Source organism: Ammospiza caudacuta, chromosome 1 (genome assembly GCF_027887145.1).
Source record: "Ammospiza caudacuta isolate bAmmCau1 chromosome 1, bAmmCau1.pri, whole genome shotgun sequence".
Classification (NCBI taxonomy): Eukaryota; Metazoa; Chordata; class Aves; order Passeriformes; family Passerellidae; genus Ammospiza; species Ammospiza caudacuta.
In genome coordinates, this window is record NC_080593.1 from 60,089,266 (window position 1) to 60,154,269 (window position 65,004).

General features: G+C 37.2%; 2 protein-coding genes across 8 annotated transcripts; one reads left to right on the forward strand and one right to left on the reverse strand.

The window, feature by feature from the left end:
• Nucleotides 1-1,245: 1,245 nt before the first annotated feature.
• On the reverse strand, nt 1,246-27,806 carry BRD9 (bromodomain containing 9). 6 transcript variants are annotated; one of them, XM_058801668.1, is made up of 18 exons: nt 27,692-27,806; nt 26,595-26,815; nt 24,868-25,000; nt 23,145-23,205; nt 22,069-22,213; nt 20,151-20,261; nt 19,153-19,265; nt 17,074-17,163; nt 16,089-16,221; nt 13,803-13,878; nt 12,389-12,484; nt 11,497-11,629; nt 10,601-10,712; nt 8,968-9,006; nt 8,537-8,608; nt 7,165-7,267; nt 5,232-5,399; nt 1,246-4,513 (listed from the first exon to the last, which is right to left on the reverse strand). In XM_058801668.1, exons 1-18 carry the CDS (start codon nt 27,762-27,764, stop codon nt 4,413-4,415), a joined length of 1,980 nt encoding a protein of 659 aa, XP_058657651.1. In that variant the 5' UTR covers nt 27,765-27,806; the 3' UTR covers nt 1,246-4,412. The 6 variants fall into 6 exon arrangements, with proteins under 6 accessions (XP_058657651.1, XP_058657641.1, XP_058657633.1 ...); XM_058801658.1 differs by having other exon boundaries at nt 19,153-19,268; XM_058801650.1 differs by having other exon boundaries at nt 19,153-19,328.
• Nucleotides 27,807-27,855: 49 nt separating this feature from the next.
• TRIP13 (thyroid hormone receptor interactor 13) lies at nt 27,856-41,561 on the forward strand. Of its 2 annotated transcripts, none has more exons than XM_058801706.1 (14): nt 27,856-27,978; nt 28,242-28,344; nt 29,917-30,082; nt 30,377-30,506; nt 32,523-32,578; nt 34,831-34,921; nt 36,170-36,242; nt 37,169-37,232; nt 37,484-37,570; nt 38,357-38,463; nt 39,098-39,251; nt 39,433-39,545; nt 40,661-40,751; nt 41,326-41,561. In XM_058801706.1, the coding sequence occupies exons 2-14, from the start codon at nt 28,253-28,255 to the stop codon at nt 41,419-41,421; spliced, it is 1,320 nt and encodes a 439-aa protein (XP_058657689.1). In that variant the 5' UTR covers nt 27,856-27,978; nt 28,242-28,252; the 3' UTR covers nt 41,422-41,561. The 2 variants fall into 2 exon arrangements, with proteins under 2 accessions (XP_058657689.1, XP_058657698.1); XM_058801715.1 differs by having other exon boundaries at nt 40,682-40,751.
• Nucleotides 41,562-65,004: the final 23,443 nt, after the last annotated feature.

The following is a 65,004-nucleotide window of genomic DNA, read 5'->3' on the forward strand; positions in this document are numbered from 1 at the left end:
AAGACCTTAGGCATTAGATCTACAGCTGTGCTGACTGCTCAACCTCTGTTTCAACAAGAACTACAGTGCTGTCATAAGAGTGCTGCAATGACACCATACCATTTCCTAGCAACAATCTATGTTTTGTACATAAAAAAGCGAATGAAATACTGCCTATCAGTGTTTTCTCATTACGCTGTTAAACCTTTCTCCCTCTCCCACGTAAAATGAAAAGAGTCTTATTTGGACATTATGCAGAACTTCAGACTGTGCTCTGTAATGTAATGAACTGCCAAAGAAGCAAACCTAACATAAAACAAGGTATTTCATGTTATCCAAATTGACCCTTCTGAAAATAAAGTTAGTGTAAGTTCATAATTCCATGAGAGATTCACCAAGTTTTAATCTCCCATAAGCAAATGGAGAGCTGGGCATTCTGCTTCTCACGGGGCTGTTTCTGAGGAGTCTTTCCTTGCAGAAGCAGCATCTGGTCTTACTTTATGATATTCATAGTAATTTCTGATCATTCTGGGAAAAATCATTCAACTGCAAAGTGTTGCCCCCTGGCTTCCAAATATTTCTGGCTCTTCTCACTCTCCCATCCCCTGCCCCTTTACTTGCAGCCACCACTTCTTGTGTTTAAACACTCAATGTACATTTACAGTTACATACACACAAACCCTCCTGCAACACAAACCCAACTCATCTACATAAATGGAGTTCTGCAACAGTCAAGTGAAAGTTTAAATGCACTAGGAATAAATGCCATCCCATGGAGACACCCTAGATTTCCTTGTGAGGTGGATGGGTTTCTTCTCCCCTCCCAACATCAGCACACAGATCAGCATTTATAACACATATTCCAAGGACAGTAGAAGGGCAGAAAAAACCCAACCAGAAAAAGCAGCGCATTTCCATCTATATGGAAGCAATGGTGTGCAGACTCCAAATACAGTGGCCAGGTAGATAAACAACAGTAAAGCAACAAACACAAAAATGAGTGTCATGGTAAGAACCAGCCCTTCAGTCTGTAACACAGGGGTGGAAAAATCAGGTTATTTCTGCTGGTTAGCTGTTCAGGTCTCATCTGCATAAATATCTCATAATAGCAATGCATCTGCCAGAAAGCAAAATAACTTCATTGTTTTAAAAATGTCTTTGTGCTTTTTCTTTTTTCTTTTTAAATAAAGAGCAAGGGAGGAACAACAGAAAGTTTTTTTATTTTTATTTTTTACCTAATATTTACAGGTAAATTCTGTCCCTGTACTTGTGTATCTCAGAGAGTGGAATAAAGTTGCTCCATGCCAAATTCTTGTTTAGAAAGATGTTTGCTATGTGTGCAATACAGTCTCAAGATTCCCTTTGCTGCCACTGTGATGACTGTGCTAAAACATGAGTTTGATGATAGACATACAAAAGAGAAAAGAAAATATCACAGTTATTTAGACCATTTTACATTTTCTTTGATATATTTCTATGTTGTGGAAGAACAGATCTAAGATTTCTCTTAACATTGCTTACATCCTTAGCGCAATACACTTTTTCATACAGCAGTTATTAGAGGGAAAAACTGAAAAAATGCATTTAATTTTCTCAATTTTTTTATAGAAACCCTGAGTTGATTTTACCAAACACCCTAGGAATTTCCCCTCTATTTCAATGGTAGCATATTCCAACCAATGGGAACTCACAAAGTTTATTGAGATATGGTGCCACCTAGCTAGATGATGTTACATGTCATGTATTACAGATTTGAACAGAGTGCCATGGACACAGTCGTCTCCCAAATGAACCAAACGGAAAATAGCTATCAAACACACTAGAAAGGAATGGTTTATCTTGGATTAAATAAATAATGATGTATGTTATATAAACTCATAGAACTAAATCAAATTTTTAAAATTCTTAGTATTTAAATAAAACCATAAGATTAGAGGCCTTTACTTGTTAGTTCAAATCTTTTCTGTGTATATGAACTTACCACCCGCAGAGACAAGAACAAATAAGATCTAGGGAATTTTTTACCCTTCAATTAAGTAAGGAAAGGACAGCAAACTTCTTCTTAAGGCTTTTTTTGCAAATAAACCAGAATCATTTGGAAGATGCAACAGTGTACCACTGGTACCAGCATAGGCACATACACCAACAACGAAGAGGAGCAAGAGATTCTCTTTTTAGCACAAGAATCAGTAAAAATGCACTGTGACAAACAAGTAACTGAAAGACATTACTTCAACCACTTACTTTAACATTTTAGCATTTTTTACCAGAGACTGCAAACTCAAGAGTACAATCTTTCTACAAAATTTAGAAGAACAAGATTTCTCAAAGAAACATGAAAGCTTTTCTTGTGGCACTTAGTGAGCCTAATCATGTGTCTCAGTACATTCAGCAAACAGGTCACAAGTCAATGCCACTTTTGAGAAGGCACCACAGCAAAAGCATTTATATTTGCTTCTAGGAATAAGTTTTGTCCTAAAAGCATTTTTTCCCTGGGGAATGCAGGCAGTAAGCCTAGTGAAGGGATTGTCCAGCACCCATGGAAAAACAGTTGGAGATTGCTGTGCATAACTAACATTGCTTAAGGGCCAGATAGGCTGAACAAATAAGCAAACCTCCCTCAGGCACAAAGTGCTCTCTGGTACAGTAATGATGCAAACAAAATCCAGCCTTTCATACAACCAGCTCATGGAGCCCATAAAGACTGATCTACAGAATTTCACAGAGTTTGAATGCATTCTGCCTGAATCCAAGGTGAAGGTATCAAATTAGATACTGCACATTATTTCAGTTTTCAGTAGTAAACACTGCAGTTCAAACAAAAACCAGAACAAACCAGCACATTCTTCTAGAGGGGTATTTTTCAACATACTCCTGTTGGAATTTTATTCAAGAGCTAAGGCAGGCAATTCAACAGCAAGTGTTTCAATAAAGATTTCCTCACCAACTCTAACGATAATTTAGAGTCCATTACAGGAATCAATTTATATTTACTGTATGAGAAATCAGAGATTTACTAGAGATCAAATGCACGTTAGATTTAAAGATACTTTTCAATTGAAATAGTTTGGGGAAGCTGCAAACCCACACAAGGCTGTATGCCCATGCAAATCCTCGCCAACAACACTGCCACAGGGCGGCAGATCATCCATGTCACTTCCAAGAATCCACAGTCATGATGTGTCAGAATGCAAGAGCGGCAAAGGAGCCCAAGCACAGTGCCACACACATTCCAAACAACTCCCAGACAGAAAAACCTCACACTGTTCTTTCTTCAGCACTCCCACTTGGAATGAAACAATCTTCCAATTAGAATTTATCAAGACTTTACTACCAGTTATCTGACTTCCTTAATGGTTCCTAAAAACTGAGGAGGTTACTAAAACTGGGTTTTTTTGTTTATAGCTCCATGTGGCATGATGAAATTAACCTTTGGAGCAGCCCATGAATTCAACCCAAAACTCATTAGTATTCCAGACTAAGTATAAGGAAGCAAACTTCTCCCTGGCAAGGACAACAGATGTGCTGTACATCAAAACTGCTTTTCTATTTTTACTAATATTTACAAAATAATGTAAATTCATAACATTTGTCTGCTTGCAAATAGCAATAGTACAAAACCCCTCAATTTCAGCACTGATGTATTATAAAAGTTTTATTTTGGAATTACTGAAAAGCACACCTTATCCAGTATTTTTTTCACCCTATGAGATATACACATCATATTAAAATTACAAGTATTATCTTTTCTTTGTGCTTCAAGATACAAGGGATCACAAGAACATACATCTTTTTCAAATCCAGGGTAGAAGTTTTGTAAATGAGCATTCTACTGGAACTATCAAATAATGTTACTCTGAAAATAAATGCTCTCTGCAGTGATTAAAAAATGATTTTAAAATATGGGGAAATGTTTAAAACAATTTCTACAGATTATGAGCATTTGGAGATGGAAAACACAATAATGATCCTGATTAATGCAGTTCTTTTTTTTCTTCCTTGGAGATGTTCAGGTCTTAGCCTGAACAGTAGATAACAGAACAATTATCTACAGAACTCGGTGATAATTGTACTGCAAACATTTAATGACTGTTGTCGTGATTCTGGGAAAATTATCACTTTTCAGTGTCTATAAAATATAAATTTTTCTAACACATTATTTGCTGCTTTTCAGTCAAGATTCACACATCAGTAAATAACACTCTCCTTTAACAAACAAAATGAAAGCAGTTCTTGGTATATTGCTAACAACATGATGCACTAATTAGTTTGGGGTTGGGGTTTTTATATGTTTGCTTGTTTAATCCTGTATACATGATAATATACAGCAATCCTCATAGAAAAGAGGACAAAAATGCAGTTTCTGTCATGGACAAAAACTTTATAAAAACATAATACAATTAAAATACAAAATAAATACAGTACATGTCAGATTAGTTACTAGTAGCATTTGAGGTTTCTGGAGACTGAAGAAATTCATACGGATCGTGAACCATGTCTTGCTGTTCTCCAACACTCAGATGAGAGGGGCTTCCTGTTGAATGTGGGAAAAAAATCAAAACTTTAAAAGTACAGAAAAAATTAAGAGATATTTAAACATATAAACAGGATGGTTATTTCACGTTTTCCTTTAAGACTTTTAAAGTAAGATATCTAAATAATATTTAAACAGGAGATTATGAAAAAGAAATCACAAGATTCTTAGTAATTTAGATAATTTTTGGAATAGTAATCATTATGCTATTACTCTGAGTTGATTACTCTGAGTTAATTATACAAAATGCAACTAAGTATCATGCATACAACATCTTCTACTTTCTCAGAAATGGCACTAAATTGTTCAGCAGTATGTTAGCTATTATCCCATCTTATCACTGAATTTTACAGTTGACAGTGAAATGCTGTTGTAGAATCCCATTTGTTACTTGCTGAACACAACTATGCTGAAGTAAAACAATCATTATATACACCTTAGTGTAACTGACTGCATCAAATGAAAGCACTTACAGCAATTATTTAATCACATCTAATAAAAAAATAGGAAATTACAATTAGGGGTCTTAGTTCGGGAGGTTCAAAGTATGTCTTGTTAGTTATCTCTGCCAGGCATATTTAAAAATTAAAACATGATCAGTCAGCACACTGTTTTATCAGAGTAGTTTCCCACAGAGATTTATCTATTACTGTCTGAGTTTAAACCAAATCCAAATAGAGCACAAGTACTGGAACTTCTGTGACACAGCTAACTTTACCAAGATGATGTTGGTCTCTTTCAGAGGTATTGGAAAGGGAGCTCAAATTGGACGATGGCCGGGATCCCACTCTGTCAGCCTGAGCTTCATGAAGGTCCTGAAGCAGTTTTGTTGTTTCATCTAGATGTAGATGGTTATCATCATGATCAAGCTCCTTCTTCACTTTTCCTAAGAGCCACCAACCAAAACCCATAATTAGCACATGTAAATTGACCCATGAATTACCAAGTCACTATAAAAAAGTTTTAAACTTAACACAAGCATTGTCTATACCCAAATTACCTCAATCTTGCATTTTTCCTTGCACTTCTAAAAAGCAACAGCTGCAGACCTGTGCAGTATTGGAAGATGAAGGAAAGTGTCACAAGGAAATGGCTGAAACTGAACTGACTACCAGTACCTAAACAACTGTAAGATCTTAATTTGTCTCCCTTAGCTGTAAAATACCAGATATGGACAGACTGGCCTGGGTTGGAAGGGACCTTAAAGGCCATCTCATTCCAACCCCCCTGCCATGGGCAGAGATACCTTTCACCAGCCCAGGTTGCTCAAAGCCCCATCCAACCTGACCTTGAGCACTTCCAGGAACAGGGAACCCACAACTGACACAACTGTGTCAGTGCCTCACCACCCTCACAGTAAATAACACACTTAGTTTGTAGCAAAACAGATTCAGCAAGCAGATCATTTAAATATCTAACTCAAAATACAGTTAAAACAGAACATGAAAACTATGGAGGCAAAGATATCTGCACCACAGAAGATTCTAAGAACAGTATCTTCTCCAGTGACATTGATTTTTAGTAAGTCAAATGAAATTGTGAAATTGGAAAAAACTCGTGTATGTGCCAATATATGCTATTCTTTCATATGAAGACCTACAAAAATTCCCTCAACTTTAAACAGGAAGATAAACTCCTTCCTTTCTCTTTCTTAAATGCTAATTTTGCAGGAATTATGATAAGAAGTAATTTCATAAACTCACTCTGGAAGCCAACTAATCTAGCAGTATGATTAGGCCAAAGAAGAAAATATAAGCAGCTTTCAGTGGTGCATGAAATTTATAATAAGACTGATATGTCTAAACATTATCTATAAAATGGATATTTATTCATTTTTTACTGAACTGCAATAAAATTAGAGTGAGACAGCATAATCAGAACTTACAATTGCTTTTCAAACTGCACCTATGTGAGAAATCTGTAGAAATTTTTTTTCCCTTTAAGCCTTCAATTCATTTTGTTGTGTTTTATAATACATAGCTTGGCCTCTTTTACATTCAGAACTAAAAGTACCTTAAAACATAAGCAAGTTGTTTGCTTGGATGACATTTTTGAGGACATTTGACTAACTCAGCTGTCTGCAGAAATGGTAACAATACTTGTCGTGGTACTTACAGGATAACTATCAAAGGCATGTATTTGAAACAGTATCCAAATTCTTTCACACAACTGAAGATAAAGTCTATCCAGTGCCAGAAGTTTCTTCCCACTTTTGTTTTGGGATGTTCAGTGTAGCAATATGATTGGGTTTCACATACTTAACTAATTCTCAAATTTTAAACTTACCTAAACTTATCTATTTCTCAAATTTTAAAAGACATTATATGAAGCAACATAATTTCTGAGTGAAAGCTTCACACCGATTCTTAAAATTTATATTACAAGAAATACAAGCAAAGCTATCAAAATAGCGAGGTACAAATACTGTTTTCTTCAGTTGTACAGGAAAAGTTAGCTTGTATAACACATGGATGTCTCAAAGGAAAAACAGAACAAGGTTTCATTTATTAGCCCTGGACTTTTACCACAGTTAAATGTATATTTATAACTACTTCTCAAACCCTTTTTTAAATCTTAGCAAATCCAGCTGTCATTTTCTCTAAATGGTACAACTAAACCATAACTGATGTCTTGTATATTTAGATATTTACCTAACGAACTTAAAATAGAAATATCAAGAGATACATCTGAATACGGCTTCATGGAGAGAAAGTCCAAGTCAGAAGTGTTACTGTCTCCAGCAGATTCTCCAACCTATTAAAATTCAAGAAACAGAAAGACTAGCAAGAGTGACAAGCTGTGATGTTAACTTCACAAAGTTTAATGCACAAATCCATTCTCTCTGAAGTGTTATTTCAACATCTGAAACTGGAGCATCCATAGCCATCATGGCTAACCTGAAATTCAGAGATAGCTCAAAAAGATTCGTGGACATGAATGGCCAGGGATGTGCACAGTAGTCCAAGTCTTTTATCTCATGACCCAGGACTGCTGAAATTCAATTACACACTCAACTCATCCATGTCTCATGGTAGAACCCTAGCAGGTGGAAGTATTACCAGTATCCCTCATCTTCCCCATATGTGAACATTGGATTTATTGAAACTTTTTGTACAGTGGGCCTCCTTCTTGACAGTATCAGCTGGAACTGGTCGCTCTAGTATTTTTCCTATACATATGGATAATGAAATACAGCCTAAACTTTGCAATTCTCCTTCTTTCCACACCCATTTCAATATTGCTAATGTAATGGACAAAGGAAGAAATCAGAGTTACTAAGCTTCAAAACCTATTCTAAGGGAAATCTCTGAGGATGCCTGATCCAGCAGGAGAATTGAGACACTCAGGTAAACATATTATCAGATATTATCTTTTAGAAATATGAAAATGAAACCTAGCACATACATCAAATAACTTAACCAGTCACCTTCTAGAGAAATTCACACCTTTCCACAAAACATAAGGAATATTTATAAAACTATGACTTTTTTAAAGTTACTATAATGTGATCCATATAATTTTTATGTGAATTGCATGGAATGTAGTGCATATCTCCTGTTATCACAAATAATTTGCAAGATAAAACCAGTACCACTTAAAGAAAGATTTTATTAGTAGCTGCAAAAGCATAAGATATGGTTATTTACCCATACTTTTTAATAGACATTTTCCATGGATATGCTAAAACCGATTAATATTAATGGGTTTTTTTCCAATTTTACAGCAGGCTGAACCTCAAATATTGATCAGCAGATCAAGTATCTTTTTCAGATTCCTATGTGATCTTTCTGCCTCTGAGACTTAGTTATGCATGCTGAAATAAGCTGAAGAACACTAAAGCCACAAATGAAAACAGACTGAATATCAGATAATTCTTTTCAGTACTGCAACCTTATTCCACATAATGTAATTTTAATATTCAACCTCAGATTGTGCACTGAAATGAAATAATGTCTCAATACTACTTTTTTGTTTCTGTTTTTTCCCCTGTTGTTTCCCTCCCCTACCCCCAAGCCATTTTACCATAATCTGTTTGGAAGAATCCAGACAGGTATTGCGCAACTTGTGTTCTTCTTTTATAAGAACTGGCAGAACCTAAATAACAAAGAAATACTTTAAATTTCATAGCTTATTTTTACTAAGGATGTTCCCTGAGAATGTTTGTGTAATTTACTGTTTTCCACAATGAGGTCGTGGGCCATCATATACAATCATGCCAACCATTTGTAACTAACTGGGACAGCCTCTCCAGGAATAAGCTAAAGCCTCTCCTTTCTCATATACTCCACTTATCATTCTTTTCTGTATCACCATACAGAACAGAGGCACATTAAATAAAATAAAGAATTGGAATGTTGCAAGCTCAGAGAGCTGAGTAACTTTCTCTACTTTAAACGCCAAAACGCTTTTCCCTGTTAAAACCCCCAAACAAACAAAGTATTACCATAACTTACTTTAACTTCATCCAGTGGTTTTACTGGAATGTTTCGCCTCTGGAATGAAAGAATACCAATAACTGCTTATATTGAACACATGAGAAAGACATCTTTCTTGTACCATCTCAAGTATATTCAAACCACACACAACAGGAGGCTAGAGATAGCTAACTTTTTCACATATCTGTAACATAATTAGAATGCAACAGTTTCTGTTCTTAAATATTTTAATATTATTCATTTTAACTGATCTTTGAGTCCCCTTATACTATTTCTTCTGCTCATAAACTTTATATTCAAATGCAGTATCTTTGTCATTACTTCAGTAACTTCTGATTACAAATCATTCAAAGTTGTACTTCCAGAGATACTAATTCTTACTCAAATGCAGCAGTACAAAATGCTCAAGCATAGAACACCATGTATATGATCACTGAAACACGTGTAATTGTGTAAAATCAGTGTATATCCATATATGTCTCAACTAAACAGCATTTTCAAGTGTAAATAGCCATTGACCATTGGAAGGTCCTCAGAAATTCTCAGCTGGAACAACATTCATAAAAAACACGGTAAAAAAAAAATTTATTTTAATGCTAAGTTGACTATGTTGCATACAGACGTTTCTATATGTAGAAAAGTATTCAGCATATTGGGTTTTAACTTTTTGAACTAATCCTTTCCATTTCTTCCTGTTATATGTACCATCTTTTTCCATAGGGAAAAAACACCCAGAAAATGCTAAACAATCATCAGTGGTTTTCATTCCATTGTCTCCTTATTTCCAAACACCACCCACCCTACTCCACTTCTAAGTCAGCAAAAATGTAGCATAATTTCATTTCCACCACATCAAGAAGCCTAAGCACTTTCCATCTTCCCACCCTGCCCGCCTTTCTTTATTCTTCAGTCTTTCAGTGTCAGCATTTTAAATAGCAGACAATTATTTCAAACTACAACTGCCTTTCAAAGTGAAGATAACATGAAATTTATCGTCAGAAAATTTGCAGTTTTTTAGCTTATTTTGACTTGGGAATGCAAACAGTCTCACTAGAACCATACACATTTCCGAGAAAACTCTCTTCTCCAATCTTAGTATGCATCTCTCCAGGAAAGTGCTTTTGGAAATAAGTTAAAAGCTTTCCCTGTAGACACACTACATGAATGTAAAATTTAGCTCTGGAGGGTACAGTGGTAATTATTCTGTTTTTTAACTTTACTTCCATCTTCCAAATAACTAATCCTTCCATGAGAAATATATTTTGCTTTTCAATTAAGAAAAAACCCAAAACTTTAACAAAAGGATTGCAATGTAACTCAGAAGTCTGTATGTAAGTCATGACATCAAGTGACAAGGCTGCCCAAACTCCATCCACTTGGTTGGACCCTGCTATGCTGCATCTCCTGTCTCCTCCTTTCTATAGTCACATAGTGAACCACACTGGAGAACTGACCTAGCCAGAGGAAAGGATTCCTCCTTCAGTCTCTAATTAATTCAGTTCTCTAATTTGGTTTATAGTTGCTTGAACAGCTAGGCTTGCACTGTTTAAACTGGCAGTGGAAAACAAAGCATCTCACACAGTATTAAAAAGCCAATAGGTTCATTCTTATTATGATGAATTTGTGACACTTCAGTACACCCAGGACACACCTGCTTTAGCTGATAAATAGTTTTGGAATGGTCACCACTAGTGATCTGGTCCAGAAGATCGTCAACTATTTTCTTGCTGTAACTTCCAGCATCCTTCACAAATTCTTGTAAGCTAGCAGGAATGGAGATAAGCATTAGAGAAAACACTTACTTTCATAAAAACTACTTCAACTTAAAATGTTTTCCCAAATACACTGAGTTACACCTACATTTTCTTTTTCCTTTAACTCTTTTATGCTTCTTCAGGAAAGCAATTAAGATGGCCAGGACATATAGCTTTTTCTTTTACTTAAATAGCAAAGTAGGTTTACAACTTGTTTTTCACAAGTACCAGCAAATTTTGTCTTGAACTATCATAGATGGTAGGGTAGTGGGTTAAAAAACAAAAGATAAAAAGCTTGAGATTATTTCTTTCCCTCCAAGATCAACAATTTAATGTTAAATGGCATTTTTCTTTTCAAGTAGCATTAAATCTTTTGAAACTCATTGAAAAACATAATTGTTTTAAAGCCACTGAAATATATTACTTGCCTTTTAAAATTATTTACTGCTGGGTAACACTAAATCTGTGGCAACCTATAATATACTGTGGTTGAAGACCCTAATAACAAGATCCGTAACAACTTTGCAATAAAGTAGAATAGCTTAAAAGGCCAAATGGGAAAACCCCCCAAAACTTTCCCCACCTCCAAAAATCCAAAAGTAAACAAACAACCAAAAAAAAACCCCAAGCCAAGAAGGATGAAAGCCTAGCTTCAAATTTTATAGTGATTTATTTTAACAATACGTTCTAGAAAAAAATTCAGGATTTGGAGGCTCTTAGTTGAGATCTAGTTTAAATTTCTTTGCAAAAAATTGCTATGAGAAGGTTGCCTTCCTAATAAAGAAGACCTTACCTTAAGGCACACTGGATCCCAGTTTCATCACCATATGCTGAGTATAGAAGCTCTATCTCATCTGGTTTCAGATCATGAAATACAGAATTGTTTTGCAAAGAAGGTGCTGTATTGGCACTGGTAAGAAAGGTTACTATACAGGTAAAAGACATAACAAATTATTAGCACAAGTGTCAAAGATGACTTGGGGGAAAAAAACAAAGATTGTATTTTCTGAAACAGATACAGAAAGTGCCATGTACTTTTTCCTCCAACTGAAAGCAAGAGCAGTGTCTCAAGGACACTTCCAGACTCTAGAATCAGCACTATTTTAACCATATAAACAAACATACTTATACTACTGAAAAATCAAGAATTAAGTTATCCACCCCATTCTGAGAAGAAAAAGGTTCACGGTCACATTCCCTTCTGTATTTCTACATTTTGTGTGCATCTACATGTTGGTTGCCAGTCAGTTTCTGGACAGCAGATTAGAAACTATTAAAAACTGTCAATAGCATCAGGAAAAAAAAAATCCACAGCCTGCAAAATCTTTGTCAAATGTTGCAAAAATGCAAATGACTGGAAGCTGTTTTTCAACCGTAAGTGCAATTACTACAGAAAAATTATTTCCCCCAGAGGAAATGGACTACCATTATTGGAAATCTTCTAGTGTGGCTGTAACACTACAGTAAAATATTAATACATAAACTGCTAATTAAATTATGTTTAATAAGCAAAATATTCAATTTAATAAAAGCTACATTCTGCTGTTAATGGAATTATTATATATTATTTTATAACTAAGCAAACTTTCATAATATAAACAGGTATATACCAAAATTATTTTATATCAAGTAATTGCTTGAATATTTAATAAACACAAAGTTAAAACATGGTCTTTGGTAATTACCTTTATTTCTTCGTTCATCTTTGAAGCCCAGTGTAGTGAAGCCAGGTAATAATTTGCTTGACAGTGAACTCAGATCCACTGGGTGAGTTTCTTCCTCTAATAATTTGATTTAAAAGAAGGCTTAGAAAAGCATTTTGTGTTTACAATTTATGACAAGTAATTAGAATTTGCTATTTTAGAGCTGTAATTAACATAAAGACTTAATGTTTTTTAAACTGTACATTAAGGGTAGGTACTGTAATTCAGGTTCTCCATTTAAATTTTCAACCTATAAATATGCTTCCATGTCATATTCACAAGATCTATGGCTTAAGTTATTTCTTAATAACTTATTTCACTTTTAAAGTATACAGTAGCATCTGTGATTATTTTAGTAGCCAATTTACAAACCTTCCATATCCAGATATTACTGAAGTGATAAAAGCAGTCTCTTGCAGTCTCTTATGTTGACTAAGTGGTTGTTTGTTTATAGAAATTCATTACCATCACACTTTAAATTGTCAGTGGCATAATTTCAGAGGCATTAAATCACTTTTCTTTTTTTCAGAAATAGGTAATAGGCATGAGAGCAGCCAAAATGCTCAGAAAAATTCCAGAAAAATTTACTACCCGATGAAAAAGAATTTAGCAGGCTTGCATCTCTCAATGTGATTAGTCAAAAGCATTCATATATTCATCAGTGAAACAAGAGGAAAGCTGTAAAAAAATTCTAATCTTAAAAGGTGCAGAGAAGGAAGTGCTAAATCAACATGATGATTCAAAAAACTATGGCATTTTATTAATTACAAATTTTCAATACTTCTGCATCTTAAGCTGGAAATTAAAGCAAAGGGAAAGCATAAAACAATATAAATATCATAATAGTAACAGAACAACAACAAAAAAGAAAATATCAAGGAACTAAAGAAAAAAAAAAAGAGCAAAATCTCATAAACTTAAAACTGAAATTTAGCTAATGATTGAAATAAGGTAATAAAGAGGGAAAAGATTATTCTAAACTTGCATCTGTGCATTGCACATTTACATAGAATTGCGCCATCTTCATTCACTTTTTGTCATTAGGTATTTACACTACAGTGTTCTTACAGTAAAAGCTTGTCTTCCAAGCTCTTTGTAAAGTTGTACGAATGTGTAAGTGCTTATAAGGAGGTATTATTTTATCTTCTCACTATTGGCATCAGTAAAACAAAGCATCTGAAGTGTGAAAATAGGGAAGGCAAACAAAAACACCTTTGGGGTGTTTGGGGAAATGGCTTGGGAAATAATGAAAAGAATGAAATTTTTTGAAAAATAAAAAAAATTTAAAAACTCATCTATATTAGGATCTGCAGGATTTGTATCTACAGTTAAGACTTCAAAATCTCTTAGAACATTTAAGACTAGAAATGTTTGCTTCAAAGACTGTGGCTTTTACCTTCTGCTTCTGGATCAGATGAATTTACTACACTAAACAATAAAGTTCCATCTCCATTTTTTTTCAGATAACCAATCTGTGGACAGAACCAGAGATACAGGAGGAATCATTCAAAACTGTTCACACTCAAAGAAGGAGCTGCCCATTTACAGAGAGAACTATAAAAAGCATTTATAGCTGTATTGCATTGCACTTTGGTATTCCCTTTTTCATACAGAGAACCTTGGGCCACAACTATTTTACACCACTCAGCCAGTGCTTCAGAACAGATTTAGGAGAGACTAATACATCATATATACAATGTCCTATTCATCTTTCTAAGTCAGATCTAAAGTCTACACCCAAGACAAACCCAAATCCATTGTCATTAGCACGGAGCTAGCCTTTTTGACTGCGAAGTCCAGAACACACATTCTTTTAGAAGCAGATCTGTAACTCCTATCCACAAAGTCACTGCTTATTTTCAAACATAGACTGAACTGCTTGTTTTCATGTCTCACCCACAACTTTCTCTAATTAGAAGTACTTTTATTAACACACTACCAAATTCTTCAAGAGGAAGAAGTGCTGTGACAGACCTACTGAAGCAGACAAGCACAATGCTAAAGACAGATGTGAAAGACAACAGAGCACAGCAGGGTCTATAAAGTTAGAGCCAGATCTGATGCAACAAGCAAAGCTAATGTCAGAAACTAACTACACATGAATTGAGAAAAAAAAACCATTGTAACCTCTCAATATAAAGGGAAAATGAAATCTGTTCTCTCACTACAAAAATATTAGTAAATACTTCTGAGGAAATGAACAATAAATCTCTCCTGTTTTGTTTTCTATCCCCCTCCATCTGAAAAAGTTTAAAACTCTCTCCGTACAGGAGGCCAAAGCTAATACTGGCATACAATAAAAACAGAGGTGAGAGATGCTGGAAAGAGAATGAACAACATCTTCAAGTGATGGCAAAAGTTAACAAGAGCTGAATTCCAAGAACATGCCAGGGTTACTGAGATTCAGTGGGACATGCAGTGGGGCCGCCAAGCTGACTTAACAGCCTTAGCAACTAAGAGCTGCACACCTTGAGAAACTTCCTTGAACAGTGCAAAACTGACTGCATCACTCAATGGTATTGCTTTGAAGGGATTTTAAAAGCCACTCTACTTTGGAGGTTTCAAATAGACTTCAATTCTAACAAGTCTTCTCATCATTCAAAGAAACAGAAATACATTTGAAACTAAGCCTCCACCCACTACTCCTTGCAGTTTTATTCATAATCCAGTTGAGCCTAAACTGACTGCATAATCAGGGCCACTGCCCAAGAAATGGACATTTACGTTTGAAGACACAACATCACTTCTGCTTCAAAGTAAAGTTTCTTCTGCAATAGTTTTTTAAAGAGGTGGGAAATGCAGATGTGGACACATCCTGATTCCTTTCTCGACTGCAGTGACCACTAGAGTGACATATGAGAAATGGGAGAAAAGGTGGGAATAAGTCTCCATAAAATTCAAGGGAAAGAGAGAAAAGGTATCTCAGCACAGATCTGTAGCGAATGCCTGGAGCGTTCACTCCAATCCTAGCACAAGGAAATGACAGAATCCACCGCTATCATCACAGAGCTAAAAAACCCAGAGCTAAAAAAATCTATCCTTCAGAGAAAACGGCACCAACAGCACCACCAAGCTTGTCCTTGGAAGAGCACAAAACCCAAATACATGGAATAACATCAGCATCACATTCAGGACTGTAAAACTTGCTATCTAAACCTACTCAATGAAAGATCTTTGTATTTGGTACTCATGCTACAGCTGAGAGCTACTGTTTGTAAATACAAAACTACAAGACTTTACAAACTCTCCTCATTAAAAACAGTAATTTAACACTAAAAGTAGGTTAATTCCTGGGGGGGGAAGGGAGGGGAGAGAAGGGGAATCCTAATAGTTCTTCAACCTACACCGTAGGTTGCTTTTTCTGAGGCTGCAGCAATAAGAGAAGTGTGATGTTATTTTAATCACTGACAGTGCTAAGGGCTGCAATTCAAGATGGAACATTTCACTGCTTCCTGTAAGTGAACTTCCAAAGAGAGAACCTGAGATTGACTTAGGACCCCCTACAGTGGCTTTCAGTGGCAACTAAAGATAGACAACAGCAGTATCAGTACACCACACAGAACACACATCCCAGATGCTCCAGTCCAAGGCAGCCTAACAGTAAAGCCTGTTTCCTAATGTGAAACAAAACATTCAAGAGTCAGGCACAAACTGGAACTGCAAACTGCCATGTGCAGTAGACCTTGCTGTTGGGTAGATATCGATTGATCCTATCCCGAGCTTCATCTGCTGCATGTTCCACTAGTGCCAGGACATGTTCTTCAGCAGTGCTGTCTGTCAGGCTGCATGCATTCCCCTCAGGTTCAAAAATGCAGCTAAAAAAGAGAAGAAGAGGAGCTGCAGCAATTAAAAGCTAAAACAAAACAAAGGGCTGAATTCTGGCTTTGCTTAATAGAGCAATCAGTCCCACTCTTCTCCCAGCATCAGTCTACCTCAGCACTTAAGTGGAATTATAATCATTATAATCATACAATCATTACAATCATATTATGAAGTTTTGCAGCAGAAGCTGTGAACTACCAAACTACTGACTTCAAAAATGTAATTGTGTCTGTATCCTGATGAAAATGAAGTATAAAATGAAGCGCAAAACAGAGATTGGGAGTAAAACTGGCAATTATACATGGTGAATGCTGTATGCATCCTTAGTCTCCCACATGCACGTATACACTATTTTCAAAAATTACAAACAGGAAGATGCATAAAATAAATTATGTAATGAGAGATAGAAACTGCTGCTTATCAGAGAAAAAACCCAACAGGCTGCATTTATGATGATTACGTCATATAGCTGCCTTCAGAAGTAGGACCAAACTCCCAGTCTAAAAGGGAATCCTTTAATTCCTTTGTTTTCAATATCGGCAGTTAGAGCATTCCTAATCTGTATCAATCACAAAACTGCTTGTAACTGAAATTACAGAATTTATCTTTCAGTAGATCCCTTTTCATTAGAGCTCCAAACCAATAAAGTCGTAGCAAATAAGCATACCCAAGGATGGAACAGGACATAGCTATCACATAAAATCAGGAAAAGGCAGTATCATAAAAAGAAGTGTGAAGATATCATAGAATATGGCAGTCTTCATTATATTTTATATATAAAATAAATGTTGTAACTCAAAGTATTTCAGGGCATTATATGGACATTAGACACTAGGGCCAAACACCTTAGGTACTGGGTAGAGCATCTCCTCACACCAAATCCATTTCTCTCTCCTGGGTTATCTTCTTCCATTTGCTTAGCTAAGAATTTCTCTCTGTATAGAGATTCAGATCCGATACACAAGTAAGTTTTGCTATTAAAGACAATAAAAAGATCACAGGATCACACTATTATGAGACAAATGTCTTATACTATTTTGTTTCATTGAAACTTTAAGAAAGGGTGTACACAGCAGGAAACTCCTCAACAACTCACACTTTCTATCACACACTACAGAATACTTAAAGGACAAGAATTTTGAGAGAATGTTCAGAAGATTGTAACATCCTAAAAAAATTTTCAAAAACTATTTAAACATTAGGATGTTCAAGTGATCAAGTCACTTTTTCCTCTATATAGAGGTCTAAGCTGCTTTAACACTTTGTAAACATTGACTTCAACTCCTCTGTTTGTAACCATAAATATGAAAGCAAAAATATCTATTAGATTTGATTTTCCCCTCTCAAGGTCTTATTCTTCATCAAAAAACACAGTATAAATCCCACAGATGCAAAAATACAAGTATTTAAAAGTTCACGTTACTTAGAAAAAAACTAATTTCAACTACTGAAGTTACACAGATACTGAGAGGAACAGAAAAGTAGATTTATACTACATCTGATTGCTGATAAACTGGTACCAGGATGTATGTTAATGTAGGTGGCAGTCTCAATTTCTTGTTCTGTGACAAAGGACAAAGTTACTTTTGTGGTAGAGTTTATGCAAGAATTAGTGCTGGACACCACACAAACCAAAATTTTGTCTTCTAAAAAAAACAGGAACAACCAAAAACCAAAGCACCTACCCCTCAAGACTTTGAAAGGTGCTTTCAGTTGAATTCTATCCACAATCCATTAAACAAAGGAGAAATTATACCTTCTCAATTCTCTTTGATACAGGAAGAGATTAGTTTCTGTATGTTATAATCAGAATAGCTTCCACCACAGATAATTACTGTTGAAAATTATTTTTGAAGATACATGTTGCAGTCTTCTATTTCCAAAAAACCCCTAAATCAGAATACCACTTCTTCCATCAGCAATAAGGATTACAAAAATGCTGGAAGTGTAAAAAATGAAAAGTGGCTGATGAGAACTGTAAAGCTCACTTTTAAAAAAAAAATGAAACAAGGTATATTTCACTTTTGTTACTTTGAGGATTTAAAAAGAAACCTGCAGAACATATCTACAGGATCAGATTATTTACAACATGACTAGTGGTGCTGTGTTGCAATATTTTTTCCCATAAAATTCCAACTGATATAATGCTTTACAATTTAAATTCAGTCTATCTTTGGATGCCTGTGAAAGAACACCGAATAAGATAAGTTGCTTGTATATCATGGTTTCTGCTAAAATCTCATAAAATAAATTTATGAAATTCGGATTAAAAAAATTAGATTATTAGCATTAGATTTTAGTTATAAAAATATGAATTTGTAACATGGAGGTACCTATTAGCTGGAGGATTACTATTGCACTAGCAATGTATTTTACCACTAAGTTAAGTAAGATTTCACTGGGGATATGTTATCATCTGCTCCAGAAATAATCTCCTGTACTTTCATAACCTGCCAGACAAGGTTAAAGTTAAATAAAATCAATAAAATCACTGATCTGGGGCCACTTTGCCCTCCTGGGAAGAACCTCTTACATTTTGATGAGACTACTTTAGGAAAGGAAAAAAAGGAACAAAATGCAAAAGGTATTTGTAGCTATACCCAAAATAACATTTTAAACCATCATGAGAAGAAACCACTTATTATTTAATACAGATATAAAGAAGAATGAAAACATCTCTATAGATATTAATTTTAACTGTTTGAAAGAATATGCAGTCATCTTTTGAATTGTCTGCTTCAAGTTAGGAATCACTGGGTTATTAAACAGGTTCTATAAATAAACAAATAAAATACAATAAAATTGCCCACTTATCCTATGGACCTCAAGGAAAAATGCTGAGTTTTTTCCCCTCAGTTCTTTCCTGCTGTGTAATGCTACAAAAGCTGCAGCAAACCACTAAGCATGCCCATTAAAACCTTTACCTAATAACTTCTTTATTTTGCTTTTTGGATTTCTTGGTAGTCTCTGCTTGTACAGGAACAACTTCAGGAACAGGTTCTTCAACTGCTATGTCCTCATCGCCCAAAAGAGCTGCCTGCTGAGAAAAATCCATGTCCTGCATAAACGACATGCTGCGCTTCAAAGCTAACAGCCGTTCCTAGAATCAGAAAGGACAGAGCGGCAGGGACTTAACCTTTCCCTCATAGCCAAGATGCTATGATAATGGGATGGGATGGGATGGGATGGGATGGGATGGGATGGGATGGGATGGGATGGGATGGGATGGGATGGGATGGGATGGGATGGGATGGGATGGGATGGGATGGGAATGGCCATGGCCTTATTTTGTTCTTAATCTCGTTTCCAATGGCGATGCAACATGATTTGGTCATGGTAGCATGGCATCAGAATTTCTGCAGCCCAACTATCAAGAGAGAAACAAACAAACAAACAAACTGCATATGCAAAAACAACTATTTTACACAAAACTTACCATCACTGTAACACATGCACAAGCACACATTTGTGCACACACAGAGCAGCTCACAAAAAATCCTTCATTTGACAAGCCAACAACTGTATCTGAGTAAAAAGTATTATCTGAAAACTCCCCAACACCTTCAAAAAAGTAACGCCTTTTTGTTTACACAAAGATAAAACTTAAATGAGATCTTGCTTCCAAAAGTTTCGGCCCAAAGTAGGATTTTTCGATAGAGTTGCATATATGTGGATTCTAACTGCTTCCACTGAAATAAGCTCTTACAGACTTCAGTGGTGCAGGTAAGGTTGAGAAATAAGTAAAAATTACTGGGTTATAACAAAAATGCCATCAAGTCCTTAAATATAGCAGCACTAACTGGCACTGCTATAATTCATCACAGATGGATGAAACATTTACCATTGTTACTTTGTCCCTTTTAAGTATGGTAACATAAAAACCCCCAAAGTTTCTGCTTTTTGTTTTTAATTGGTCTCTTACTTTGCTCATCATCTTAAAGCCTGTGTGCAGTATCTTCTTGGCTAGCTTGTAGTAAACAGTATCTGGTCTGTTGTAAGTCATTGCATTATCACACATCAGTTTAAAATCAGCCTGTAAAATACAAGACAAAAGAACTGTAAACATTTCAGGTCCTTGGTTAAATGACTGGAAGATATCACTCCATCTTGGCAGCTCTTTGAAGAACACAGCAATATTCTAGGAGCAGGCTCATAAACACAAACCAAAAGCATGAACTGCAAAGGTTTGAGCCTCTTCTACCCCTCCAAGATGCTCAGTTTCCTTTGCAACAGGCTTTTGGTTTTAAAAACCACTCTCTTTCCTGATACGAAACAACATCTTCTCTTTAACCAAGTGGACCAAATGGACTAAATGGACCAAACACTAGACCGAGCTACCAAGGTGACTTTTTACAGCACTACAAGCCCTCTGCCTTCAATTACCAAAACCTTGAAAAAGACAGAAATTGAGAGGGTGACATGGATGAGCAAACTATGGCCCAAGAAGCAGACAAAGAAGTGCATGTAAGCTACACTGCCAGTGATGGCCTTTCAAGTGCTGCAGAAACACCCAGTCTTTTGCTTGCCCAACTTTGAAGCAGACCCTTTTTTTACTGAAGCAAAACGAATGAGTGTTCTGCAGAAATTGCCCCTCTTTTAAATGCAGGACAGAGTGCTTTCAGACTCTACTCTTAGATTATTTATTGTCTTGTGACTAGCCTCAGCTAGTAATATCAGACAGGTAACCTTTTGAGCAGACTTTGTTTCAGAGGTTAAAAACCTACAAACTTCATTTCTGTTTTAAGGTTATGGCTCTGTAGTTCTGTGTAATTAGGTACCCTCATGTATCCAGAAAGGGAGTCCAATTCCTTTTTTGCTCTAACATGGGCAGATTTTTAAGAAAACTTTTATCACTCCCCTGACTACCAGCAGAAGCTAAGTCCTTGAAGAAAAAAAAAGTCAGTCTAAAAAATACTGCCATTTTCTTTTTTTTTAGGTTTCTATCCCACCAGTTTCAATACTACAACCTTGCCTGTTACTTAACAGTTACAGAGCTTCCTATACATCTCTATAGCATATTAAACAAAACAGGGTAATAATCTTTGTCAAAGCATCTGTAAGAAATGTAAACCATTCTTTGCTCACCTTGCCGGACCTTTCAAAAAAAGAGATTTACCCTGAGAAACAAGCCAATGCTCTCTTGCTGAGGCTACCATCATATCAACATCAGTCTAGGAAAACGCAATTCCAAAAGCTGCTAATAATTCATGACCTTCACAAATCAGTTAAAGAAAACTCCTCTCCTTCAGGAGGTACCAATACTATTAAAAAATTTCTTACTGCACTGTCTGTGAAACCATGATGTATCTAATAAATTATTTCAGAAAAAACAATACGATTAATAACTAAGTTAAGCTGCAAATAAACTTGCCAAGTAAGTGTCTGCCAGAAGACAATTTCAAATGAAGTTATATAAAAACCAGAATCATTAAAGATAAAAAATATGTAATTGCTCTTTAGTCATATACAAGATGCTCCAGTATATCGACAGGTTTCTTGCAGACAGGTCCAAATTACATTTAAATCAATCTAACAAGGTCTAGATTAAAAAAAGGAAAAAAAAAAAGCTCAGTGGTTTAAGTCTTGGTGATAATCTTACTCCTGTCAAAGTTTAGCAAAAAACTAAATTCCACAGAACTTTAGAAGATCTTCTTGGTTTCCATAGTAATTTATAGAAGATTGTAGTAGAATATGACAGATTATTTGTAACACACTGAATATACAAAAGTGCTCAGTTCTGAAAAAAATGAGCATTGATTAATGTAACAAAGGCTTCTGGAGTTAAAAAGAATGTTCAGTTTCTTACTAGCTGTGAAATATCTAAATCTTTATTCATTCACCTTGAATTCAGTGACTGATTTGTATTCATTTGCTGCAATTTTTTCCTTCATTGTACCAAAATCCATAGGGTGTTTTATTATCATGGAATACCCAGGAGCAATGGCATCCGTGACTGGAAAAGCAAAAAACCCATGAGGATCTTTCCTAAAAATAAAAACAATAAATTTAAATTTACAGCAGGCAACAAAACAATCCTTGTTTTTGCATCACATTAATAACACAACAGTACTACTAAAAAACCAAAAACAACTAAAACCATTCTCATAAAATAGATCCATGCTTGAAAAATTTCCTGATAAAGGAGAGCATTGTAATTTCACATATGTAGACTTATTTTAAAAAGTAATTCTTGAAAATTTTCATTAAAAATGTCTTTCAATTCAATTCAATGATCAAATGGTCAATTCAAGCTAGTTCACGTATTTCTTAATTAATTCTTGTATTTTTTCCATGTCTCTACATTCCCACTTGGTCTTTTGGCTTCTTATGGAAAAAGCTCAATTCTTCTTGTTCATAAGGTCCTCTAAAAATAAATAAGTTTGATTTTTTTAACTGGTTCCAAATTCAGCTTATTGCTACAAAATAAAAAAGGAATTTTTTTTTAATCATGAGGTGCAGGTTTAAGAGAAAACAATAAAATAAAAAGCCTCTCCCAATTTAGAAGATTATCATGTAACCAGGTCTAAATTTGCTTTGTATCTGACAGTGGACACTGAATAAAATAAAATTTAACTAATACAGTCCAATCTTTTAAAGTAATGTAGAATTATAACTGGCTTTTAATCTCTAAACTAAGTCATTAATATTTAATAAATTTATAATGGCAATGTATAATTTGCCCAAAACACTTATTTCCCTGCACAATGTTAGAATTGCAAACTTGGTAATAATTGTCCTCAACTTATCTTTAAAAACAACCAGGTCTGACATGGTTGCAAAGGTTAACAAATCTCTTACAGTCAGTCACCAGGCACTACTTTCAAACAGAAAACCAGGATATGAAGCTGCCAGGTAACACATACAAATATGCACCAGACACAGCCTACACAGTTGAAGATACAAAAACATTTACTACCTTTGAAGCTGGCGAAGGAAGTGTTCCAGTAATTGCTGGATTGGTGTGCTCTCATTTTCAGCTGCATTTTGAGATGAAAACCCAGATAAGTGCAATGAAACCACATATGCAGATATTTTTTTATTTAAAAATATAAGTACCAGAGAGAAAATCTCACTACAAGTACAGCTTGTACTGATCTGAAGCTGAATGTATGAACATGGATTTCAAAGCAGAAGCACATCAGATATCTAAGCACACAGTACCTTTTTCTTCTTCCTTCATTTTCTGAGTTTTTTTTCTTATCATAGTAAAACCTAGCGCCCATTAAGTCAGACGTAGTGCTAAATTTAGCAGCTCTAAGAATATGTATTAATAAGATTAAAATAATTACGTTGTATATTTCTGCAGAAAAAGTGAAACTTGGTTGCTCAAATATTGCAGTTGGGAAATCCATATTCTTACAACATGTTCACTGGGCAATTTTCATGGTTTCACCATAAACTCCATGCAATTCTATAAGCCTTTCAATCACAGAGTGACAAACAGACACAGATTTACTGGCAAGAGAGAGAACAACTACAATTTCACTTCCTGTACAGATCACACAAGAAACACTACATGTTAATGACCTGTTACTTCAGAGACTGGCTTTAAGTGACGTTTGAAACGTTAATGAAGCATCAAGAATTGAAAATTCAACTCTCCCTGATAGAGGAAAGACATTTCTTAAACAGAATGGGTCAGGTAATTTATATGCTTTCCAGCACCATTTTACAACCAGATTAAAAGAGAATAAAATGGGAATAGTTTTTATCTTGTCAGTTTTTAAGGCTCCTGACTACCCAGAAACATAAAACTCTGATCTGAAAATTTCAGTTACCTTGACAGCTGACAACCACAATTCCTCAATTTAATGTGTGGTCACAATTATAAAATTCCTTGGGATTACTTAACTAGTCAAAGGGCAGTATTCCAAAGACATGACTCACAATATTCCTAATGACACAATTTTTTGCTACTGGGTTCCATTTTCAGGCTTATGTATAACTAAGATCACGATGTAATTAAAAATTCTCTAAAGTAAAGGTTTCCACTGAGCAATGCTGAGTTTTAATTATCAAGCAATGGCTACTGAAGAAAAAGCAAGGCAAAATCTCAAAAAATCAAACATGCAGAAGTTGCCACCCACAACTGACAAATATTCTGGCTGGTGATAAGAATTAGAGAAGATTTGTAAATTAAAAATAGGACTGGTATGTGGTGTCTACAGTCTTTAGAGATACACTATCACAGCTTCCTTTCCATGAGAACAGAGATGCTCCACCTAGGTTAGAAAGCCAAAAAAGATAAAAACAACACCTAAGAAGTCTCCATGAGAGTTTATTCCCTTGAAATAAATGAAACTTAGTTTCAGGCATTCTGATCACTATGGTGTAAATGCTAAGGAGAAGGAATCAGGGGAGCACTATGTGTAATAACACTTTCATAATGAGGTTTACCCTGCCAAGGAACACAGGCCAGAAACAGATGTCCTCAGCAACATCAGTGACCTGAAAACAAACTTACTAAAACATGGAAGCACCAAGAGGAATATTGACTTTTCAGAGAGCAGAAAGTTCTGGATGTTGGAACAAGTTCCTATATTTCAGTAAATCTTCACGAAAATTTTATCTTTGACAAAAGCTTTGTTTTGTGTGCTTTTAAAAAGAACCAAAATAATTTAATCTTTCACACTGTTCACCTGGCTGAGTTCTGCATGCTCTGACAGGACGATCTGGAGGAGGTTCAACCTCCACCTTTTTCCCAGGATCAAAGTCATCAGTTTCTCCTTCAGTGTCACACTGTTCCTTCTCCCTTTTCCTCTTTTTCTCTTCCTAGGACAACAGAGAGAAGACATATTTTAGAGGGATGTGCAATCCCACACATCAAAAGGCAAGAAACAGCAATGTTTTTAATTTGGAATACTCATTCAATATCCAAGTCATAATACAGTTTAAACAATACTGCATATATTTTCACTATCACTTTTTCAATTTTCTTCTCCAATTAAAACTGTTCATATTTTACTACTTTGTACTTGATAAAGTATTGTTCTATCATTCTTGCATGTTTATTGAAAATAAAAATTCTGAAGCTATTCATATGTAAAACTGCATGATAATAAGCTACACCAGAGAGCAAAGTTAATTGACTATTGAGTAAAGATCAATCTGTGGCTCCGCTCTCATCAATGTATTTTTGTTGTTTGTCACATTAAACAGAAATGAGTAAAATATATGACAACTCAGCCAACAAAAGAACCATAAAAATCAGTGGAGGCAATTAATGATCTCTTCCTGAGTTTCAAAGCAAAGGAACATCTAAGTCATTCCTGAAATTCCACAATCATTATCCACATTTGTACAGAAAAGCACACTTTCATTAACCTTCCTTAGACTATGGTTTGATTACTTAAAAATCCATTAGCTTATTCTGAATGTATTAATCATGAAGTTCTGTGAAAAAAATCCAAACAACCCCCATCCCACAAAGTAAAGGCAATTGATACTGCAAAATCTTGTATGAAGGACAGCTGGTTTTGCTACATTTCAAGTCCCAGCCTGAAACATCTGTACTAAGAAAATTGTGCACTGTCTGTGCTGTATTTAAGAGCTTCTGAACGATCCTATGAGATCTGTCACTTCCAAAAGATTTTTTTGTTAGGCTTGTATTACTTGGAACTGATAGATGTTAGCCACAAACACACACAAATTAGCACCAAAAAACTGTCATACAAGAACAGTAAAACTACATGACAGGAAAGAATTAAAAAAGCAGAAAGGTCAGAGAACCATTATTACACAAAAGAAATACTCTTAAAATTGAATTGTACAAGTAACTGTGCTGTCAATGCCTCACTATTGATTTTAAACAAACTCCCCAATGCTCAACACAGACAACTAAGTTGACCACCCTACTAACTACTAACAAAGTCACAAAGCCAGCACACAGATTATTCCAAGAGCTAATGATGCAATATACCACAGTACTCAAGATTTCAGAAGCTGTTTTGAGTAAACATATCAATGTCCAGTAACTTGGCACATCTCCAGAATGTAAACACAGCCTGGAATTGAAAAGCTGAAAATATCCATCCCTAAAACAGTAGCAAAACATGTTTGTGAACAGGCTAAAATACAAAAGATCCAACTGAAAACCAGAAACATTTATTCAAAGCAAGTAAGTAAGGAAAATAAAAAGTTTTAAGAAGGAAGCTTTTACTTTGTTCATAGAATCATCACAAAAGGTATCCTGTATATAGCAGAAGTACACCAACTCACACACAAGGGTTTTCTATGTTTCTGAAGTGCTATCTCCAGACAATAAGCTTCTTATAATAGTGATTCAAACAAAGTTCTGCACCAGATTTTAGACCTGATAAACAAGCATGAATGCTGGTGTGCCTGAATTCTAAAAATCACAGCTTACTTTTCTCTTTCTTCTTTCCTCATCATCTAGATGCTTTTCTTTTTCCTTCTCTGACTTTTTCTTCTTTTTTTTCTTCTTTTCTTTATGTCGTTCTCGCTCATGATCTGATCTATCATCGTAGTAACTAGAGTCATGCCCTGACCCAGAGAGTTCAGTGACTTCACTGCCTCCAACTTTAAGAACCAGCTTTAAGGGTTTTTCCAAAGGCTTGTCCACATAATCTAAATTAAAAAAAAAAATAAATCAATAAATGCACAGGGAGCAATTACAGAAGCAGTCTCAATTAGGTCAGAAAAGACCACTGAGATCAAGTCCAATCTATAACCAAACACTACATGTCAACTAGACCATGGCACTGACTGTCACATTCAGTCTTTTCCTAAGCACCTCTAGGGACAGAAACTCCAGCACCTCTCTGGCACCCCATTCTAATACATAATCACCCTTTTTGTAAAGAAATTCCTTTCCAATGTCCATCCTGAAGTTGCCCTAGTGCATCTTGAGGCCATGTCCTCTCGTCCTGTGGCTGGTGGCCTGGGAGAACAGACCGACCCCCACCTGGCTACACCCTCTTTTCAGGCAGCTGCAGAGTGACAAGGTCCCCCCGAGCCTCCTTTTCCCCAGCTCCAAAACTTCTTCTAGAACTACTGATTATAAGAATTCCCTGCAAAACAAAAATATACACAATACATTTGGAAAGAAAAACAAAAGCCAAGGCTAATAAGTCCAAGCTAACAAACAGTTGTTCTGCACATCATGAGTTGTAATGTTCCACAAACCTTCAAGACATTAGAAACGGGCTCTTCGGCCTCCCATAAAACCGTCGCAAAGTCCTTGCAGAGCAAGGTGAAACTAAGCATCACTCAAGCACCGTGGCGACCGGATCCCCTCAGGAGCGGCCGTGGGAAGCACGGAGACGCTCCGGCTCACACTGCACCGCCCGCCCCGCGTTCCTCGGGCCGCCCCCGCCACCGGCAGCTCCGGCACTTGGAGCGAGGGCTCTGCCCAGGCCCCCAAGCCCGCGGGCCCCGCCGACAGCCGCGCCGGGGGAAGGGACGGGCGCGTCCCGGGTACAAAGAGGCTCCCCCGGCCCTTACCGCTGTAGGCGGTGGCGGAGGTCGAGCGCCATTCTGCCTTCTCGGCTTTGTGCTTCTTGTGTTTCTTCCCCATGGCGGAGCCGCAGCCGGCCCCGCCGGAAGCACTAGGGCGGGCGGCCCCCCCGCTCGCCACGGAGGAAGATCCGGGTGAGTGGCCGGCCCTGCCTCGCCCAGCGCGCCCTTTACAAACAGCGGCTGCTGCAGTCGGTGCCTGGTGCCTCCGGCTCGCCCGCGCTCGCGATCCCTGTCGCCCTGGCGCGTCGCTGCCAAGGCCGTGCCTGCCTGAGGTGATTCCCTGTCCCCAGCGCTGAGGCGGGAGCAGCCGCCCGCCCGTCCGTACGCGCGACCGCCCTCGCGACGTGTCCCAAGTCTGTCGTCGCCATCTCCTGAGGGAGGGAAGGTGCCGGTCCTGATCCTCGTCCCGATCACGTACCTGGTCTTAGCGGGGGGCCGTGTGCACCTGGACGGGGCACCGGGAAAGGGCCGTCCGTGCCGTGGGCGCGTAGCAGTCGCTGGAAGTCGCTTCTCTTTGGTATCGCTTTTTCCCTAGGAGCGAGAAAGATGGAAGACGCTGCTGGAGATTTGAAGCAAGCTCTCCCAAACGTGTGTGACAGCGTTCAGATCCATGTGGAAGTTCACCAGAAGTCGAGCAGGTATCTGATCAAAGCGTTGCTTGCTGCCACTTGTGCCTGTTTCCTCTCGGCCTCGTTCTACGGATCTCCAAGAGCCCGCAGGACCCAGCTCTGCCTTCTCTGTGCTCTCCCGGGAGTTTCCTCACCTGTGTTTTTTCCTAAGATTGAACAAATACAGTTTGCTCAGTTTCACCTTGTGGGTTATGTCATCCAGTCTCATAATTAAGTTGTTGGCCACGTTATGGGTTTGCCCCAGTTTATCCTTGTCTCTTTTGTGTCTGTGCTCTCAACTGCTCACACTACTCCAGATGTGGTCTTACAAAGCCAGTGGATGAAAACGCTTACTCTCCCTTACATCTGCAGTCTTGGTAGCACAGCCTCAAATAAGATTGTCCTCATTTGTAGCAGGGGCACACTCGACTTATTGCCAGCTTATCCACCCAGGACCCACGGGCCCTTTTCTGCAAAACAGCATGTCATTCAGTTGGCCTTTGATCTGTTCTGTTATCTGGGCAGTGGGTGGAGAGCTAAGATTTCATGTTTACCTTTTGCTGAACGTCAAAAGTTTCCAGTCAGACCGTATTGCCAACCTGCAGAGGTCCCTCTGAACAGCAGCCCCCATGCTCCAGAATATTGAAAGTTCTCCTTGCTTTGGTGATATCCATAAACTTGATGCAGTCACTTTCAATCCCATTGTCAAGGATGCAAAAACAGTGCTGGTCCCAATGCTAACAGCACCACACTGCCTCTCCCCACCCAAGTTACTGACAGGCTGCCTAATCTTTGTACTAATCACAGCCCTCTGAGCTGGACAGTCCAACCTTCCTTGTCTATTTATCCAGTTCTTATCTTAAGGTTTTGGATGTCTGAAGGATATGGGAGAGCATGTCCGAGACATTAGAAAAATCAAAGAGTAAAATACACACTGTGCTATTTTTGCCAGGCTTAACAGAGAACTGAGAATTTGCATTTGAATGAGTGAAATTGCAAAATTAAGTTAAATATTCAAATGGTATTCCTGTTCCTATAGTTTTTGTCTCTTCTGGAATTCTCCCTATATTGTGTCCCCATCCTGATGTTTCAGCTGTCCTGAAAGTATAATGGAGCTTCCAAGCTAAGCTTACCAAATTCAGTCTGTAGCTTAACTCCGAGTCTTTCTGGGTTTCCTGCTGAAACACAGATTGCATAACTGCTTTCCATTCTTGAAGTCTTCTAGCTGTCTCATTCAGTATCCCCTGATATGACCTCAAACAGAGCAAATGGTATTATTTGGATTATGTCTTTTAATGCACAAATTAAAACCAACTGTCCAACTTGTTGCTTTTGCAGACAGACTGAATCTGACAGGTTCTTTTCTCCTGTAGAATGCTGGAGGACGATTGAGTGGGTTTGGGATTTTTTTGTGTTAGTTGTTTTTTTTTAGGATTGGGGATTTTGTTGCTTGCTTGGTTGTTTGGTTGGGTTTTTTGGTGTGTGCAAGATAGAAGCTATTTTCCATGAAAGCCTCATGTAGGAAATAATGCTTTCCAACACTAATTCAAATTGCCTTATAAATGTCAATGCCATAAAGTAATGATGTTTCTTTCTTATTAGTGTGGCCAAGAAAGAAGATATTAGGATGAATGTCTTAAAGCTGTTGAACAGACACAACATCGTATTTGGTGATTACAAGTGGACAGAATTTGACGACCCTTTCCTTAACAACAATGTGCAGTCTGTGGCAATTGTGGACACAGACCTGAAACTGAAGGACAGACAGGTATTTCTGGTCAAGAACGTGCACCTCTGTTTATGTGCCCCTGAACTAGTTGTAGTGGTACCCTAAGGGCAGAAGCAAGACAAGGTCTGTAGAATGATGTAGTATCTCTTCTTAGGCTGACTAGTATAACTAGGAAAAGGTGGCTATTTTTTTTTTTTTACTGTTTATTAAGGTCTGAAACAGAGGTAGTAGGCTTCAGAGATAAATGCCAGCTGAGGACTGTAACTTTCTTTTGTTTAACTAGCTTTGAATGAGAAATATGACAGGTAACAAATCTTTTTATGTTCATTCTAGCCTATTGACCTGAGCACAAGCAGTCTTTCTCTTCATGTTTTTCATCTGAATGAAGAAGGACCAACCTCGGAAAACCTGGAAGAAGAGAATGATGATATCACTGCAGCTCACCACTGGGTGCTACCAGCAGGTACCTGTGTGGCATTTCTGGGAGCTCTAGAGCAATAAAGAAAATATTGCAAAGGCTAAAATTGTTTATAGTTACCTATAAAGGTACTATTTGTATTTATTGTTTGTCTATATAAAAAATATGTGTGGACTTTTTTCTTTATGGAACAAATATATTTGGACTTTTTCCTTTGTGGTTTTGACTGACGTGCTGCAGATGACTCCAAAACACATCCTTTATTTCTGTAATACTTGCGGATGTGTGAAAATAACTAGTCTTGTTGTCTAAAACATGTAGTCATAATCAGAAGCATGCAAGTTTTTAACATTGGTGATTGCATTCCAAGTTTTTTTTAACTTGAAGATCCACAAGAAGCTTATCACTTTCAGTGTTCATTTTCCAGAGCTCACTACTGGCTTCCAGCCCCTATGACAGTACTGCTTTTATACATGAAACAGACAAACAAAGTAAAGAGATTTGGTCTTTATCTTCTGGAGAGGAAAAATCAGGCTTTCCTCTGTGATAGAGCCAGACCTGCCTGTTACTGTCCTGTGCTTGGGGAAGTTTGATTATCTGCCTGAAAGGAAAAGCAAAAGTGTGAGCTTTAGCTCAGAGAGACAGTAATTTTGAAACATTTCCTACTCTTTTCATGTTGTGAAATGCCTAATTATTCATTACATTAGTTTTCAGGAAGAATTAAAACTGATACATTGACATTATTGTCGTGGCGCACTAAAATCAGGGTGACCCGGCTCAGCAACAACAGACAGAGGTGCAACAGACCCCCCCTTACAAGCTCTGCAGAATCCCAGCTACCAGTAGAGGTTCAGCACAGGAACAAAAAGACAGCAGCACGGGTCCAGGGGTAGAGCTGGGGTGGCTTTATTTGGTGGTGATTTCCCTTGAGTTCAGGACTCCAAACAGACAAGACCTTGACTCGCGGTTAACAGGAATTTTTTTAACATTTGTCAGGAAGAGGGGTTTAGGGTAGCAAACCGACAGGGATATGGTTGGGGAGGGGTCTGAGGTGGGGTAATTCATACTTAGACCAATGAAAGAACACTAGGGAAGGGAATAACTTGGGTTCTAAACAAAGGGGTTCTAAAGGATACAAAAGTGACAAGGAATTTACTAGAAGAGAGGGTGGGTTCAGGGGAGGATTGACACCTAGGGGGAGGAGGAGTAAGGAAGGTTCTGGGGAAAAGAGTAGGGATAGGAAGGATTGACAGCTGGGAAGGGGAGGCGTTTGAAACTTGCCAGGGAGTGGCTGGGTAACAAACAGAAGGACTGACACTTGACCAAACTGAATAACAATGAGGGAGCAAGTCTAAATTTAGAAACATGAGATGCAAAATGGGAAACCTGTGCCACTCCAAAGGCAAGGTCAGGACAACACAAAGGGATTGTAAAATCACAAATTAGATAGTGACCATGCCAATAAAAACTAAAGAAAACACACTGCAGCAATAATTGCTACAATTTCGTGGTTTATAGTTGTTCAGTCTTTTATGCTTTTCTTTGCTGAAAGTTAGAAGGCAACGGCTACGAATGATTGATACTCAAATGACAACTTTAGGCTTTTATGCATTGTTCAGCTACATGGGTTTTTTTACATCTTGATGTTAAATAAAAAAGGCAAACTTGAATGATAAAATTTGCCCTAGAACCCTCCTCCTACCACTAGTTTTCATTGCTTCCTTGGTGAAATGTAAGTTCATCCTCTACTGAGAATGGAAGGAACGATATTTTTCATTTCATGTTAATAAATTAATATTAATTTCTTGTCACAGATATTGGAGGAAATAGAAGCTGGGTAACTGCTGAATTTGTGTGTAGAAAGTGGTCTTTGCATTTTGAGAAAAATAAGTTGAAAAACTTTTTTTTCCCCCACAGATGCTTTACTTGCTTTCATATACGTGTTCTTAATTCTTCATTTTAGTTGAGCATAATTTGAAAACTGTTTTGTGCTGCAATGATGAGTTACAGGTTTCCAGATTGATTTATACTAAACAGGTATATAATATATTGCTTTTGCAGCTGAATTCCATGGTCTTTGGGAAAGTCTTATCTATGACACTGAAGTAAAATCAAATGTAAGTTGGAAATGAATAACAATTAAAATCACTTGAGGAGAAGTAAGAGCTGAAATTAAACCTGTTTGAAGTTTGCTGCATCCTATGGAGATATGGGTGCAGGCTGGGCAGAAGGGAATGGGAGTGTTTTTGACGCTGGCTATTTACAGACTACAAACGAGATGGGGCTGCTAGGAAAGTGCTTCGAGCTGTTTATTTTTCAGCATCAGTCTCGTTACATGAGTATGATAATGGGAAGATGCCAGCAGCTCACAATCTCGGAAGCAGGCCAAAAAACTTAATGTTACAACTTTCTTTATAAGCTTCTTAACCAATCACACAAAGCAAAAGCATATTGACAGTAGTTCTATCCAATCACCATAAGCACACGTAACTTTGGTTAAAACAATGCTTGCTTATTTTGAATACAATACCTATTTGTAAGCCTTAAAACACAGCGCACAGAGCTCCATTTTTAAGCTTTAACCTTCCTAATATCTAGATAAACTTTCTGCAACTTAGAGAGCTATTCAGACAAGCATTAATACGCAGGCTATTGTTCAATTTGCCCTTGCTTTTTCTGCAGTTTAAATAATTTTTCTGCTGACCTATCTCATAACTGTTGCTTTAGCTCTACTCACAATTCTGCTGTATCTGAAGCCTGCCTTTTCCAGCTTTCACAAAACCCTCTAATTTTATAGATTCCCATAAACTTTGTTTCTGGCAGCAGCTAAACAGTTAATGGACTTGGCAGTAATGTCAGAAGCAGGGCTACTGTTCATGCAAATACTTATTCAGTGATTTTACTAAAGCTGAGTGCCCTGCTATTTGAGTGCTGTCAAGACATTGGAAAGAAACTAAACACTTCCCATGGGTTCGTTTTCTAGCTTGAAGATCCTGTGCATTCATCAGAGATTGTGATAACTGCCAGAGATTGTAGAACAGTAATACTGTAATCTGAAATTTAATAATTGTGGTGCAAATAGACCCCACAAATAGTTCAATTCAGCTTCTAACTGAAGTTCTTGGACACAAATAATTAATTCATTAGCTTATTTGTAATACCATAGATACAGTATTCTCACTTAAGTCTTTATAACCAAATAGAGAAAAGTAAAACATTCCAGTGATGGTACTTCTTAATTTATAAGGTAAAAATCAATTAATACATCCACATTTGTGTAATTTATGGAACAGTTTTCAAAGTCATTTGTGAAATGACAAGACTATTTCATTAGACTTGCTGGTGTTCTAAATAACAGCAAGCTGATCACTGTTGAGTGTAAGTGTATATGAGTAGAAAGAAATGGTAGCTTTTAATGACTCAAACTTGAACTACTACTGTAAAATTGTAAATCTTCCTTCTTTAAACCATGGGAATGCCTGAGCATGTTTGGGTTCTATGTTCTATGGGCTCTGAAATAGTTGCTGTGAATTTTCAAAATAGCACAGTGAGAATTTTGATAAATATGTGGATTAAGTTTGATTGTTTTTGCTGTTGTGTGATTGCTCCATCTCAAGCATGAGATATTGCAGGAGCACCACTGTATTGTCCCATCAACATGCAGGGATCTAAAGCTCATTACACGTAAGAGCAACAGAAGATAATGTGGTATCAGGTGTTATAGGTAAAAGTCATCATAGATTCACACCTGAAGTTCATATTCATTTTATTGAAAGAGTTCTCTACTTCCTAATTCTAGATAATTCTAAATTGAAACTGCAATATTTTTAGAAGCAATCATTCCAGGAAATACATGCAACTTCTGTTATTTGGAGGAATTACTCTACGAATTCCTTGTAGAAGCTGATACAAATGCTTCAGTAAAAAGGAAATAAATGTGACAGGAAATGCTTTGTTTGGTGGGCTGACTACAACAAACTGTACAAATGTATAGCTGTACAAATCTAAACAGGACCCAGAATTTGAGTCTTTGATTCTCTGTGCTTAGGCAGCTTGTGTTTTACAGACACACAGTACGTGGGACAATGAAAAATAAAATCAATTTTCCTTCCTTGAAGCGTTTAATTTATCCATTTAAAAGTTCTGGAACTCCATTTGTGCCAAGTACATGCTATTCTTATTCTTGAGGGCAGGACAGAAATAAATTCCCATCCTTTGCAGAAATAAATTTGACTAAAAGAGATTGAGCTCGTTTTTTTTGTTGTTGTTATGAGTACACAATAGACATCATTAGAGATTGATTCTATTTGTGGTTATATTTGCTGTTATGACTCTAATTTGTGTCTTTCTATCTGTCCTCTTCATTTAGTTACTCGATTATGTGACGACAACATTATTATTTTCTGACAAAAATGTTGACAGCAACCTGATATCATGGAACAGAGTTGTTTTGCTGCATGGTAAAAATGATCTGTTTTAAGCCAAGTAGATTGATTCACTGGCCAGCTGTTTATACTTTCCTTCTGGAAAGACTTGTACTGCAATCCTATGTAGTAAAATGAGGTGATATGAAAGCAGCACCTCAATAGTACAAATTTGGATGAAATGTAATGTTAGAGTCAAAACAATGTTCACGTATACTGTTTTGCATGAATTTAAATTCTAAAGCTTACAGTGCAGTGACAACTGTGGATTTCTTAATTTTAAGTGATACTGTTGCATTTTTACAGAATGAACAAAAATAATGCAGATACTGAAGATACTAGGAGGCATATATTAGTTAAACTTCTATTGCAATACTAAATTTTTTTTAGTTATAGGTTTCTAAAAACTTTGGGAAAACTGGGAAAGCAATCTGTGTTGTGTTGTTGACACTGTTCTGTTGCCAAAACTTGCTAGTTCAGTTACTTTTAGTTATTTTAGTGAAGCTGAAATCTTCAGTCAGTTCTAACTTACTGTAGAGGTTATACCACAAACGAGATTAGCATCAACAGAATCCATTTTCTTGCAAAATGCATCTTGCACTGATTTTGTCATCAAGACTGGTATTCAAAAATCAAAGGTCATAGTGGAAATATTTGTTTGTTGTATTTAAGTTACAACTGTCAATTTACTTCTACAATTTAGAAGCCTCTTTTTTAGATGTTTTTGTTTGAAAGAATTTATTTCAGACTCATACTCTGGTAACTGTGCTTGTACTTGCCTCTTTGGAGGAAATCTTTGTGACTTTTCCATGGGATATTAAGTCAGATCCAAAAGGCTTGTCCCAGAGTATAGTTCTCAAGATGATCTGGATTTCCCCAAGGAAGAAATTTCGGGGAGAGTGGACAGCTGATCAAACTGATGGTGATATGTTTCTGTTTTCTATGTTAGAAGAGTGCATTTCAGGAAGATACAAGTTTGAGCATAGCGCTGATTATAGAGAATGCTGATGAGGTTTAGCCCTGCAGGGGTGATACTCTTTGCTTCTCTGGCTGTTGAATGTTTTAACTTTATGGTGTCTGCATACATATAAAATCCAGCATTAGCTCTAGGATTGTAGTCAAGGAAGCAATTTTCTCAAAATAGTCTGGTGTACACAATCATTATCTGCTGTGATTTTACTCTACAATTAATGCTGTAATGAAATAAAATAGTTAAAATCTGTTAGATGTCATTAACAATCTAATGCAGACTCTGTGTAATGTATGGATCTGATTTCAAATCAGGCCCTCCTGGAACTGGGAAAACTTCTCTCTGTAAAGCATTGGCTCAGAAGCTGACAATTCGACTGTCGTACAGGTGATTTTTTTTGGAAATTTTTCACTTTAGCTTACTATACTTAGTTGTTCTTTTTCATCAGCCCAAGTATATCTCATATTTATTTTCAAGTAACTTAGTGCTATTATGTCTTGTTTTTTGTAGTGCACCAGGCTAGCAATAAAATTGATCTGCTAGACTGATTAGGATATTTTATGCCTTGTAAAATGTGTAAATAATTGTCCCAGGCGTGTAAAAGACATTCCAGTGGCAGTACAGTAATTTTTGCCCACTTTGTATATCAATGAGTATTAAAGGACAGAGGATCAAGGAGTATTTTGGTTTTTGTTATCTTCATGTTTGATAGAGCCTGGTTTTAATAGGTAGTGGTTTTTTAAACTAATTTCTTTTGTGCTTGGATTGTCTGAATGCTTGCAATCTGCAGGGGTCAGTTTGGATATCAGATTACAAGAAATAGCCTGAAAGTTCATAGCAACCTAACAAATCTATATTAAAAAAAACCCAAAGATATAAAATAAAAGGTGTAGCATAAATTATGTGTATTGGCATGATCCTACTCTAGTCTAAACTGAACATATGAAAATCATAAGCTCTATAATGTGTGGTTGAGATACTTTGTCACTTCTTGCTATACTGAAGAAAATCTTACACAAAGAGAAGAATGAGGCAATTATCATGGTAAGAGTTACTTACCCTGTTCTAATGAGGAAATTCTAATAGCAATTTAATATGAGAATTCCAGTTACATTTTCAGCAATGTGGGAAGTTCCAGCAACAAAAATAATATCAGTAAAATATGTATTATATTTTGAAAGGTAAGTAATTTAAAGCACTAATTCACAGAATTCCAGGGTCAGAATGTCAGGAATGACACTTACAGAAGTTATTGATATCTCTGATTTTTATTTAGAATGGAGTTGATACTTCTTTTTCTCTTCATACTTTAGGTATAGGTATGGACAGTTAATTGAGATAAACAGCCATAGCCTTTTCTCTAAATGGTTTTCTGAGGTATGTATTGATGTACCTAATAAAATAAGCTACATATTTTAGAAATTACACTGTAATATTCTGTTTAGCTTGTTTCCTAAATATGTGCACCAGAGATTGTTCAGAATAATTAATATGTTTGAAAATGCTTAAAGAGAAGTTTTATTAGAAAGTTGTTTTAAAACCCAGGCATTTACACCTTTAAGTATGATAAGCCTTAGAAAGTTGTGTGGTAAGGAAATAGTTAACATATGCATATGGTGTCTTTCTAGAGCGGCAAACTTGTAACCAAGATGTTCCAGAAGATCCAAGAGTTAGTTGATGACAGAGATGCTCTTGTATTTGTACTGATTGATGAGGTATGATTCCAATAGCATTGTTGTGCATAAAATATAGCAGAAAGGAAATTGATGGGAAGGAGCTGCAATAGTGCTCATTTGTAAAGAACAATAAAAGCACATTTATGCTATTTTGTAAGCTACATGATTGTGCAGCTGAGTGAACTTTAGTCTTGACTGCTGCAGATTTGGGAAGTTTGGAAGGAACATAGTATGACTTAGCAGGCAAATTCCAGCTGAAAATGAATTGAAGCCTTTCTTGGTGGAATTTCCTTTGCTGCTGTATGTTTACATTATATTGTTTTAAACTTCAAAGTAGCCCATATTTGTATTATTTACATTTTTTGTAAAGCTCTAAAAAACGTGAATATGGTTCATTTCATTGTTGTTAGATTTTTTTCAAACTTGCATAGAAAAGCAACTTAGTAAGTATGTACCTTATTAGCTTTGTCATATTGGAGTTCCTATGGGGAATCTCACTCTAAATTCAACCTAATAATTATTCTGGTGGTGTCCCATTCCTCCACCTCCAGAATTTAAAATGCAAACCAGCCTCCATTCTGCTATCCAAAAAGGAATTTCCCTCACTACACTTTGCTTCCTTGACACGCCTTTCTTTTTCCCGGGAAATTCCTACCTAACAAAAGATTTTGAAGAAGTTTTAGATAGTAGGCACAGGAATATGAAGGTGTGTTGCATGGGTTGCCTGTTTGCTGCCAAGACTCCAAAAGTGCAATCCTTTTGGTTTTTTTGGTGTTTGGTGATTTTGTTGTTGCTGTTTTGGTTGATTAGTTTGGGTTTTTGTAGGTGGAAAGCCTCACGGCAGCTCGCAGTGCCTTCAAGGCAGGCACAGAGCCTTCGGATGCTATTCGTGTGGTCAATGCTGTACTGACGCAAATAGACCAGATTAAAAGGTATTGTTTGCATATTATTGCAGTAGCAAAAGGTAATTGACAGTTTCAGTATTCCTATTCCTGCTAAATTTCAATTCCTACTTGGAATACTAAACCAGATTAATTAGTGAATAGTTATTCTTTGTTCACGATGCTAATCTTGAAAAGAAATAGGAGTAATCCAGCAGAATATTTTACATGTACCTGGGTGGACAGTATGCTTCCCCTAAGGACAGAGGGAGAAAAAGGACAGAGCATCATGATGTTTGCTTGGAGAGCAGACATCAAAATTGAAATGTAAAACATGTTGATTAAAGGTCATTTACAATTCTTTTCATGATCTTTTTGTGTGTGTCAGAAGCTATGCCAGTAGTTTCTAGGAAGTTACCATATATCACTTCTGAAATAGAATTAGAGGAACTGTGGACACTTGAGAAACAGCTGAAGGAAAGAGACTATGCATTGAAATATTCTGGTGATACCTGGCCAAGAGCTTCAGATCATTTAATGTCATTCCTGATTGACAAGAATGATGTGATGTGAAGTTTATTGCATAAAATTATTTGACGCATAAGAAGGAAGTTATCAACTTGCCAGTCATAAAAGGACATAAATCTTTTACATGTGACCTAAAAAATCTATTTTTGTCTTGAAGGTATCCCAATGTAGTTATCTTGACTACTTCAAATATTACAGAGAAAATTGACATGGCCTTTGTAGACAGGGCTGACATAAAACAATACATTGGACCTCCATCTACTGCAGCAATATTTAGAATATATCTTTCTTGCCTGGAAGAGCTGATGAAGGTAATACTTGAGAGCAAAACTGTAAAATACCATATTTTAATAAATTTTGCATTTTAATCATACTTCCTAAGTAACAAAAATACGTAAATTTAATTAATTTTCTGTATTTCCACTCTTACTGTAAAATTTAATTTTGAATGCATTTATTTTTCATACAACAGTTTGTAACTTTTGTTTCTAGTGTCAAATAATATATCCTCGACAGCAGCTTCTGACACTGAGAGAGCTTGAGATGATTGGCTTCATAGAAAATAATGTGTCAAGGTTAAGCCTTGTACTGAAAGATATCTCAAGGTAAGATTCTGAAATTCTACTTTTTTCATACATACGTACTGAGTTATGGAATAATGTGTAAAAGTAACCAAATTCCCCAACAACTGGAGATCTGAAACAGCTCAATCTTTTTTTCTGTTTGGGAAACTGCAAAAACCTTGAGGGGACAAAAAGTGGAAGCAATCACAATTTCCTAACATGTCTTAGTCTCAGATCTAGCTTGGTCTAGTACTGCTTGTGGTTTTTGCTCTGCCATTTGAAGTCCTCCTGACAAGTTGCTGGCTGGATTAGCGTTAGTTTTCAGTGGATATTGGGAATTGTAATGCAGTTTGGCAGAAATAGCATGTGCCTTAGATCCTGCTAAGAAAGTGTTTTGAAATGTATTGCCATCTGCTAGATCAGTATATAGTGTGGAGATATAAGTGGACAAAAACAAGGGGAAGAGGAATAAACTGTAAATAGATAGTGTTATGGTTTGCTGAGTATGGTGGTAGAGCAAATGGTCTTTCACTGCAGCATAACAGTTCTTGAAACAATAATATCAATACCAAGCAATGTTTTTTTTTTCCAAAGTGCTGGTCCCTATGGAAAAAATAATATTCATAAAGTCTGCAAAGTGTGTTTTGTTTCTGTTCCTGAAGTATGCAGTCTTAACCAGTGAGGAGTGAAGTAAAAGCAAGTAAGTTTTTTCAGGCACAGAGGTTTGCATTTTATGTACACAGAGCAGTGCTTGGAGAAGATGCTAACATATACGAAGTGGGTGAGGTGAAGAAAACTGTGTAAATGATAGGTAGAAGGAGACAGGCAGTACCCATAAGGTCCAGCACTCAAACTAGGTTTTTTCCCAGTCCTTCCAAAAGTGGTTGTGTCCATACCATGCTGTGGTAGACATCCCCCCAAATTAATGAGATTGGCGCAACAGTGTGAGGGGCCTGATGCAAGCATTGGCAGGCAGCTGTGCCTGTGCTGCTGCAGTATAGCCTCCCACAAGCAGAATTTGTCTGTTCACTTCCTGCTAAAAGAGCTCCAAGTGAGCTACTGAATTGTCATCTGAAGTTCTTTTGGAACAACTTTATAGAGAAACACAGAAAAAGGAAAGGCATCCTTTTAAGAGTGGATATTTAGCATTTAAGCAGCACTTGTCTGTTTTACCATAGAAAAAGTGAAGGTCTTGGTGGCCGGGTCCTGAGAAAGCTTCCTTTCCTAGCACATGCACTTTATATTCAAGTAAGTTTATTATTTTCAAGTGATTTTATTGTGTTCATTATATTTGGGGTTGAGTTTGAGACAGGCAGGAAGACATCTGAACACACACTGCCTGAAGTGAAAGATTGGTCCAAACCTCCCTTTTAATCTAAACTGCACTTGTTTCTGAAGCTTTGTAGACCAAAACAATTATGTGTTGTCCATAATTTAGAATGGGATTGAAGAAGACAGGTGGGATTGATCTGCCCAAGAGCATTCTACTTTTAATTAAATAAATGAACATTAATACTGGTGCTCTTATAATTTCTTGCTGAAAAAAAATTCCCCAAACCTCTACCACTTTATAAATAATAATTTGTTAAAAACCTTTTTCTAAGCAAATGTACAGTATTGTGACTGAAAACTTCACCCAGGTTGACTTTGACTTTGCTGTGATAGCCGAATTTAAATAAACTTGCGGTTTGGTTTATAGAATCTTGCAATTTTTGTAACATAAAATTAAAATATTTCTCTTTTTAGTACTGTGATTTGTATGTAAAATACTATGTCTGCCTATTGCCTTGGTGTGTCTAACAAAATGTTCTCTTATTTTTAGTCCCCCAGTGTCACAATGACAACTTTTCTTCAGGCCCTTTCACTTGCAGTAGACAAACAATTTGAAGAAAAAAAGAATCTTGCAGACTGCGTGTGATACGCTGCTGTTTTGTAGTTGACTGTATTGTTATATTTTTTATATAAGTTGCGCTACTTTTATGCATTTGTAAAATGAAATGCATTTTTATGCATTTGTAAAATAAATGTATTTGTAAAATAAAATGCACCTTAAGAAACCTGGAATGCCTTATCTGGTTTTTCAAAATATTGATTAATAAACAACTAAGGAAGTTCACAGCATATTTTTTGAAACCTTTATGTCAAATGTCAATAAAAGGATTGTAAAAGGTTTTTGTTTTAAGTCAGTTTCCATCTTTTGCCATTACTAAAGGTGGGCAGGCTTCTGTTCCCTGTTTTTAATCACTAACTTTCTATCCAAGCATCTGAAATAAGAGGCATGAAACTGGGAAGAATTCAAAGTGCTCAGTGACAGACCAGATCTTTCATATTGACATCTCTTTATCTTGAAATTTAATATAAATTATTATGGGTTTTAATTACATCGGATTAAAAAAATTAAAATCAGGTGATCGTGTAATTGTATTTTGTAAAATTTGGGGGTTTTTTATGTTTTTGAAAGGATGTGAACCCCAGTGGACCATGTTTTCTCCATGAAGTACAACTACAATATTTTGTCTTTAAATGCAAATACATTTTGGTTTTGTTTTATACAAAAGAGAGACGGGGACTTTTTTAGAGGGTGTGTAGTGATAGGACAAGGGGAGCAATTTTAAACTGAAAGAGGGTTGGTTTGGATTAGTTATTTGAAAGGAATTTTTTGTGGGGTTGGTGAGGCACTAGCACTGTTGCCCAGAGAAGCTGTGGATGCTTGATCTCTGGAATTGTTTAAGACCAGGGTGGATGGGGGTTTAAAGAAGCTGTACTAATGGGAACAGCCCTGCCCATGGAGTGGTGAAAGCTGGAACTAGATGATCTTTAAGGTCCCAACCCAAACCATTCTATATTTCTGAATGTTAAGGGGCTTCCAGAATAGTTTTTTAAGAGAAAATGGAGGGATTCAAGTTGGTGGTATCCAGTTCAGAGATGCCACCTAGCTGTTGGTGTTGAAATACTTTAGTATTTCATTGTTTCCTTATATGTATCTTTTAAATCAGTGTTATATTATACATTCATAAAAAGAAGTATTTTTATCCTGAGTTACAGTTATTAATGAACACCTTGGGTTAAAAATTGAATGGAACTTGTGAAGTTCTATTTTTTTTATTTTGGCATCTATTTGTATGTAAAATAGCCCCTCTCTTAAGACTAAGTGTCTGTTCATTATACTACTTTTGGAAATAACTTGTTCAATATTATTTGTATCCACCCCACAAAAATAGAAGGGAAGTGGGCAGCAGAAGAGAGATCTGCTTGGATTATTTTACAAATTTCCAGGATTGCTATAAGAAAAGACACATTGGACATGAGGAATCCTCTGAGTAACCTCCTCCCTTCAGTCAGTGCTCCATCCCACACTCCAGTGCAGTAACCTCAGCTGTTCTTTTCACAGTCTCAGTGGCCACACATTAATCCTGTTTTCTTTCAGTGCTCATTAAATGGTTACGTGGAGGAAACAGTCCTCTTTTCCAGGTATAAATATTTTTTTCAAATATAACCATAAATTAAAACTGCCATCTTTTATTACAAACAATAATGTTCAACTTTGTCATTAGCAAATTTCTGTAAATTCTGTTCAAATCCACTAGATGGCAAAAATGAATCCTTGAGATTTAGCAAGTCATGTGAGAATGGGAATGCTGGCTGAAAGTTTCAAAAGCCCTAATGAGCAAGACTTTGCTGCAGTGAAAATGCCTCTTCAAGATGTAAAGTCAGCTGTAATGTAACGTAGCACCATAGAATTGCTCTGCTTGGCCTTACAGAAAAATTCTGGATTTTAAAATGTTTTGCCTAATGAAAGGAAACTTGCAGAATTTGATCCAAAGATGAGAAGCAGTGAGTTCTCTGTGCTGCAGCAGAAGTTATTTTGCAGTGTACTTTTACCTTCTCATCCACTGGCTGGTGGGTTTAGAAAAATGTCTGGGATCTAGATCACTATGAGCATACATGATGAAATATTGAGCCTGTTGAATGCAAAGACTTTCAGCATAAGCACATTAAAGTGTGGGATTTTAGAGAAGTTAAGTAATCCTGAAATAGAAAAGTAAAATATTTTTTCTTTTTCTTGGAAAAAGCAAATATAGACTGAGAAAATAAGCTGAGCGCAGCTTATTTTTATGAGCTGTTTCCATGACTAATGTTTTTCCAAACAGTGAAAATTCTTCATTTCTGATCCAGATCCTATGACATGATTTTAAAAATTGGGGTAGAGGAGGTTGAAGACAGAAGGATTTTATTACTCAATTTATTAACTGGATATTATGCAAAGATTTTTCTACAATTTCTTTTAAAGGTTAAATAACTCTCTGAAACTTTGAACCTGCAGAAATATTAATTTCCAATGATCCTACTTTCATGGGTCTCTATTGGTGCAGCATTGCACCTTTTAATTCTCAGTTCAGAAAAGGATGAGAGCCCATCATCCTAGGAGAGGTCAGGCCTCTCTGAGGCCATTGAGAACTATAGGATGATTTTAAAGCAAATTTTTGGAAATCAACAGAGGTTTGGTATTGCACTCAGCAATATGCAGCAAGCTAGACTGGGGAGATGCTGTTTTCCAAGAATTTTTTTTTTCTCAGATTTATTTTGTTACGGCACAGAAATAAGCTGTAGTCATTAGAACCATAGAAATATTTGTACAGTAGTTTGCTCTGGAGTTCCATCTCTGAGGAAGAAGTGAAAAGTTGTCATGGAAATATCTTGAATGATTTTTGCTGCTAGAGAGACAATGATCATCAAATTTATCCATCTGAGGTAATCATTGACCACTAAATGGGGCATTTGCCTTACTCCAATTGATAATCTTTGAGAAATAACAATAGGCAGGTGCTCAGCCACCTAAGCAATCCAGATATGAAGCAAAAAATCACTCTGCTGCCAGGGAAGGTCCTCATCCTAAAGCTATGCAGCTGTGCTTCCATTCCTAAGGGGCTGGAGAATGACACCCCTGGATGTCACCATGGCTTAGGATCATCACAGCAAATGCTGCTTGAGGGACTGTGGGCTGGCATTTTCTCATTCTAACACAGCTCAGCATTATCTTACATATGCAAATTATTGGACCCCTGCAAATATGTGGTCTTGGTCTTAAAGCAGGATTTGGGCTCCACAGCCTAGGGAGGACCAAGAGCAGTGCAAAGCAAACCACCAGCTGAGGACACTCTGTTACAAGGACTGTCTGGTTTTTACCATCTGCTGCCAACAAAACTTCAGAACCCCATTTTTTCAAACATATTGACATCACATAGAGCTATATTTCCTTGTAAAATATTGCTATATTTCCATGTAAAAGTGAACTTACAGATAGATGCAAATAAACAAAATACAGTAGCTCTGACCTTTTTGTGTCTTTCAGACTATTAAAGGATTACTGACTACAATAACTATTAATCCATTTCCCTGCATACTTCAAAGATTAGGATATTCTTATAAAATAGAGCATTTGTGATAAGAAGTGCCAATCAGTGTTGCCACTGCTCATGTTGAGGGAGTTGGACTGGATGAGCTTTGCAGGCCCTTCCAACCCAAACTGTTCTGTGATTCTCCAGTCTGATTGAAAGACTGAATATCACTGGGAGGCTCTGGTCATCACTGTGAGAGCTTTGTGGTAGGGCTTGGTCCAGGGAAAGGATTTATGAGCCAGAGGTTGTTTGAAGCTTCCTTGCACTTGTCCACTGCAGCTCCTCAGTCACAGTAACTAGGAAAGGAGAATCCCAGAAAGGAAAGAATATCCATTTATGCTGCACAGCACTTGGCCTCTCTCAGCAGGGCTTCCAAATGTGGAGGCCTCTTGAAGGTGCTCAGGGGTTACTCAGTTTTGCTGGAAGAGCACCTGAGTAGGTTTTAAATTGCAGCCTCTTGTGCTTGCAGTTTCTAGAGCTGTCCAGTAAGAGATTTTGCTTCATAAACTTTTGAGGTTTTTGCTGGTTTGTTTTTTGGTATTTGCTTGTTTGTTGTAGTTTTGGGGGTTTTTCCCCCAGAGTAAAGACTAACCCTGGAAGAACAGCCTTTCTTTAGAGGACTGGGAAGTCATCAAATTACTTTGTTAAACATTTTGATTAAACTCATTCTAAGACATACTCACTGCCCAAACACAATTTCTGAGATCTGTCATAAATAGAAGTGCACCAAAAAGGGAACAATTCCTAGCTGATATTTCCCACTAGAAAAAAGTGTCTAAGGGACCAAGTTTGTCTAAGAAAGTAGGCCCCAGATTTCATGACCGTGAGATTGTCCTGACAGCTCTTCTAGCTGAGTGAAATGTTAAACAGACTTTGAAACTAACTCAAATATTGAGCTGTTTAGTAACATTTATTATTGCTTAACTTTCTTGCAACTGTTTCCAGTGCTAGCAATTATTTTCATAAATATATTTTATTGGTATGAAGCTGGGGGGTTGACTGAGTTTTTGGAGGGTAGTTTAAAAAATCTTGACAGAGTTTAAACTCTGTCTAGTCTGTAATAACCTGCAATAGTAAAGATTCTAGTGTGTACTGGTTTATCCTTCAGCAGAAGGATTCAGATAGAATGTGAATTCTATTCAGATAGAGCCTGTGGACTCATCTTCCTCAGACTGCAAAGAGCTGTCTATAGGGTGCTGTTAGAGGCAACCAAATCTGGTGAAATATTATCTATGGGTTAGAGACTTCTGGCAAATAGCTTTAAAGTAATAAAGGGTTGGTGATGGGAACACCCTAAAAGCCTTGACAAGTTCTAGTCCTGAAAAGCACCTGTTTGGAGTACTTCAGTAAGGCCTAAGTCCCTCAGAGATGCAGGAGACTATTTCTCTGCTTAACATTTGATGCCCAGGTTAGGGTTTTTAAAGGACATTGGTCCAAAGACTGTGACTGTCTAAAAGAGTTTCTTGCAGCAAATTTTCTGTAAGCAGCTGTTTCATCTATTTAACACATCCTCTGTAAAGCATCTCATCTGAGCTGCTCTGCATGCTTCTCTTGCACTTTGCACCGGGAATGCTTGAGCTTCTGCTGGAATCTAACTAAATGTGCATGCATGACAGCAGAAGAATTGTCATGCATGCACAAAGAAGCTATTGGTGTCTTTCCAGCTAGTAACTTACTTGCATTGCTTTTGTTGTTTTCTGTCTCTTCAATCATTCAGTGTATCTCTTCACAATGCCATACAACAGATAAGTTGTATGGTTTTATTTCAGCGTTTAAAGATCTGTGGCACCACCACTTGGGTACCAAATTAAAAATTAATTTTTGTCAATACCAAGGACTGCAGTATTGAAAACTCATTTACAAATAAAATATTATAAAGGGAACTTTGATAACAATTCCTCTCCTCAAAGGCATAAACATGGCTGAACAGAAATCTTAAAAAAAATTCTTGAGCATTCTAGGAAGGTTCTTGTTGAGTCCAAGAAATTGAGGAAAGCACAATCAGTTCAATGGATAAGAAAAATGATGTGGCAGTACATCAGAAGTTGTACAACATCATTGGAAAGTGCAGAAGAGAATTTCTGCACAAGTGAATAATTCTTCGAAGCAATAAATTCTGAGATCATTTTTGTGAATAATTACTTAGATTGCTGATACAAACCAGTAATTTTCCCATGAAGGTGATAATTAGGCAAAAAATGCATTTACACAAGCAGATATGTATATATGAGATTTTCTCATTGTAGTAATCATACCGTACAAATTAAGTGAATGACTCTACAAGGTTTTTCAATGAGAATTCGCAGCTTAACTGTTTTAGTAAAAACTCACCAACTTCAACTTTGGATAATTATAAGCATTATCATTTCATAATAAAAGAATTTGGAAACTTGACAGAAAAAGCAATTTGACAGCAAGGCTGGAGCTTTAGGGGGAATTATAATATTACTTTGAGAATTTTGTGTGGGAGGTTTAACATTTGTTCTGCTTTCCTCTTTTCTCTCAGGAGTATAAAACAAATATCGGGAATGGTGCCATGGGAACTAGAACAGCATTTGCTTTTCTGAAAGCCCTCCTTTTTGCATTAACCTGCTGCCAATTATTACTCTAATTTTCAATTAATTGTAGGTTGAATATTAAATACAATGCAGACTAACACTTCTAAAATGTAACAGTAAGTTATGTCAAGTTTTCATATTGCTAAATCACTGAACCTTTGAGGAGTGTAATCTAGCTCTCAATGGAACAGAACATTCATGTTGACTAATGGCTCCTTTGACAAGGAAACCAAGAGTCAGATTCAGTTATCCTAAAGTTTTTATGCTCCAAATCTGAATTTCATTATCCACATCAGGGCTTAATCCTTTCTTAAGACATTAACTTTGAACAGGTTTCTCATTAAAATGTAAAAAAAAAAAAAAGAAATAAAATAATTAAAAACAGAGTTGGTGAATTTTTCTCAAAGCATTAACCTTTTGCTAAGGCTTTGATCAAAGAAATGAAAAGACAAGGGCAACAATCTTTGGCTTGGGAGAAAAAAAAAAAACACACAAAAAACCAAAACAAAACCAAAAAAATAAACCAAACAGAAAACCCCTACAAACACAGATACCAATTTTCTTTTTTCTTTTTTTTTGGGGGGGTGGCGGGGGGGAGTATGTTAGAAGGTAGACAATTTTTGGCTCTCCTTTTGGGGGAAATCTTGCTGTCCCAAGCTGCCAGGAGTAAACCTCCTGCAGCTGCATGTCCACACATCCAGCCAGTAGCAGGATTGAACCCCCATCCTGGACTGTGGGTGAAGCCTCACATCTGGGGGCTCTGTGCTGTTAAGGTGACCCCAGAGCACTCAGAGTCCTGACTCCTGCCTGGTGGCAACAGCCCCTTGCAGCTAAATGGAGAAATCCTCCTAAGATGTCATTCATAGTGTGGTGTCTGCATTCTGAAAAACTTAGATGTCCAATGAACATAGGTTTGCTTGCAAACCTGCCCTACAACTGTTGCAATTGTTCAAATACTTGGACCCTTGTCTAATGTACAATCTTCTCCACATCCTTGGCTAGATTTGAAACCTTCTGGAGGCAATTAGTCAGATACATGAATGGGAGGTGATCCAGGTTTCATCTCTGAATGGTTATCCTGTCAAATAAATACAACTTCTTTTCTTCCCTTTGTTAGCTTTATTCTTCTTCTATGACTTCAGTCACTGTTCTTTAGTTTGCATTCAGTACTTATAACAGCATGGTATGGTATGCATAGATTCTCTGTTACTGTTCCCTTTTTTAACAATCCACATTTATTAACTGGGAAGCTGGAGTGGTCAGCAAGCATTTACTGAAGTGATTAACTGAGTTGCATTTTATAGTATTTGAAATACTTTTCATTGACTTACTGAAACAAAGCTGTATGTTTACTGTGAATATTTGCACATGGCTTGTTACATGATTGTTTTTCAAGCTTTATTCAACAGAACACTAAGTATTTTTATAAAAAGAAAATCAGATAATGTGACTGATATGTTTGAGCTGGATCATTCCTAGTTTTATAATTGCCTATGCCTGGCCTTGCTACTGACTGTTAAATAGTTTTGAACAATTTATTTAATCTTTATCTAAAGAGTGCTGCAGCAGTATTCATGTGAGTGCCCCTTCTCACATATGCTGATGCCTGCTGCAATCCAGCCTGTCACAATCCCAGCCTGATTTCTGTGTTTATCTCATTCCAAACGTGCAATGTATACTTCCCAGAAAAGATCCGTTTCTTTATGGTTGTGGATGGGCTTTACAAGGACATTCTCTTGAACCAAATGTCATCTTCTGAAGGACATGTAAAAGGCAGACTTGGTATTGGTCTCCTGCTGAGAGGTTCTCTCTGCTCATGGACCTCAGGACTGCATGTTGGCAGTGTGGTGAATGGCCCTTACCTTCTTCTGCACCTCCAAAAGCCCCTGTGGAATCACAGACCCTTCCAAGAATTCATACTGTAAAAGACTTCTGGATGTCAACTGGTCCAGTCCTTTGCCCAAGGCAGGACCAGTTTAGGTCAAATTGCTTATGGAGCATCTCCAAAGAAAGAAGACTTGAGGCAATCAGCCCCACTACCTACTGCATTTGCTCACTCCTACATCTACAGAAGAGCAATCCTGGACCAGGTTCTTACAATTAGTTCTCAAATACACAGATCCTTACAAAGGTGAGACTGCTGAGATTTCACACAGTGGACACACAGGAATGGAATTTGAGCCCTCATCACCTGCAGATGGGCACAAGCCCATGAAGGAGATAAGGAGATGTACTCGGAACTCACCTCCCTGAAGGAAAACCAAGGAGCTTTATTTCACTCTTCCTTGCCATGTTGTGTCTGTACTACCTGAGCTGCCAACTGCTAGGCACACTGTGACTTCTGTGTCCTTTTCTGACTGCATTTCTACATGAAAAGTCCTTGTCTCAAAGCAATCATATATATGTTTTGAATATGCACTCTTGTGCTTTTATAGAACTTCTTTTTCTTAGTCCAGAAAAGAGTTTTTCTCCAGGGTAAGCCTGGACAGAAGCAGAAGGAAGATGTAATTTCTTCCAATGCTCTTTAAAATACCCTCTCTGTTTCTGCAAAGAAACCCCGTAGTTGACCAGTACTTATTTCAAGATGAAATCCAACTCTTAAAATTTAGTTTGGTTTTTGTTCTTTTCTTGTATTAAATCTTTGTTTGACTGGAGTATGACAGCAGAAAGGTACAGGGATATTGTTAACAATTTAATCAACATATTTATTGATAATAATGAGTTTATTCAACAACATCAATCTCTTTGAAAGGATTTTGTTTCAATTCTTACAAAAAACTGCAAGAAGATTTGTTTTCATATATAAAGAATACAAAGATTGCTACTGAACTAAGAAAAAATATTCGCTTTTTTCCTATTAAGGTTTGTTCTGGAAATTCAGAAAGTCTAGATCCTGAAAGTATTTCAAGGCACTGTGAAGTGACAGAATAAGTGGATGTTATAATAACTACAGCTATAGGATATTTCTTCTGTAGATGCCCAGGAAGAGCTAGTCTATAAGAATCACCTTTGTTTTATCTCAAGCACCAGTGATATTACCACTGTATCTCTTGACTGAATGACTCTTACTCGCGGATTTTTCTGATCACAAACACCTGTAAGAACAAGTAAATAATACATAGTATACATGGAGGTGAAAGCCTATTTGTGATTTTTAAATATGATCAACTTTTTAAATTCTTAGTTACAAAATAAAATATATGACTATTTAATAAATTATGCATTGAGTTATACATAGGTATAGTGACTGTGTGTATTTTATACATGGCTAACACATTGTATTGAGCAAACAAAACTGCTCTACTCTGTGCACTGCTGACATATTTGGTACAGCTGCACATGTGGTGTTTATTCAGATGAGCCAGTAAATTCCTATATCCTTGATATTCATATCAAGAAAATGTGAGGCATTAGCTGTAGTGAAAGAAACCTTCTGTTTATCTGCAGGCAAGCAACTCTCACACATTGCTTTGCTCCTGTGCCTCAAAGTGATCTTGGGGAGAACAGATTGTAATAGGAGTGAGCGCATCCACTGTGACCTGTTTGATTTTTCAGAGATCTTTCCTTTTTCTGTCATAGACTGCACACTGCCACTGAGACCGGGGAAGGTGGGACCAGTCACACTTTTCAAAAATATTTTTCCAACTATTTACAGATTTACTGGACATGAAGAAATGATCCATAGTTCTTTACTCATTTTACTGTGCTTATTCAATTTGTAAATATGCAGTGCAAGATGAAATACTAGCTTGAAAGAATCTGCTTAAATTGGAATAACTTTTCTGTTGTTTTCTTCATTTTGTCTCATATGTGGGCAGAGTTTTGGGCATGATAGGCTTCTTGTGGTGTTCAAAACTGGTCAAAATAAAGAAAGTAAATGGTCTTTCCATCCTTCTCCTGCTGCCCCTGGCTGTACATCCATGCAAATTCTTCTTCCTGACCCTGGTTCTCAGCTTTCATGCTGTAAGCCAAATATTCTTACTTGCACAGCAGAAATGAACAGAATAAATCTTTGCCAGTTTAGTAAGCTCACAGAAGGATCATATGCATGAGAATTGATGAAAGACCATGTGAAATCAGTAGAGATATGTACTGATGGAAACTTCATTTCTAGGTTTTGGGTTTCACCTAGGCTTTTACTTCAGAGCAATTGAAACCAAACAGTGCTGACTGTCATAGTCTTGCCTATCTGCTGCCCCTGGCTGTGAATTACTGTCCTTACCTTCCACCTGACTGGTCTTGCTCTTAGTCTTCAGTTGCTTAAGTCTTTGAGAAGCTACACATGTTGAAATTTTCCTGTTCGCCTATTCCTAAATCTCAATGGGGCAACTAATATATGCAGCGGTAGTGGAAAGGAAATTTTGTGTGCCAGCTTGTCTTTTCCCAGGATATAGCCCTGAATGTGCTCATTAAACTCTATGAAAAGTTTTGCTATTACTTTCCTCAATCAAAAATAAAAGGTTCACTAAAAGCACACAACCACTTTTTTTTTCAGTGGAAAGCAAATTAATCCCCTGCAAGTAATTCCTCTGCCAGCACAGAGCTTATTTAAAAGGCTTCATAAAGTTCATTTAACTTCTCCCCTTATTTTAATGAAATAAAAGTTTACCAGGGTTCTGAATACCTCCTTATGAGGCATGAACCAGATGTTTCATACACATCTGTGCACTATTTCTGTGTAACAAGTCAAAAAATGGGGTGTCACTGGAGCCATGGTCTCCTCCACAGCCACAAGAGAGAAGTCACTAGGGTTACCCATACCTCTCACTGATGCGAGTCAGGCATGGCCCTTGTCCTGACCCTAGTATTATCCTTTTGCTTTCACAGTGCTCTCGCATTGAGAGTGCTCTCGCATCATCTTTCACATTGCCCAGTAAAATAACAAGGCAACTGTATGTGAGGATCTTACTTTATCTAGAAAATTTTTGCTCACTAGTTTTAGTCAACGTAAAATGGTGTTGGTTATTTGAATCAAAACTTTCAGTGTGAGATGGGAGTCACAGCCAAAGGGTATCAGATTGCGGAATATGCAATGCAAAGTTTATTTTTGGTACAGTTAGAACTGCCACAAAATGCTGCATTGTAAATATATTTTGGGGAATTCTCTTCTGCTGACAGGAAATTAGACTGAATAGTACTCCTACTTTGGTTAATACTTCAGGCATCAGATAAAAGTGTTATAAAAAACCCTAAACTGATCCAGAGTTATTACTTCGGAACTCCCCCAGGTAAGAAAGAATATAGATTTTCATACCAGCAATTAATTACTGGTACATTTTCTATGTTATGATTAACATGACTATTGTTTACAAACTGTAAACAATTTGTTTACAGGTTCAGTTTTTGGAATGTGCCATGGGATTTTGTGTAGAGCAGATTTTCTACATTTTTGTGTCACCCTTTTCAGATCAGAAATGGTAAATTTTCAAGATTAAACAAGAATGGGTTTCTAGTTGTTGAAGCACAACAGTTTCATGAGAGGTAAGTAATTGTTCATAAATATGAATTCTTCTTAAAAACAGCAACAACTACAAAACAAAACTAAAAAACAACCCGACACTGCCCCCCCAAAAAACCCAAACCAAACTAAAAAGAAAAGAAAAAACCCACAAACCAAACCAACCGACTGAACAAAACCACACACAAAACCACACCCACACACAAACGAACAAACAAACAAACAAAAAATAAAATAAAATAAAAGGAAGTACTGAAGTACTGACATTGATTTCTATATAATGGAGAGCATCATCCATCCCTCTCAGGATGTCCTGTTAGTGTTGTGGGCCAAAGCATGTAGGAACACATAAATATTGGAATGACAAATGAGTCTTACTCTTGACAGCATTCTCATTAACTCCACACAAGAAGTTTGTTAAAATTATTTTTTCTAAAATGATAAACATCTTTATGCAGGCACTCCTAGACCTGTTTAAGTCCGGTTTATATTCAACAGTGTAATGAACTTGCAAGTGAGACAGCCGCAACCACACTTTAAAAATATTTTAGTTTGAGTGACTGCAGGCACTGCTTATGCTACATTCGAACTATGTGTCAGTGCAGGAATCCTGGAGCAGACATTGTCTACAAAGGAAGCTGCATTTCTGGCACAGCCATGTAATGCCACCACCAGCCTCCATCTCATACTTTTAGCCTTTGACTCCTGTCAACCATTCCTTATGAAATGTGCTTTTAAGCTGGAGTGGAGGAAGTCACTGTCCAACAGCTGTGTGGGACTAATTATTGGGATTGGTAAAGGGAAGAACAAAAGGTGGAGGTAGGAGGGGCATTCACAACAGTTTGGCGAGGAACAGTCATGGGAAAATAGCTGGATAAGGCAAAAAAAAGGGACCAGTCATGTGTAAACAGATGTCTGGTCTGTCTTTTCCTGGCAATGTCTTTCTCCTGGTTAATGCAGTTAATCTGTGTGGATGAGAGTGTCTGGAGGTTTAGGTGGCAGGAAATGGACTTGAGACTGTTAAGTCTGAGCTGGATGCTGGAGAGACCAGAGGGTGTGTGAGTTGGCTCCCAGCAGAAGGTGGGGCTGGGGATTGGTTGTTGGCAGGGCAACAGAACTGGACCAGCTGTCGGAGAGAATTGTTTGCATGTGTGTGTCCCTAAGTGAGAGGCAGCTGAAAGACCAGAGGATGAAGGGGACAGCAGCTGGACAGGCTGCATGTTAGGGTGGGCTTCCAGCCTAATCAGTCACAGGAAGGAACAGGATGGTGCTCTTTGGGAGTGCTTTGTGCTCTGTCCGTGTTGGTCTGTGTGGCTGGCCAGGTGTACTCCAGTATTGTGTATGTTCTGGGGAATACTTGCTCAGCCTCACCACAAGCAGGACCTGGGGAAATGGCTCTTCTGCCTCTCTTGGGCCTGATCTGGCAACCCCTGACAGACATTTATTATATTAAACTCCCAGAATGGTCACAATGTAAAGTGATTTTTTCTCAGTCCCTTTTAAAGGAGGAGATAGGAGATAAGAGCCTGGGATTCAGGACTCCAGCTAGTATTTTCAAGAAAAAAAACCAAAAGGTAATATAAAGATTGCTTAATGTAAAATGTTTTCCTTTTAGAGTTTCATAAAATCAGGTCTTGATTAAACTATTTTTAGCATAAGGAGCATTAGTGATTCCTAACTGTTTTTCTCCAACTGAATTTCCCCAAAGCAGGTATTTCCCTAAAATAGCCTAACATACGCATTTTTAAAATTCTTTGACACATTTTCAGCGACTGATAATGGAGATAGAATTATGATAAAAAGCACAGTTTTTTTAGAGTCAAGGTAGTAACAGGAATAGGAGCACAAATAGCTACATCTGCACTGCAGCCCAGAGACTGAAACCCCCTGATCTTTGATAGAGCTCCTGGAACAGTGAGAGTGAAGGTCCCTAATGAGGCTCTTAGTATAATTAATACTATTGGTTCACTCAAAGCTTTGATGATCTGTAACGTTTCTGCATCAAAACAAAGGGAAAGTTTTCAACTAAGAGAACAACCTGAATGCTAAAGAACTTGACAGTACTGCCTTCTCCTCCACACTCATATTATCAGAAGCAGCATACTCATGTTGTGAGTAAAAATCATTTATCTGGGAACCTAATGCTTTAGACTACTGAAAAAAATTCTGAGAAAGCACATTTATATACATTTGTTACTAATTGTAAACCTTGCCCACATCACTTGGTTTATTTCTACAGCTTCATCTCTCTAATTTTCTTATGTAATTATTTGATTTATTTTGACTCATTTTGACCTAATAAATAACTCATTACCACTATCATCTCCACTGTCAGAAATGATAAAACAAAAGCAGAGGTCATTGTACTTGGTACTTAAATCACTTCAATATTGCATTTACTTTTACATAATGTTACTATTTTCTTGTAGTTCTTTCATGTGTTTAGCTTGATTTGTCACTGTTTTGGGTTTTCACTGTCACATGAAAGGAATGAGCAATTTAAGGGCAGACTAACAAAGGGACAATAAATCCCTGAGAAAATGTTACTGGGGAGAGGAAGTTCATCTAACACAGTTGCCAAGAATGAGGCAAATGAACATCTGCATTGGATTATACTGCTTCAGGAAAGCTAAAATGAGTCTGTGCTAAAAGAACCTTCTGTTAATCTTACTTGTTTTTTCCATTTCTCCATTGTTTATGCTTTCTTGGAGCCAGGGAAACACAAGTTTCTTCATCAGTGCAAACAAGTGCTTGTAAAATAACTTTTTAATATATGGCAACATCATGACTGGTTACAAAAATGAAACAATGCAAAACTTCAGGTGTTTTTTGACAAGTCACCTCTGTAAACACAAACTTTGCTTGAAAGATCCCTTGGCTCTGCAGGAGCAGCTGTCCTAGCCAGGAATCAACTGACTCAGTGCCCTCTCTCTTGCTGTTTATAGCACTTCTAAAGGAAAGAAAGAAAATTCCTCAGCAACAGAGCAGAAGCTGTGTGACCAAAACAAAGCCTTGATCAGTGTAAGGACTTCATAAACCTGCATAGACTCTCTGTCACTTTCATACTGGTCACACCATACCAAATGCGCTCAGTTTGAAATTTAAAAATTAGTTTTTCCTGCTCTTTGAATGTTCACCTGTATGCCAAAAAATCCAACCAAGATTTTTTCTTTACTGGTTTATTACCAGCTATCAAAATGGTCTCAAAATAAATTCTATACTACTTTTGGAAGTTCCCACTTCTAGTCTGGGCATCTCCCACACTGCTATTGTTACCTTTGCAGGTGTAGCAAGTTGATACATACTGCTCCATTTTCTTGGGCAATACTCAAGAAAACAAAGAAGCTGGGCATGGAGGACAGAAGTATGAAAGTCTGAAAAACTAGCAGTTTGTGGTTGTTAAGTAAGTCTTCTGCTTTTTTCTTTGTCTTGTTTTGTTCTCTCCCAAGAAGCAGAATTATAAATAACTACCATGCTTCATTTTTGGAAAATCCAGAATCTAAGAGCCACTCCTCCCTGTTTCACTTACAGCTATTATTCAGAAAATTATCTTCAGCTCTTTTTTTTCAAAATAAATTTTCCTTGTTTTGTTTGATTGATTGTTACTTATATCACTTAAAAATAAATTGTTGTTTATTTTTTAAAACTTTGAGATTACATTCAGTCTTGGAAGTGAAAAATATCTTCTCTCTCTATTGCTGCACAGTGCAATATCTCATGCATGATCCTGACTGACATAAAAGTAATGTGAGCAAAAATATACTTTTACCTCTTTGACTTCCTCTTTGCAAAGCATACAATCAGGGGACTTTTCCTTTCCTTTTGTTGGTGTTTTTGGGTAACCAGCACACCAAAGAAGTGGGTTTTACATAGTCATTAAGGAAGATTGTGGGGCTTTGTGGCTGCTCCAGCTGGGCAAGGCAGTTAGAAGAAAACCCTGAAACCCAAGTAGAAGCTCTATTACATATCCTTCAGGGATGGTAAAAACAGAAGTGTTGTCAGAGATCTTGACTAGGCAACAATATGAACAGGTTAGCTCATCCTTATAGGGGTATGTTGGATGGGAATAATGTTTGATGCCTTGAGGAGTGACTGACACTGCTAATACATTAACATCCAATTTCTACCAGAGTAGGAGGTATCACAGTGTGGCAGAAGGACCACATTGCCAAGTGTATCTCAGGTGTATCTCGGGCCTTCTTTCAGGTGTTCTGCTCATTTAGTCCTATCATATAAACACAAGCAGAAACTTGAAGCATGTTAATTTAAAACTGATAAAAAGGAAACACTGAAAGGGAATGACACCATTTGGGAGCTGACTAGACTTCTAGAAGGGCTTGAGAGATGTGCTATGTGTGTGCTGTGGAGAAGTGCATGTCGGTGCACTTGGCATTCAGAGTACTGGCTCATGTCCTTAAATGATTTGTATTTGTTCAGCTTTGTTTAATTAAATACAACTATTTCCTACCCAGATTGTCCTCCCTAGGTTCTGTTATTCAGAAAGCTAAAATAATTCTACAAGGTCTGATATAAAAAGTTGTTGAAAGGAATGAAGTGGGATAGAAACTGGGCTTACAGCTTGTAAGAATATGGAGAGACAGGCAGGGACTGGGACCTGAAAGAAAAATATGCTTATAATTAGGTGTTACAGTGATGGAGTGGGAAAGGTGGGTGAGACTCAGGGCTGTGGGAAATTAATACATGCTTGTCTGCACTGTTCACCTGTTTTCTGGAGCAATGAAGTGCAAACACAGGTGATTCAGAATAGACTTACTGTTCACATAGTTGGTGTTCAGGTATTACAAGACTCTCTGTTAGCTAGGGGTAAAATACAGGGTGAGTTAGCACATCCTGATTTGTGTGTTAAGCAAGGAAGAAAATAATGATAAAGTATTTTGTAGATAAAAGCCATCATAAGTAGAACCAAAAAGCCAGAGAATATTGGCACAGCATTAATTAATTTACTATTGCTAAGCAAATTTTTAGAGTTTATTATTTAGGAAGCGAACAATGTATCTGGCAAAAAGAATTTGTATTATCAAAATGCAAGCTAAGCTTTTACAGTTGTTTGTTTTTAACCCATGAACAAAGTGAAGCTCATGGCATCTCAGCCGCTAAGGGAGAAAAAAGAATATGAACTTCTAAGCTGATTCACTAACAACAACCACAGCAATTAGCAGGAGTCTTGATGCACAGGCAAAACAAATTAGATCTCCTTGGCTAATGTCAGCCAAAATTAATGGAGTAGAGCTTGTCAAAGATAGAGCATTCCTATCCTCATAGCTCTTCTCATGGCTTTTGGGGGAATGAGAGCCTCCATCCCACTAGGCTAGTGCTCCTATTGCTATGAATCCAGCAGAACTGCACTCGGTGTCTCTTCTGAACATAGGCATGCCCATCAGGGCACCAACACTGCTCAGAGAGCTGCTGCAGCACAGCAGACCAGGCAGAAGGTGTGCTGGGAAGTGGCATGTGCAGGATGTGAGTTGATATCAGTTAGAGGATATATGATGCAAATCTCCAGGAAATCAGGAAACATGCTCTGCATCTGTGTGAAGACAGTAAGGTAAATAAATGTATTCTTATTTATTCAAATATGTATTACAGACTACATCATTTACCTGGCTAAAGCACGGAACTGCTTTGTCACTGGTAATTTCTTCTTCTTAATCTGTGATTAAACCTTTAGACAATGAAATTTCATTTCAAGAGGTAGTAAGTGAAAATAACTTTTTCATTTTAAGTTTGGTGGTGATAGCTTTGAGTCTGTTTTGACAAAGACCTTTAGGAGTCTTTATCCTATGAAGTCTCTTCATTACATGAAGTACTGCACATGAATGCAGCCAGGCTTCTCTGCTCCCTGGTCCCTTCCCACAACCCTTCCCAATCCTGTTGTTATCAGTGCATTGCTGACACACCTCCAATCAAAAATCTTGTCTGTGTGAATATTTCTGTCAGTGTTGAACAATCCTTGCTGCTGTGTCAGAAGTCATCTGTTTGTTTAACTGCTAGAAGAGGGTCTCTTTTTACTTTTGAGTAGTTTTGTGTAAAGCATCATTGGGTGTGTTTGTGTGTCAAACAAATCTTCCTAAAACAGAAACAATGAAAAAAAGTCAGACTTACAACATGGTGTTACTCAAAACTTGTTTTGACCACATCATATTTTTAAAGATATAGCAATAACTGCATTTTAAATTTTGGCTAAAGGGTCAAGTACATGTGTGGGTAATGTGTTTATTTCTGTCTCAAAATGTGGGTGGTAGCTATCCTGTAAAAGTCACACACGGCATTAACACACTTTGTGTCATGCTGGCATTGTGTGTTTCCTTTTTGCAGTATTTAAATGCCCAGCTTTTCTCTCCCCTGCTCCCTTAATGAGCAATCTCACTACCTGTGGGCAAATTTCAGTTTTATCCTCTACTGCCTTCTCTTGAACAGGCATTCCAGAGGTCTCACACAGAAAGTGATCAGGAGAAGAAAAATCACAACTGGTAACGGCAGGATTGGCAATGTGGAAGGCAGAATTTACTGTATTTTGAGAAGAGAGGGAGAACAGTTCACAAAATTGAGTGAAAATAATCTGCCACTTGGAATGCATTTTCCAAAAATACATGGATGAAGCAGATACAGACATGCTTGGATAAAAGAATGAATTTATCTGTAAAATTTGATGCCAGACTAAAGTGGTCATATACTGTCCTTAAAGTTCTTTGACAGATTAATATCTCAAATAACACTATTCTTGCAGAAAAACAATTCCATTCTCTAAATTGAAAAGTGAAATTTAAGAAACAAAAATGTAATTTTTATTTAAATTGTACTTTGCTTTGAACATTTTTAATGGCCCTTTAGTCTTAAGAATGGATAGTAAGGATTTTCTAAACATTTAAAAAAATAATTTACCAACAGAAGCATTTAAAGATTATTTGAAAATGTTTTGATATTCTCTACTTTTGAGTATAATCAGTTCTCCTAATCCTTATGAATGTCTTCCAATTTTAAGATAGTTGGGTACCTTAATTTTCTCTTAGTAATATAATGGCAGCTGAGCTATTGGATAAAGGAGATTTGAAGAGAGAAGACTAATATCTTTCAAAGATCTTTGACACGGCCATGCTGTGTTGGCAAATAAAGCTACCTCCCTGTGACATGGGGCTTTGACACTTTGAAAGTGAAATTTTGGGTTCATCAGGAATATTTTTTGTAGACACAAATATGAATAGATCATCCTGCCAGCAAATGTAGCCATCATACTGAGAGCACCATACACAGTGGCCCTGACTGGCTTTTTTCCACTGACAGCTGGTGAGAGCTGCACTGGTTAAACTTAATGAAATCGGAAACTTCTGTTCTGACACTTCTATTATTTGAAAATTTTATCTCAATATGTGTTGGGATTTTTTCTGAATAGAACTTAGTTTTAATTTATACCTTAGTTACACTTAATGTCTTAATTTTATCCTTTATGTCCTGGATTTTGCTTACAATTTCTAAAAATTCCTAAATTCAAAGCAAATATATATTAGGTTAGAAGAAGAAGAAACAATCAGCACAAATATAGTATTCTGTCCAGTAAACGTCTCCAGATGCTGAGAACTTGCTCTAAGACCTTGTCCCCATGGCCAACACCAGAGTGAAACCACCAAGGCTAGCACCCAGAGGGACAGTGAAAGGATGAGCATAACATCATAAAAGGGTTAGAAGCTAAGAAAATTGTGTGTGTTCAATTTTTAATGGTGTTGCTGCAATTAGTGCATCTTTTCCTGTATATTAGTACTCTAGCTACTTTATTTTTCTTTCTTTTTCTGCAATAATTAGATGAAGACCAACGGTGATCCTTCAATTTGACTGTTAAAGATCCCATTATATTAACAATCCCAAAAGCACAGATGGTTGAGGGGGGAAGGGATCTGGGAAGGAATCAGCTCCTTCAGTCCCTTCACCCTCCTTGTAGCTCTTCATTAGACTTTCTCCATTATGGTCACATCACTTTTGCACTGGGGAGCCCAGAACTGGACATGGCATTCCTTGTGTGACCTCACCAGAGCTGGGCGGAGGGGCCACTTCCGTCAACCTGCTGGCAGCAGCAATGGCCTGTAGGCCATCCCACAATGTCTCCATGATTGCAACAAGATTGTAGCCTTGCAGATGCACAGAGACCTCTAATTCATCATGTTTATTCCCTGTGTTATGTACATGCACTTCAGAGGGCATCCTAGAACCCAAAGGCCTGGGTTTTTCCAATGATGTTGCTTTGGTCACAAGCAAAATCTGGAGGTGTCCCTATTTAAGTCTTGTTTTCTGCTTTTGTGACAACACCACCCCATGCCTTTTGCTAATCTGCCCTACTCACCTGGGTCTCACAGGACTGCTAGTAGCTGTCCCTCCATTGTCATTCCTAGTTCGAATCCTTGAGAGTGCACTCAATCCCACTGTCCGTGTCACTGATCCAAATGTTGCACAGCTCCAGTCCCAGTACTGACCCCTGAGGGATGCTACTTGTCACTGGTCTCCACCTGGGCATTGAACCACTGACCATCTATTTGGGTGTGACCATCCAGCCAATTCCCCATCTGTCCCCATCTGCTGATTCATCAAGTCCATGTCTCTCCAGTTTAGAGATACGGACATCATGCAGAACAGGGTCAGATGCTTTGCCCAAGTACAAGTAGATGACATCAGAGTTGCTCTTGACTTATCCTGTCCATATTATTGTGATGATTTGCAAAGCAGAATTTTGAGAAAATAATCTAATGTAATTAAAGATTTGACATTTGCATCACCTTGTGGTTGGCCTAAAAATGTAGGATTTTACTTTTATGAAAACCCTATTTCATATAAGCCAGTGGGAAAAGAGGTTTGTCCCAGTATAGAAGAACAGGATTTGTACAGGTTTATCTCAAAACAATCTCAAAAGTCATCACTAAGGTCACTCATAGGGTCAAGCTCTATAAGTATTTTTACAAGGCAAATATTTGAGTCAAGTTAGCTTGCACAGAAGGGGAGAGGGATTCTGGTGAAGGTTTTGCTTTCTGCCCCCTATGACAGGCCATGTGAGCATGTGTGTGGAGGAGAAAATGTTGCTTCAGCTCAGCTGCACATGGACACAGCAAAAGTGCTGCATATAATTCTTTCTGGGTTTATTCATATAAAAGGAATGTGTGACATTTAGACTGAATGGAGTCTTTCAGTGCAATGCATGTACTTAATATGGTTAAGACTCATTTTTTTAAAGTATGCTTTAAAACTATGTACCCTTCTGTTCATGATAAATTAATTTAGTATACTAATAGGATCAGTGTTGCCATGTACATGAGTTTAAATTACAAGCAGAACATCTATTTATGCTTGGTTTTAGAGTTGTGCCACATACTCTGTTGAATAATTTCAATTGCTTAAACAGTTTATAAACACTGACTTAGTGTCTCATGTTAATACTAGAAACTTCACCAGAAACAGTTCTGCCATTTCTGGAAATTACAAATTTTATGAGTCTGTCAAATAATTGGTTAATAGTTCAATGGTTTTTCATTTTAGAACACAAACTCAAAAATGGATAGGAGCATACTGACACTTGCAAGTGCCACCAGAAGTACTGAAATATCATTTTTCACAGCATAAACTGCTTGAAACATTAGAGTATTACACAAGTCATGTTTTGTCTGTAGGTTTCATGGATGCTTACTTATAACAGAAGTATCACAGAGTTTTCCTTCTTCTTGTCATGCTGCCTGGCAAAAAACTGAGTCAGAGTTTGTTGAGGAGAAATATATATGCCTAAATATTTCTTTTTGGTGTATTTGCTACCTAGTGTCTGGTAACATACCAACTCTTCCCTTTCCTTCTGCTGCCCAACTGGTTTACAGTCATCTTAGCTTTGTCCTTACCTCTCCTCAACTTGTTATCCCAGGCTTTTCACTCCATCTTACTCTCCTTTTTTTTCTGCATTATACACCCACTTTCCCACTCACCTGTGTGCCCAACAGATCTTGTCTCTTCCTTTTCAAAACTCATCTTCCAACGTAAGTATTGATGGGAGATTCCTTCCTTTCTAGGATTTCCATTGCAAGCTTCAGGTCCCTGATTCTTCTTTGCCTTCTTTGCCAATCAGCCCCAGCTATGCGAAAGATTTAACATTTTTTTCCAATGCTTTTTATATTACTGTGAGGGAGGGATAGAGTAGACAGAAAATCAAATTAATTGAAATTAAATACTAAAGAGCCAGTAAATGCCATCATTCTTGGGCTATGTGGCCTTAATTTGTACCCATCTGTAGGGTTTACTACAACCCTGTCTCCAGGTACATAAATGTACATTCTTATTCTTTCATAAGTATGTACTAAAATATGCATTTATAGATTTATTTTTCCTAAGGTGCTTTGTTTAAAGGAGAAAAATGCAGAAAAACAGATACCGAATCATCTGTTAAGCTTCTGAAAGTGTACTGCCAAACCACTGTGAAATTAGCTGTTTAGCAGCTGATCATATTCAAAGCCAAAATGTCATTCAGAGTTTCTGGATGTAATCCTAAATGAGTACTCAGAATGGCTGGCTTTTCAGGAAGCCAAGGCACAAGAAATGAGTCTGTGAGTGAACAACTTGTTAAAAGAGAGACAAAATTTCAGGAATATAGAGACAGCCCATGTAGCAGAGATTTGTCACCACTGAAATTGTTCATATACTGTACTGCCTGCCTTAACATAGGACCACAGAGTGGTTTGGGTTGGAAGGGACCTTAAAGACCATCTCGTTCCAAACCCCTGCCATGGGCAGGGACAACTCTTAGAGCTTCATCCAACCTGGCCTTGAACCCTTCCAGGGATGGGGCATCCACAGCTTCTCTGGGCAACCTGTTGCAGTGCCTCACTGCCCTGACAGTAAAGACTTTCTTTCTAATATCTAAATGTTCTCTCTGTCAGTGGGAAGTCATTCCTCCTTGTCGTGTCATTAAATGTACTTGTAGCCTCTCTCCATCTTTCTTGTGGGATTAAGTGAGGGCAGGCAGTTACATGAGTGCTGTGCAGTGAACTTTACTGATGAGAGTTTTTTAAAAAAAGGATGGGATAGATTGTAAAGAATTCCAAAAGGATCTTCTAAGAGGGAATAACTGTAGAATTAAATGATAAATTACATTAATTTACACCATTTGTCATAAATTTATTCAGAAGGAGGAAAATCCCAATTGCACATAAAAATACCTTTAAAGTGCAAATTATTGAGCTTATGAGAGTTCCATGAAGATGTCATCTTGGCTGCAGTCAAGAAAGTACATCAGTTGTCTTCCTCACCAGATAAAGGAGAGAGTACATTGCTATGTCACTCAAGAAATCTTGGGATCACCCGCATTGTGTGCAGTTATGATTCTCTTGACTTCACCAGAGATCAAAATTATGTCCTAGAACTCAGAAACTGTGAGAAAGACTAAAAAGATAATCAGAGGTGTGGAATGGTTGCACTACAAGAAACAACGAAGTAAGTTCACCCTTGGTGCAGAAAGAAGACAAAAAGGAAGGGTATATAAAAGAGGCTTCTTAAGTTGCAAAGGGCATGGAGAACAAAGGGTGGTCACTGATTTGGTGAACCCTATTCAGTACAAGAACTCAGAGACATCAAGGAACATAGGCAGGACCTAAGCTGAAAACAAAGGAAGCAGAGACTTCATGAAATACACAACTGAGCCGCGGACCTCCTTTCTAGAGGCTATGGTAAATGCCAACTATTTGTCCATGCTCAGGAGAAGTCTAAGCAAAAGATAAATCTTTTAGTCTTTTTTAGTATGGTTCTTAACTCAGGCCTTGGTCCAGACTGCTTCTCTGACACTAACTTTGCACAAGAACACGCCTATGAGTCTTATATCCTACAATTATAGAGGATAGAAAAGTGCAGCTAAGAAATTTGTGTTGCGGTCAGCAGGAAAGAAAGAAACACCCTCTGATAAGAAATATAACAACAGCCAGCCAGCCTAACTCTGAACGGCTAAGAACTGCAATAGCAGAATTGTGGCCTGCCATTTGGAATCTTAAGGAGTGTAATCAGTTGACAAAGCTAGGGGAAATAAACAAAACTTCTGCCTGGAAAATGGAGAT

What these genes read in the sequence shown, in the direction of transcription:
- BRD9 (XM_058801650.1), bottom strand. Translation starts at nt 27,764, where the DNA reads ATGGGGAAGAAACACAAGAAGCACAAAGCCGAGAAGGCAGAATGGCGC. An exon ending in AGCATGCAGAACTCAGCCAG is followed by an intron (nt 23,206 to 24,867) that starts GTGAACAGTGTG and finishes CTCAAAATGCAG; the next exon opens with CTGAAAATGAGAGCACACCA. An exon ending in GCTTTAAGATGATGAGCAAA is followed by an intron (nt 19,329 to 20,150) that starts GTAAGAGACCAA and finishes TTCTGATTCTAG; the next exon opens with GAACGGCTGTTAGCTTTGAA.
- TRIP13 (XM_058801706.1), top strand. Translation starts at nt 28,253, where the DNA reads ATGGAAGACGCTGCTGGAGATTTGAAGCAAGCTCTCCCAAACGTGTGT. An exon ending in GTACTGAAAGATATCTCAAG is followed by an intron (nt 39,546 to 40,660) that starts GTAAGATTCTGA and finishes GCATTTAAGCAG; the next exon opens with CACTTGTCTGTTTTACCATA. An exon ending in CACATGCACTTTATATTCAA is followed by an intron (nt 40,752 to 41,325) that starts GTAAGTTTATTA and finishes TCTTATTTTTAG; the next exon opens with TCCCCCAGTGTCACAATGAC.